Raw genomic sequence first — 72,089 nt, forward strand, 5'->3', positions numbered from 1 at the left:
AAAAAATCTCCCGAATAAAAACTTCAATGCATGTATGTTTAAATATTAGAGTATTGCCTATAAACTCGTGCAAAACATGTCATTATTAAAACACTACAGTGCGTCTTATAATTTGATCTAATTATTATAATAGACTAATATGATGCTTGATAAAATAAATGTTCAATATTTATATAATATATCGTCTGTTGTTGTTGTTGACGTATGTCTGTTAAGACAGAAGGGTGCGATTGTTCTTGTTTTCCAGTGGCGCCATCTTTGGCCAAGAACTCGACTTCTGCCACACCCATACGTCACACTCGTTTATAGGGAGAACCCTTTCATTCATCCACAGATCGTAATTTTGACCTGAATCAGAGAACGATTCATGTCCAATCCAGTACCCCCAGAAGTAGTGATTTGTTATGGGAACTTGGAGGACTTTGCGACTCGAAATATATCATCTAATGTATCCAATTGTCGAATTTATATTATATATCATCTCATTTCATCAATTGATACACTAACGTAAACAAAGTGCAAACCGGTTTCAGTCTTGCTAAGGCAATAATGCTCTATAGAGTATCAGGTGATAATTATAATTTTACATTTTATAATTTTGCATGTGTCGAATAATATGGCCAGCGACTGTAGAATGTGCAGAAAAAAAAACGGAAAAACTTCGATAACTTTTGATCTAGTGATCGCATCTACTCAATCCTATTAAGAATTAATCGGATTGTTTAAAAGAAGTGACCTTTAACATTTCATTAATTAGATCAGACGATATTTTAAGTTACAAAATTAGACACAAAAAAAAAGAACTTTATCCGAATAAGCATACCTTTTCTTGGTCAAGTTTGGATTTCTAACATTTAAAGTTACTTCTTTAACCGCTTCCTTGATTATGCCTAATTAACTAGGGTATGCACATAATGCAGTTACTTATTTTCCCGAGAAAACTCGTGCGTAGCAGAATGTGTCAGTTTGTTTTGTTTTATCACGTTTTCACTCGGCTGAAAGCATACAAAGCATAACGTGCTGTGTTTGGAAATTTGACCATTGGGTGCTTTGCTGTTGACTTGCGAGACTGTACACTTCGTGCAATTGTATATACCAGGGATGGCGAACCAATGGCACGCGTGTCATTTATGGCACCCGACAGAATATTTCAGGCACGCCACCGATCACATTTGTTATTACACAAATGGTATTACACTATGAAGCATATGTAACAACTAAATTAAAATTCACAAAAAGCACACAAAATAATAAACAATTATTAATAAAAAATTATCAATTAATGCTTAAAATGAGCAGTTAATAACCATAAAAAACAAGCTAACAGTAAATAAATAGCAAAAAAATGAACAGTCCTGCTTAAACTGACATCTTACAACTTAATATAAGTTATTTGTCATCTAATCTGCAACAACAGAAGTCACACTGATGTTACTTTAAGTTGAATTACGCGTATAACTGAGACATTGCAATTTTTTTTTCTTTTTTCAATGTAAATAAAGAGTTTTGAGTTGATAGTATTTAGTATTATTATTTTCCCAATAATCACGAAGTCAAAATTATTTGACGGCACGTCTCATCAAACAATTTTTCAGAAAAAATGGCACGTTGGTGTATAAAGGTTCGCCACCCCTGGTATATAATTGACACTTCACTAGTGTTTGGAAATTATCACTTTGCGTTTTTCCTTGTTTTTAAAACTGTCATACAAAGACTCATATTTAACTTCTTTTATTAACCGAGGTAATTTGGAATAGTAAACTGATGGTAAATAAAACGATTTTTACACATAAAAATTTTTAAAAATTCAACTTAAAACTTGTGTATTATGTTTTGCTTTTAATTCCTTGTATTTATTAGTAAAATAAAAAATACGTTAATTTTTTGCATTATTTTTATCAAAAAAAAAAACATTTATAAGGAAAGCGGTTCATTCTTTACCATTGAGTCCATTAGTCCCTAGTGCGTGAAGATCTGTTTACTAGATCAAATTCAGGATGCCAGGAAATTATTCAGGATGTACGCTTTGTTTAACTTATTGCACATGCAATGTTTGGTAGGAAAATATACATATGCTTAGCAATCATTTGATTAAATATCATATATTGCGATTTTTATCGTTTCTATATGTTATTGATTATTATCGCTCCCACCCTTATAAATTAAATCTTAAAATAATAGAAAATAAAATAAAAAAATGCATTCATTTCTACGTGTATGTTTAATTTCAGTCAAAAATAAGATGGAATATTGTTTTCATTTTGTTCGAAGTTTAATTCCATGGTTTTCTACACTTCATTTTTCGATTTTTCATAAATTAATGAATGTTTTCTTTTCTGTTGGAAATACTTTGAACAAGAAACTCCGAAAACTGTTCTTGTCATAAACTCATTTTGAAACGACAATGTCTTAAAAAAAAGCAGGGTCTTATGTTCTAAATAAAGCGTTTCAATGTCAGTTGAGAACAGAAAAAGAATTTATTCACAACGTTGAAGGGGAATTAAGGTGAGATCATCAAAGCTTCGAAGTTAAACATTCGCGTTTAATTAGCAAATCTATGACAAAACAACGAGTAAACATCAGGTCTTGAGACATGTATAAACCAGAAAAAAATTATGACAAAAACGACAAAATGTTGCCACTTTCAAACTTATTTTCAACCGACATATTAAAGTATGCCTTTGTTGCTGTGAACAAATAAATCAATTGCGATAGTGTTTCTCAATTGCGAAACAATAAAATACAGCAATGGCTATAAGAACCTATTTCCTATTTTGAAACCGTACTAGTTGAAAATGGATACAGAACCTCACGTCTAAAAAAATATTCAAAAGCGTCAAGTTTGGCTCCAAACAATTATTTTTAAATCAAATTTTGACTGAAAATTTTAACAGCAGTGTGTTTTTCTGATCTGCGTGCTTATCTAAGACGAATTCAGGGTTGGAGAAAATGTTCAAGCATTCACAAAAAAAAATTAGTTAACAAACGCTTTGTTTTTCTACAAAACTGTGACTTTTCTTCATAGGGACTTTTTTAACAGTTATCATTAAATCCTCTGTTTAGAAATATGAAAAAAATAACCTAGTAGTCGTGAATAAATGGTACAAACTCGCAGCATCCATATCATATTGTTCATAAAAGCAATCGGACTTCTACTTAACGAACTTTCCTTTCGTGAATTTCTCTATTTTGCGATTTTTTTCGAGGAACGAAGAACGTTTTGGAAATTTCTTTGTAAAATTACTTCCGAATAGCGCAGTTAATTTTCTAGTAAACGAACTTTTCTTCGAGATCCACTTTCCTAATTTCCCAAAATATATCAGAACATTTCAAACTTGCTAACTCATTTTATGGGGAAATGATCTTGAATTGATTTTCGAAGCCACTTAACTTTTAGAGAAAGTGGTAAAATTTCTTTCCCTTTTTGTTTGCACTTGAAAAAGAAAAACCTGACAGAATGAACGGATTTTATCAGTGGCAATTAAACATAAGAACGCATGTGGTAATGTATGTTTAAAATTATTTTTTATATTAAATGCAGCTATAATTTATGCATAGTTTTAGCTTTTTTTAAGTTGAAAATACATGTAGCATGATAGTATAACAGTGGATAATGTTTTGCTCTATTCTTGCATTCCATGCAGATTTCTTTTATAGTTAATATTTATGAAATAAATAGTAGATACTAGTTTACAAGATAAAAGTGCATCCATTGCTATTTTAATTATGTCTAGTGTTTATATTTTAATAAATTTTTAAGGGTTCTAAAGACGCCTATAAAAAATTAGTCATTCAATTGGAGTAATTAGTAATATTACATATAATCATATGATAACTAGGGTTAAACAATAAGAGTTAAAAAAATGGTGCATCACTTTTGTGTTGTCTCTTGTTTTAAAAAACTATCATACACAGATTAATATTTAGCTTTTTTTCATTTGACCGAAATAACTCGAGATAGTAAACTGTTGGTAAATTAAATGATTTTTACACATAAAAATAAAAGTTCAACTTAAAACTTGTATATTAAGATTGGTTTTAATTTTTTGCATTGATTGATAAAATAAAATATATATCTTGATTTTTTAGCATTTTTTTCTTCAGAAAAATTGGTAAGGATAGGTAAAAGCGTGATCTTTGTTAAACGCATTAAAATTAAAAACAAGAATAATATTATTAAATAATACGGCAAAAAAAGAGATTTTATTCTTATGCATTAATAAAATAGTGTGAAACTTATAAAAGTATTAATAAAAAGTATAATTTTTACTTTTTTTCTGAAAAAAACGGCAATATGGTAGCTTTAAACACTATTGGGTGTCAATTGTATTTATTTTAGAAGTAAATATAACAATATCGAAAGTAAATGGATGCAGCTAAAAAAGAAAACTTTAATCTAAATTGAAAAGTTACTTTTAAATCGGAATTAATGTTTCGCGGCTTGCAACTTAAGCTGCAGTCTATTTGTAGGGCAGGGCAATTGTTTTTTTCCTTTCTGCAGATAAAGAAATATGTGTCTGGATTTTCTTTTTACATTTATTCTCTATAGAAGTTTTGAGACATTTTCTTTTTTTTTTCTTCTTTAAATAGAGAATGATATAAAAACAAGACAAATCCGAACATTTATTTAAACTAAACATGCCAAAACTTAATAAATACCTATTTCTGCCATAGCCAGTCAAGTAACCGGACTTTATGTTTATTGATTGAATGTATAAAATAGGGACGTTAGGAAGGAAATAAACTAAAGAAACTTAATTATCATGAAACAAAATTGTATATTGCCAATTTTTATGTATTACAATTACAAAGAATAAGAATGTTTAATTCATTGGTCAACGCATCTTTTACAAATACAGGGTGTTTCCATAGTACATTTTCCGCACACATATTTCTCTTAAATATTATTATTTTCATAATTCTTATAATTATAAGAATGTATAAGAGTTATAATTGCTATAAGTATCCTTAGAATTAATGTTATTATTTCTAAGATCGTGTGCTGTCTTGCACGCCTTATAGGAACATGAAGTTTTAAAAAATTAAAGCGAAATAAAATACTAAATTAATATGAATCTATTTCTGAACTTGTTAAATTTAGAATTTGGAATGAAAATTCGGAAATGAATATCCTCTAAAAGTAAAATGAAGCATTCTTAAGCGCCGTGAATAGTCAGGAAAAACGAAGATTCGTAAGAAAAAAAGGTCAGTGAATTGTCAGGGAAAAACGTAATTTTACCCCAAAACCGGGAATTGTCAATTGTCAGAGAATTCGACACTCGATCCAATTGTATTTTACTCTTCCGTTTTTCGTAATATTGTTATTTGCGCTCGCGCAATACGGGATTTTTAAAAAAATCAATTTTTTCCCCCGAATTAACCACTATTTGGTGCATCTTTAAGATTCTTCTATTATTCATAACAGTTTCTAAGTGTTGTCAATTGGGTGTCCGAGTTAAGGAACTTGATACTTCTGATGTTATCCTTAATTTATTATGACAAAATGTCTTATAATTTCGGATAATACATTATTTATTACGAGACAAAACGTTTTTTTACTCACCTGTTATATTTATTCATTTGACATCGATTGACGAAACAATATATTTCTTTTAAATAAATTCAGATTCTATAGAAGTGCGGTATCATTTGTGAGTATTTCTTGATGTGGAATCACAAATCACATCTGCTTTCGTTAGAAATCATCTGTTTTTATAAAAAAGATAAAAGATTGCTTATTAATCTAAGCATACAATTATTTATTACTAATAGCAGACGATTATTTTATGAAGCAGATTGCACTTTTCTTAAATGTGATACATTTCAGCTTCCACTATGTTTGAGTTTGTTTTTGTTCTTTCATTTCACAATAAATTTCGTACACAATAAATAAATTCTTTTTATTCATAAATTTTATGATTTAAGTTTTTTATTTTTATTTTTTATTCCGTTGATCTCATAATATCCTGCCTTGCTCGGGGCCTAAATATTTATGTTAGTGCCTTTTTAAACTCTCGTTTACGTTCCATAATTTCCAAGTGTTGTTTTATTTAGTTTTGTTTTTATTTCATCGTTTTTCCCCGTATAATTAGATATGAAATATATTGCGTTTTTCAATCATTGGTTTTGTTTTATATCAGTTAAATTAGCGATTTTAATTATTTTCAGAAAATAAATACGTTAATTTTGTATTTGTATATTTGTAATACGTTAATTTTGTATTTTAAACTTTTCTTTTTTAAACTTGCAAATCTTTTCATTCTTTAAAACTTTCCACAATTTTGTTTTAAATTTAGGAGAACTTTTTTTCTTGCTTATTTTAAAATGTGTTACACTTTTCACACTCAATTTGGGTTCGATAAAACATTGATTAACAACACTTTTTGGTCGATCCAGAAAACCGGGAAATTCAGACATCTGGGACAGCGATGCATCTCGGATAATTGGTTGTACTTTAATTCTCAGGTCTTTTAATTTTTTATATTTTTTGATAATATTTTGTTTCTCACGGTCCCTATCTTCTGGCTGAAGTACAATATAGTACATTACATTGATTTCTACTTTAATATTGTGCCATAAAATCACTTTTGATGACCCGAAAATTGTATAAGAAAGGAAGTTATCTACGTGTTTTTAATATAATTTAAAAAAAAAAACAATTTCCAAGTAATTAACCTCCAAAAGCAGATTTTTTCATTATTAATATAATATTATAGGTAGATTGATAATTTATCATTTAGAAAATGCCATAATGCCACATTAAAATAGAATTGTGTCGCTACTAAAATGGCTTAGAGATAGATCAGCTCCGAAGAGCAGGGCACATCGAACAGAGGTCTATTGTATCCAAATTAGGATTTGAACGGTTCATAACGTACGATTGTAATTCCGTATATTTTGTTTTTGGGATCGTAAAATCTATAGTCTCCTGAAATAAAAATTTCCTCGGTTAATTATTAATTTTACGTTTAATTGATTCACTTAATCTGCGTTCATGTTGGCCTTGAGTAGGATTAATAGGCCTCTTTTTTTTATTCTAATGTGGCTATTTATTTATTTAAACAACCTTTAATAACAATATCTAGCTCTTAATAAATGCGAGAAGTGTATTTATACATTCTTTCTTGTTTTTATTTAAAAGATAAAAAAGAATGCTAAACGAGAATTAGCAACAAAGATAGCTAGCATTCATCACCACGAAGCAGTTATTCGAACATTGGATCCGAAAAACAGAAGACTTACTAGTAAAAATTGGGAAGTGCTGAATTTAATTCCACATCTGTACAAGAAAATCTTCAAAGTATGAAGAAAAAGTAAACTATATTCGTTATTTTCTATAAATATTGTAAAATTCTAAATTTGTTTAATTATGATTCAATGCAATATTGAATTTGCATAAATTGTAATAGTCTAATTTTTTTTAATATAATCCCTATTATAGCAACCATTCCATCATAAAAAAACATGTCAGTTCCTTTGCGTGGTTTATTTTTGAGTTAAAACGTTGCGACAGCGCCAAGTAGCTAATGTCATAACTGGAAGAATATTTGAGGAAAAATATTTTAAAATGAAATAAAATAGGTTATAACCTCTTAAGATTACTAAAAGTATCAGCACAGCAAAGCATTAACAAGAAATAACAAACCACACATCACCTTGTGAAAGCACTACTGGAAGTAGCAACCTAACTATTAAAAAGGAAAAAATTAAAATGGATAAGCACTTTAAAAACGCTACGCATCCAGTTTAAGTTAAAATAATGCTCAATTACAGCCTAAAACTTACTTGAAATCAGTAACAGATTGGATAGAAATAGTATACATTTAGATATAGAGGGGATGATTTTATTATTCTAGGGTAATCTAACCAGTGAAGGAACACTTAAGCTTCGCTTGCCTTTTAAAATATCATTAATTTCAAAATTCGTAATTTTAGTTAAATGACAGTGTCATGCAAATTATGTAAAAAAATTGTAGAGAACTTATATAATATTGTTTTAAAGTTTTGGAGGTTCAAATAACAAGTAGTAAGAAGACCCAGTGAAGGAACAGCTTTTACCAGTGAATGAACATCCAGTAAAGTAACACTTAATTTTGATTATTTTTTAATGCTCTTTATGAATTTATATGCCATACAAATATCTAAAAACAAACCTATTCTTGAAATTATAACATACAAATACTTGGAAAATGTAAACTTTTTTTTTTGTAATCATGAATTGAAAATTAAAGTGTCAACATATTAACACATACTGTTCCTGTTCATTCACTGGGAAATCTATGCCCAATAAGGGAACATGCCTGTTCCCTCACTGGTTAGAGGTTGTTTTTCGTATTTTTTACATACTTTTGATGCGGAACATCACTAAAGGTACAAGAAAGTTAAAGTTTTTTATTTTCATTAACTTAGAAAAAAAATCAGTAAAGGAACACTTGTTCCTTCACTGGTTTTTCATCGTTTGGTGATCCAGTGAATAAACACCCCCTTATCTCAGTACTTTATTGTGCTATGATGCCTAAAAAAATAAAACGCAACTTCAATAACTATATTTTGAATTCTCTCTTTCACAGTGAGAAAAATAAAACTATTACATGCAATTAATTCCACTTCAAACATATAAATACAAACACTCACCTTATAATTTTTTTCAAAGAAACAAGGTGTTGCAGAGATAACAAACTTAAAATTTTTTAGAGAGATGTCTATGTGACCAGGTAATCCAAAACATTGCTAGATGACTTCCTATTGTTTGGCAGTAAGCTATTGTTACCAATGAATCTAAAGAAAAACCTTCAAATTCTTATTTCTTATCAACATATATGAAATGTTCCTTCACTGGTTGGTTTACCCTATATTGCATCATAAAAATCTATGTTTTCTCAAATACAGTCTATTTAAAAATATCTTTTCAATATCGTTACGATGTGCTAATGCTCAAAAATTCAGGGTAACCTTCAGTTAAAAAAAATTAGAGTTGAATGACTTTCTTTAAGTAAATATTTACATTAAGTAATATTTACTAGTTCAAGTTTATTTCATCGTTTTTTTTCTATGTATTAAATATTCCAATTCCCATATCTATTCTCATTATTCTTTTCTAGTACTTTATTATTTTGAGTAAATAGTTTTCTGTTTTTAAATGTGTAAATTTTAATTCCTTTTTCTGCAATATAGTATTTACAAAGTATGGTTATTGTTAATTGTCTCCTTATTTCGGCACTTAATTTTGTCTGTGTATGAAAAGATAAATTCTAAAACAGCAAAGTTAATGGATTATACATTTTTAATGAAAAAAAAAATTGAAATAGTGGAAAAAAAATCTCAAGTTAAGCATCACCAAAAAACGAATAAACATTTTCAAGAATCTAATTTTATCAGTCCTACATTATCGCCGCAGTCTATGTGCTTAAACTATCACTTATTGTAATTTAATTTAGAGACTCAATTTCAGCGATTATCATTAAGCTAGACGTTTTTGTTTCACTAAAACATTATGCAAAAGAAATTCTAATTCCTTTCCTCTAGAAAAATAGCGCCGCTAAATAGAACTTATCGCCGATCGTATTTCTAACAACTAAGTGAGTAGCAATTAATTTTCAATTAATATTAAATTTGCCCTTTTCGTGTATGCTGCAAAAAAACCTTATTACCAATCAAAATTAGACTAATTTCAGACTAGCTATATTGCTTAAATTTGTACTAGATGTCTGTATTTGATGCCAATGAAAATTACAATTTTATCTTAAATGATACTTTTAATTTAACTAAGAATAAAAAGTGTAAGCAGTACTCAAAATAAAACCCTGAATATATCTTTTTCTAGTGATCAGATTTTTACCAAATGTAGCGGTTCAAACGGGAAGCAGCAGATACGAGAATTGAAGCTAACTATTCAGCTACAGAATCTGTCACAAATACTTAGTTATTAATTATTGCTAGCTAATGAAATCATTCTTTTGAAAATTTAAGAGTGTCACTCATTTTGTGAAAATACGATCACTGGAACAAAAAGTTACTCGGTGTGATATAGTTTATTTAGCGCACTTGCATTGAAACAGATACCACAGAAACACTTTTCGCGCCGTTCACGAAATATGAAAAGCTAGTCTTTGAGTAAGAGTCTTAACATGGAAGACCTCCAAAATCTGGTTAATCTGAAAGCAATAATATTATCGAAGTTTAATTACATACCCTTACTGGGTAATTTTAATTCATCCTAGAAATTGACAACCAACGAAAAAGACAAAACCCAAATATCAAGAATAAGCTATTTATTCATGGCTGATAAGAGTAGAACAAGACACAGAATTGCATGTATCTATGCATTATGCTAAAAGTCTCGTACAAAAATAGCAAAATTTAACATCCACATTGCAAGCTTGAAAAAATTAACACATTATCAAAAGTGTCTTTTAACAATATCAATATTTGCTACCACTTTAAAAGTAGCAAAGTTAAAACAGCAAACTATGAGGGAAACAAAAAATCACACTTTTAGAGCTTTCACATAGCTATAAACCTTTGGTTTTATATACAATTCGTTTACTAATAAAGTATTTTTAAAAAACTGTAAAGTTTAAATGACAAAGGAGGAAAAAAGTTTAGTTCTGAATGGAAGTATATTACAGTAAATGAAATTCAAATCTTGAAACTTTTTTAGGAAGAACAGACAAAAAACTGGAACAGTAAAAGCTTTGGTAAATCACAACGGCATCAATTGTTGTCATTTCGTATCAAAAAAAATTCAATCTCTTTCATTTTTTAGTTTAATAAGTATACTTGCTATAAATTTACCATAACCTTCATGCTCTCACAATTCAAAGTGAGAATGATATATTCAAATTTTTTAAACAGTAAAAAACAGCCATTACATTGAATAACACAAAATAAAATCCCTGGAAATTAATGAACTTGGAAGCATTTGACAAGATTATGTTTACGTTTCTAAAAAAAATAATTTTACTTTCCTTCAATAAAAATAGTTTACGGTCAGTATGACAACTATGTAAACACTTAATTCGAAAGACATTAATTGTCATTGCAGGGTTTAGAGTAGGAACCACGGAAGTCTGTTCTCGAAAACTTTCAACAAGTTTGCTTAGTGCAAAAAGAGATATCCAACTGAATTTAATTTATTGCTCAACCAGGGTTGGATGGCAGACCCATTTCTGGGTTTACGATTATGACTGTTCAGCTGCACAAGATCGCACACTTGAAACCAGAAGACGAGAGAACTCCTGGATCGAAATAGCCTTCATGGAGGACTTACGCTGCAACTGACCCGCATTTGCGTTACATGGAGAGGGAACCATGAAAACCTTCCACGGTTAGCTCGACGGTATGAGATTCTATCTTGAGCCACATCTTTGGGAATGAAATCATCTTCGAGGAACAGATCAGTCTCATCTCATTTGACAAACACAAAATGGCCCTTTCAATTTCCTTTGAAATCTCGGCAACACTTGAATCTGGAGAATGGCGCAAAATTCATTCTCTGCTAAATTAAATTTATTATAAGTAAAAAGGTCTTGGAGGAACAATAGAAAAAATAAAACTTCATCTCACCTACTAGGCCAGCAAGTTAATTGAAAGTAGGCAGCAACATATTTGAAAAGACCTTCAACTTTTCAGAGATTAATCAGATGCTTTATTCGAGACTATTCATCTTTTGCAATTTCAGCTTCCCAAAACGTGTTCATATCAAGAAGAAGATTCTGAAAAATACCAAAGACAGAAGCAGTAACGATGCACAAAAAAAAGATTGAATTATACATAATCTAATCCAATAATAAGGCAGATAAAACCTATATTCAAAACTAATATTGTTTGAGATAAATTAAATCATTGAACAATATTAGAATATCTGCAGTAATAAACGTATCACAGTAGATTAGTTAAATACAAGTGATAGTATAGTTAGTATATATTATATATTAGTATATATATACAATATTAAATATAGTAAGAAGTACTTTTTATGTTATCAGAATGAGAAAATGCTTCATTGGCTTACATATTATTAATTTTTATTTTGCGCTTTAATTTTTATCCATATTTAAACTCTTTTATTAATTCCAAAAGATGTTGATTTTAAAAAAAATCAAAAGAAAGCAAACAAAGGTAGAAGACCAGTTCAGTTTTAATTTAGAAATGAAACGATCAGAAGTATAAATCAATATATAAAAATAATGGTAAACACTTTGAATACTCTTTAAATCGAACAAGTTTTAAATTTAACTCTATATTTTTGCAGCATTTTCCTATCTTGATATCGGAGTTTTCATCCGTTAAAAAATTACAAAATCTGGCTCATACCCACTCTACTAAATTTTAATTTCTTCCTCATGGAATTACACTATTTTGGTGACTTAAAATAGGTTAGCACTAAAAAGCAAAATTTTATTAATTTTTACACATTAGAAAAAAATATCATACTATTCAAATACCATTCATAGTAATTCTAGGTCAACAAACACATCATCAGAACGAATTAGTGATTGACTCTACAGCTGTTTGTGGGCCAAGGACTTCCTCGCAAAGTTATTAGATTCTTTTAAATACTTTGAAATCCTCATTAATGTAATCAATCCTCTTTATTCACTCGGCCTGCTTCTTCTTCAGTTTACAATTTATTTTAATATTCTGAACATTAAGGAGGATTTGTTCACTTGGCAGATGCATACCGCAAATTCTATACAGTTCAATGCAGTTGTTAATAACAGATTTATACAGCTTACAAAGCTCATTGTACACATGTGCTTTCATGAATGGTTGCTTTACACTGCTTCCAGAATCTTCAAAACTATATTTTAAATTAATAATTTCCGTGTCAAAAAATTCTTAATCGTACAGATATATCGTACAGATTTAGAAGTTAATATTAAGAAACCGATTAAAGGTTAATTCAAATTTAAAATAACATCGTTAACATTCTCGCAAAGCAACTATCACTTAACTAATCTAACACAAGAGCAACGCTTTTCCCCTTATCTAGAAAATATTATGGAAGCCGAAATTGATAAATTACAAGCACTATAAACGTTCTTGTTCTAAGATTAAACGTTAGTGAAGAGCTGGGTGGTTTTTCAGGGCACGGACTTGCAAGCTTTAGCTGCAGTCCAGGACCTTACTCTATCCTACCTCAGCCCTTTAGATTTTAATTTGAGCGGGATAATAATTTAAATAATTTTAAAGCCAAATATATTTAGCTGTAAGCACCAGAGTTCTTCAGTGACTTAGGGTCACGGACATGTGGGCTAGCATCACATGTCCAGGACCACCCAGTTCTTCAGACACCCTGGTTCTTACTGCACCGTAGTCGAAAGAACGGAAAAGTTCCGAAACGGCTGAGCAAGTGTGAAGCTCGAAGAGGGAGAAGAACGGCCGTTTACCACTCCCAATTCGGATTTCACACTTGTTCAGACCACTCCATTGAATATTTCCGTTTCATAACACGTTCATCTGTGTTTTACAACGACATCGCAACGTAATTGCGAAAAGTCAGGAGGTTTTAGTAAATATCAGACAAAAACGCAAGACACGAAAGTTTTAATTGTGAACGTTTATAGTGATAACAATCCTTGATGCTTAAAAAGTTTAACATGCTCACGTTAATTTTAAAGCTATGCACTATTTAATAAACCGATTTAAGAAGGTTCTTCGACTATTTACTGTTATCAGTGTGACCCCACAAAAATTGTGCGTGCATTAAACATTACTGGAAATAAAACGACGCATTGTTGCTGAAAATAGTTTCTTAATGGATTAACAATCTTTCTTTAATCGAAATAAGTAAAAAAAAAAAACGGAATTGTTTCATAAAACCATCATTAGATTTTTGTTATTGTGCGGCTCAGATGCCTGAACTATGTCAAAACCAAATAGATTAGTTATATTCGAGAGAAAGGTCTAGGATTTAGGAAAGTTTAATAAAGGTTATAGTCTCACCTACTAGACCAGCATGGAAACAAAACACTTTTGGTGGGACGAAGTCATTCATATCTTTAATTAGTGCAGCCTTTCCTAGACTCGTCTGATTCTTTATTCCTATACAGTTTTAGCTCCCAAAACGTGTCCATCATCAGGATATCAGGAAGACTGTCAAATCAATTCTGAAAAATACAAGACACAAAAGCAGTACCTATGCACAAAACAAAAGGACAAATTAAACATTATAAACCAATAGGGTAGAATAAACGAGTATATTTAAAACCGATGATATGGATCGTGTTTTCTACACTATGGAGCGCTGCAAGCTCCCGACTGTCTATACTTCCGGGTTACTGCTTTTGGAGTGCTTTAAAGCCAGTTAGATCACAATGTGATGATCAATGTGATGTTTTGAGACTCTGAAAAATGAAAAGTGCATTAATTTAAAAGTTATTAGAAGAACAAGGACGAGTAAAAGCTTATCGTCTCACTTACTAGGCCAGCAAGAAAGCGATTGATCATTGGTTTGTCTGTAAAACAGTCATTTAATATCTTCAAATTGTTTCGTTCTTCATAGACTCATCTGAGGCTTCATCTAAAAATGATCCTGTGCAGTTTTAGCTCCTCGAAACGTGTTCATCAGCAGCATAGCAAGACAATCAATTCTGAAAAATACAAGACACAAAAGCAGTACCTATGCACAAAACAAAAGGACAAATTAAACAATATGAACCAATAGGGTAGAATAAACGAGTATATTTAATGCCGATAATATGGATCGTGTTTTCTACACTAGGGAGCGCTGCAAGCTCCCGACTGTTTATACTTCCGGGTTACTGCTTTTGGAGTGCTTTGAAGCCAGTTAGATCACAATGTGATGTTTTGAGACTCTGAAAAATGAAAAGTGCATTAATTTAAAAGTTATTAGAAGAACAAGGACGAGTAAAAGCTTATCGTCTCACTTACTAGGCCAGCAAGAAAGCGATTGATCATTGGTTTGTCTGTAAAACAGTCATTTAATATCTTCAAATTGTTTCGTTCTTCATAGACTCATCTGAGGCTTTATCTAAAAATGATCCTGTGCAGTTTTAGCTCCTCGAAACGTGTTCATCAGCAGCATAGCAAGACAATCAGTTCTGAAAAATACAAAACACAAAAGCAGTACCTATGCACAAAACAAAAGGACAAATTAAACAATATGAACCAATAGGGTAGAATAAACGAGTATATTTAATGCCGATAATATGGATCGTGTTTTCTACACTAGGGAGCGCTGCAAGCTCCCGACTGTTTATACTTCCGGGTTACTGCTTTTGGAGTGCTTTGAAGCCAGTTAGATCACAATGTGATGTTTTGAGACTCTGAAAAATGAAAAGTGCATTAATTTAAAAGTTATTAGAAGAACAAGGACGAGTAAAAGCTTATCGTCTCACTTACTAGGCCAGCAAGAAAGCGATTGATCATTGGTTTGTCTGTAAAACAGTCATTTAATATCTTCAAATTGTTTCGTTCTTCATAGACTCATCTGAGGCTTTATCTAAAAATGATCCTGTGCAGTTTTAGCTCCTCGAAACGTGTTCATCAGCAGCATAGCAAGACAATCAGTTCTGAAAAATACAAAACACAAAAGCAGTACCTATGCACAAAACAAAAGGACAAATTAAACAATATGAACCAATAGGGTAGAATAAACGAGTATATTTAATGCCGATAATATGGATCGTGTTTTCTACACTAGGGAGCGCTGCAAGCTCCCGACTGTTTATACTTCCGGGTTACTGCTTTTGGAGTGCTTTGAAGCCAGTTAGATCACAATGTGATGATCAATGTGATGTTTTGAGACTCTGAAAAATGAAAAGTGCATTAATTTAAAAGTTATTAGAAGAACAAGGACGAGTAAAAGCTTATCGTCTCACTTACTAGGCCAGCAAGAAAGCGATTGATCATTGGTTTGTCTGTAAAACAGTCATTTAATATCTTCAAATTGCTTCGTTCTTCATAGACTCATCTGAGGCTTTATCTAAAAATGATCCTGTGCAGTTTTAGCTCCTCGAAACCTGTTCATCAGCAGCATAGCAAGACAATCAGTTCTGAAAAATACAAGACACAAAAGCAGTACCTATGCACAAAACAAAAGGACAAATTAAACAATATGAACCAATAGGGTAGAATAAACGAGTATATTTAATGCCGATAATATGGATCGTGTTTTCTACACTAGGGAGCGCTGCAAGTTCCCGACTGTTTATACTTCCGGGTTACTGCTTTTGGAATGCTTTGAAGCCAGTTAGATCACAATGTGATGATCAATGTGATGTTTTGAGACTCTGAAAAATGAAAAGTGCATTAATTTAAAAGTTATTAGAAGAACAAGGACGAGAAAATTTTATCGTCTCACTTACTAGGCCAGCAAGAAAGCGATTGATCATTGGTTTGTCTGTAAAACAGTCATTTAATATCTTCAAATTGTTTCGTTCTTCATAGACTCGTCTGAGGCTTTATCTAAAAATGATCCTCTGCAGTTTTAGCTCCTCGAAACGTGTTCATCAGCAACATAGCAAGACAATCAATTCTGAAAAATACAAGACACAAAAGCAGTACCTGTGTATAAAACAAAAAGGACAAATTAAACAATATGAACCAATAGGGTAGAATAAACGAGTATATTTAAAACGGATAATATGGATCGTGTTCTCTACACTAGGGAGCGCTGCAAGCTCTTGGCATTATCAAAAAATTGATCCCGTGCAGTTCTAGCTATCTGAAATTTCATCAGAAGCATATCACGTAGTAAGAAAATTCTGAAAAATACAAGAGAAAAAAACAGCACCTAAGCACATAACAAAAATCATAAATTAATCGAGATCATCTAATCCGATCACGCAGAATTTGCAGATATTTAAACCAATAGTTTGAAATAAAGTGCACAATTTTAATAAAAAAAAATGGGAGAATTTAACTTAAAACCAAACAAATTTTTAAGATACGCATGTTAGCAAAAACAGTACTTCCTCAGGGGAGACTGCCATGCTAACATGCTGAAGCCTTTTTTTTAGTCAGTGGTTAAATTAAAAATAAAATAGTTCCCTGATGAAATATTGCTTGTGCTAACATGCGTATCTTTGTACTAGCATGCGAAAAGTAAAAAATTAACCTTAAAATAATATTCTAAGGTGATACTAAAAGGAAATTTGGCTAACTTCAGCTATATGTGAATAAGTTTTGTAAATAAAATATTAAATTAGATTTAAAAGTTTGAATTTTATACCAGATCTAAATGCTTTCTATGTAAACAGTATTCATATATTTTATTGCAATGCGAGAAAAAGGGAGTTTAAATTATTTATTTTTACTCTCGTAAAAAGTCGAAATTGAATTTTACATAAAATCTAATTAGATACATATTTAGTTTAAATCTAGAAATTTAGGATTAATTTAATTTCATCAAAGGCAAAAGTCTTCCAATATTATGCTAAAAATGTAAATATGACAGGCTTTAAAATAAACTACACATTATTACACTATGTTTTTATGCTTTATAAAATAACAAAAATGAGAAACGAAGAAATTAAGATCAGTAAAACACTAACAGAACTGAAAAATTTTGATGGCATGTAATGGTTTAACATTAAAAATTCAACTTTTACAAAATTACTAACAAAAATTGGATGCATTATTTTGATCAACTGAAAAAAGAAATTTTTTTTTTGAAGACCTCTGTGAAATAGTGAGTTCTAGCAAATGTAATTTACGGTAATTCTTGGCAAACTAAAATGTCTCCCAAAACAAATCAGAAATGAACTGTTCCGTAAAAATTAATGAAAGTTTGTTTTGTTTCAACGTGAATCTATTGTAAAATTCTTTGACAGCTTTTTGTGAATCGAGTACTAACGAATCTTATTTTAGTTCTACTCTTCCTTCTTCTAATTGCTTTGAAATCCTCATTAATGTAGTCAACACTTTATTCTCTAGGCCTGCCTCTTGTTCGGGCTCCAATTTCTTTAAAGGTAGGTACTTTATTTACGTAGCACTAGAGCTGCACAATGGCGACAAACTGGGGAAAATCCCTGATGATAATCAAAAGACATGCCATCGCAATTTTGATCCTCTGCAGTGGGGATGGCTCCCCTGCTTTTGGTAGACCAACTACCTGTACGTGAAGTCGAGCACTTTGCGGTAGAACAGCATAACGAGGACTGTGCACCCTCGATCCTTTTGCAGGTTGATCAAAGTGAACACGTCTTCACGATCAGTCGAGTGCGGGACCCAATTTGTTTAAAGATTCCGGATATTAAGAATTTGTCCATTCGGCAGATGTGTCCAGCAAATCGTATGCAATTTATCGTGGTTGTGAATACTCAGCTCTATACAGCATGTACAGCTCATTGTATGCGTGATTTCATTTAATATTAATATATTACGTCCAGAATCCTCGCAACTATTTTTTTTTTAAAAAAGAAGCTAGTACATTTTCAGACAATTTTGATATAGCCCAAGATTTTGAACCCTATACAAGAACAGGTTATAGAAGTTTTTGGTAATTTTAATCTTCAATATTTAAATTTTCTGACATTAAACTAAAAACATTTCGGTGTTAAGAAAGTGTGGTCCGCACATAAGATTAGCTTTTAAAGGCTTCAGATTTTTAAGAGTCCGATTCAAGTTGAGCTCAAAATTGGAATATAATCATAATTAATATTTTCAAAATGTTACAACCTATCCGTTATCTGATCTCATCTAAGAACAATAAATATCCCTTTCGACCGGAAAATAGTGTGAACGTCGAAATTAATGAATTCTAATCACCTATAAACGTTCTTTTTCTCTAAGATTAAACGTTAGTAAAGGGCCGGGTGGTTTTTCAGGGCACGGATTGGCAACCTTTAGTTACAATCCAGGACCTTACTCTATCCTACCTCAGCTCTTAAGATTTTAATTTGAGCGGGATGATAATTTAGATAATTTTAAAGCCAAATATATTTAGCTGTAAGCACCAGAGTTCTTCAGTGACTTAGGGTCACGGACATGTGGGCTAGCATCACATGTCCAGGACCACCCAGTTCTTTTGACACCCTGGTTCTTACTGTACCGTAGTCGAAAGAACGGAAAAGTTCTGAAACGGCTGAACAAGTGTGAAGCTCGAAAAGAGAGCAGAACGGCCGTCTACCACTCCCAATTCGGATTTCGCACTTGTTCAGACCACTCCATTGAATATTTCCGTTTCATAACACGTTCATCTGTGTTTTACAACGACATTGCCAAGTCAGGAGTTTTTAGTAAATATCAGACAAGAACGAAAGACACGAAAGTTTTAATTGTGAACGTTTATAGTGTTAAAAAACCTTAATGCTTAAAATGGGAGTTGTGCACTTGCTATTCAAATGGTTATTAATTATCATTATGATGAGATACAGACATAAGTAGGCAGTCATTTCAACTATTTACTGACCAATCAAAATTTGTTAAAGTAAAATACTGAGATAAGACAACACATTGTTGTTGCTAATTGTTCTCTAAATGGATTTTATAACTTTTTACATCTTAACCGTCGATGAATAGTAAACCTAATTTTGGGTTTACGACTACTAAGGTTCAACTCCGTATCCTTGCAGTTTTGTACCCAATCCGAAAGACAAGGGAACTCCTGGATCAATCATCGGGTGAAATTTGCTTTCGTGGAGGACTTTTCTAATGGAACTAACCCGCATTTGAATTAAGTCAAGAGGAAAATCACGAAATCCTTCTACGGTTAGCTTGACGGCAAAGGCGCTCTAAACCACGATCCGTCTACCACTGAGAATATTTAACGTCAGCACAGGGGTTGGTGCATGCCGGATACGGATAATTCGTATCGATCACCTCATTTGAATTGCATCCCCTGAGCCACCAAAAGAATTTTTTTTATCAAATGATTGAAAAACAGAAATCGTGTTAGATTAAAATATCATTAGACATGTGCTCGCATGTGGCTCAAAAACCTGGGCTATGTGAAAATCAAAGTAAGCTAGTCATATTCGAGAGATAAGTTGGATTCTGTGCACATTAAGTAACAATCGTAAATCTGATTTATCTCACTCAACATTTAGAGCAGTAAAATTCTCAACCATTTTTTTCGTCGCGGTACTCTTTTAACTATTTCGAAATTTGACGGCACACAAAGAAAAAAAATAAGTTTAAAATTTGCTTACTTAAAAACTTGTAAAATAGTCTATGATTATAATTTAGAATGTGAAATTAAATATGTACTACTCAAACAGTACGTTTATGAAAGGATTAATTACAGGTTAACTTTTTTTGTTGTTGCTATTTATAGATTAGCTTGTTTTTTATAGTTATTAATTGTTAGTTTTTTATATTATTTTCTGTGATTCCTTGTTAACTTGTTTTCTTTTAATTATTGTTAGCTTTTTTGTTAGTTATCCTGTTCATAACTATTAATTGCATAGTTTATTTCAATGGTTAGCATTTATTTCCTTTTTTGAGTTAATATTTACCTTGCTTTTGTTCCTTTGTAATTTTAATAGTCATTAACTTTCCTAAGTATTTGGATATTGGCAGAGACAGAACTATCGCCGACAAAGATGTTTACGCCATTAAAGCGTGGGAAAGTATATTTACTTTAATTTGAACTGTACTAGCAATAAAAAAAGAATAAATTTTTTACTATAACATTTCTAAAATTTGGGGGCACACAAAAGTGCTGCTACAAAAAAAAATTAAATATAGTTTAAAATGAGACTCTGGATATTCTCAAACAGATTGAAACATGAACCAGACTCACGGGCTGCAATAATGGAAACTTTAAAACACTAGACGTGAACAGCTGGAAAATCCTGGCGAGAAAGAGGACACCTATAAGGCATCTAAAACACTTTAACGCCTCACACTGAGTTGAAGTAGATTGTTTAGAGGTCTGAATAGTTATATCATAACCCATTTAACGCCTCATAAAATCTCAACACTAAAAGTTACTAAAAGAAGCACTTTGATTCTACCTTTGATGTAAAATAGTTTACACCAGCTTTACTGTTCAATAACACTAAAATTTATGACAGTATGATAAGATACACATTAATAAGATACACATTAGCGTCAATAAATTTATCAATTTTAAATAATAGCTTAGAAGGCAAACACACAATTAAATTTAAAATTTTAGAAATAAATACTACATACTAGATATGAATTCGAATAAAGCTTAATAGAAAGTTATATAATATTGAATACAATTTGCAGCTGTTTGATAATTATAATTATCCTTATTATGCAATTAAAAACACATTTTGAAACGGGGAATTTTGTTTTTAAATTTTCAGCAGCATGATAGAAAACAAATACACACTCTGTCCTACTTGTAAACCAACAACTAGGAGTATCCAAACTATGCGAAAATAAGGGTTGTTAACGAAAATTCTCAAATAGTGTGTAAAGGGGTGTTAGAGCTACTCCATTGAAGTTTTCCTTTGCAGAAATAAGATCCCAAAAAAAGATTTAATGCAGACATTTAAAAAGATTCTTATTTAAGACTTTGGGTAAGTTTATTTGAAAATTTCTTCCATGCTCTCTGTACCACAGAACACATATTAACCAACATTTATTGCAGAAAAGTAAAAATAATTTAAGCTATATAACTTTAATTTACGATAGCATTCAACTCATGTAATTGCATAAAATGAAAGAACGGGTGCTGAATGATATGTACTTTGTAAGGGTTAATCATTACAAATAGAAATAAATTTAAAGAAACATTTGATAGGAAAATTTGTAATTTAGAAATTTTTCTACCAGTTTTTTCTAGTATAGGAAAGGTTATGCTAGGGACAGTTGAAATTTGAACACTCCAGGTGTTCGCAATGTCTTCGAAATTTCGATTCACGATAATTTTAATTTGGTGAGAAAAATGGTCAAAAATATGATAGTCCAGAAACCCTAGAAATTCTGTATTGTCATCAAGCACTGTGATGCAGTTAAGCACTCTAGCTCATGTAGAAATAGAGCCAAATATATACTGAAGTTTATAGCCCTATAATCAGGAAAGCGAATTAAATTCTCTATGCATAGGTCAAGAAACTATTTAAAATTGCATTGTCATTGAACACTGATCAATGCTCTAACAAGTCTAAGTTTTTAATTGCAGGATTCAGTTGTCATAAATTTAAGCGTATTAATGTAATAAACTGATTGCTAGATTCACACTGCGTAAAATAGAAAAAAATTGACAATAACACTATTGAACAAGTACCAGTATGAAATATTTGTTTCCTGGTATTTTCTGCTTAATAGAAACTCAAATTGCTTAATAGAAACTATCATTAATGTAGTAAACTGATTTCTAGATTCACAATGAGTAAAATAGAAAACATTTGACAATAACACTATTGAACAAGTACCAGTATGAAATATTTGTTTCATTTTATTTTATGCTTAATCGAAACTATCATTAATTTGCGTAATAGAAACTATCATTAATGTAGTAAACTGATTGCCAGATTCACAATGAGTAAAATAGAAAACATTTGACAATAACACTATTGAACAATTACCAGTATGAAATATTTGTTTCATGGCATTTTCTACTTAATAAAAACTCAAATTGCTTAATAGAAACTATCATTAATGAAGTAAACTGATTGCTAGATTCACACAGCGCAAAATAGAAAAAATTTGACAATAACACTATTGAACAAGTACCAGTATGAAAAATTTGTTTCATGGTATTTTTTGCTTAATCGAAACTATCATTAATTTGCTTAATAGAAACTATCATTAATGAAGTAAACTGATTTTCTATTTTACGTTGTGTGAATCTAGCAAAGTTTGACAATAACACTATTGAACAAGTACCAGTATGAGAAATTTGTTTCATAGCATTTTCTGCTTTATCGAAACAATCATTAATTTGCTTAATAGAAACTATCATTAATGAAGTAAACTGATTGCTAGATTCACACAGCGTAAAATAGAAAAAATTTGACAATAACACTACTGAACAAGTACCAGTATGAAAAATTTGTTTCATTTTATTTTCTGCTTTATCGAAACAATCATTAATTTGCTTAATAGAAACTATCATTAATGAAGTAAACTGATTGCTAGATTCACACAGCGTAAAATAGAAAAAAATTGACAATAACACTATTGAATAAGTACCAGTATGAAATATTTGTTTCATGGCATTTTCTGCTTAATAGAAACTCAAATTGCTTAATAGAAACTATCATTAATGTAGTTGACTAATTGCTAGATTCACAATGCGTAAGATAGAAAACGTTTGACAGTAACACAATTGAACAACTACCAGTATGAAATATTTGTTTCATTTTATTTTCTGCTTTATCGAAACAATCATTAATTTGCTTAATAGAAACTATCATTAATGAAGTAAACTGATTGCTAGATTCACACAGCGTAAAATAGAAAAAATTTGACAATAACACTATTGAATAAGTACCAGTATGAAATATTTGTTTCATGGAATTTTCTGCTTAATAGAAACTCAAATTGCTTTATAGAAACTATCATTAACCCCTTGGGGACGGGTGATTCAGAAAAGCATTCGTACAAAATCAGAATCAGGATGTAATTAAATAAAAAACGGTAACTTAAATGTAGTCGTTTCTAATTTGACAGACTTACTTTGCTTTTATCTTAATTATTGTTAGTTTAATCATACATATAATCAATGTTAATTCAAAGTATAACTAAATAGTTTTATTTTGAACAAAGTAACGGTGAATAAAATAAATCAAACAATTATAACTCCGCCCACAAATAAACTGTGCTAAAGAATTACTTTGATTACCAGCTTTATCTTTTTACCCTGGTTGATACGGTTTCATGCTGTCACGTATTTGTGACAGTCGGCGCGAAAGGGTTAATGTAGTTGACTGATTGCTAGATTCACAATGCGTAAGATAGAAAGAGTTTGACAGTAACACAATTGAACAAGTACCAGTATGAAATATTTGTTTCATTTTATTTTCTGCTTAATCGAAACAATCATTAATTTGCTTAATAGAAACTATCATTAATGAAGTAAACTGATTGCTAGATTCACACAGCGTAAAATAGAAAAAATTTGACAATAACACTACTGAACAAGTACCAGCATGAAAAATTTGTTTCATTTTATTTTCTGCTTTATCGAAACAATCATTAATTTGCTTAATAGAAACTATCATTAATGAAGTAAACTGATTGCTAGATTCACACAGCGTAAAATAGAAAAAAATTGACAATAACACTATTGAATAAGTACCAGTATGAAATATTTGTTTCATGGCATTTTCTGCTTAATAGAAACTCAAATTGCTTAATAGAAACTATCATTAATGTAGTTGACTAATTGCTAGATTCACAATGCGTAAGATAGAAAACGTTTGACAGTAACACAATTGAACAACTACCAGTATGAAATATTTGTTTCATTTTATTTTCTGCTTTATCGAAACAATCATTAATTTGCTTAATAGAAACTATCATTAATGAAGTAAACTGATTGCTAGATTCACACAGCGTAAAATAGAAAAAAATTGACAATAACACTATTGAATAAGTACCAGTATGAAATATTTGTTTCATGGCATTTTCTGCTTAATAGAAACTCAAATTGCTTAATAGAAACTATCATTAATGCAGTTGACTAATTGCTAGATTCACAATGCGTAAGATAGAAAACGTTTGACAGTAACACAATTGAACAACTACCAGTATGAAATATTTGTTTCATTTTATTTTCTGCTTTATCGAAACAATCATTAATTTGCTTAATAGAAACTATCATTAATGAAGTAAACTGATTGCTAGATTCACACAGCGTAAAATAGAAAAAAATTGACAATAACACTATTGAATAAGTACCAGTATGAAATATTTGTTTCATGGCATTTTCTGCTTAATAGAAACTCAAATTGCTTAATAGAAACTATCATTAATGTAGTTGACTAATTGCTAGATTCACAATGCGTAAGATAGAAAACGTTTGACAGTAACACAATTGAACAACTACCAGTATGAAATATTTGTTTCATTTTATTTTCTGCTTTATCGAAACAATCATTAATTTGCTTAATAGAAACTATCATTAATGAAGTAAACTGATTGCTAGATTCACACAGCGTAAAATAGAAAAAAATTGACAATAACACTATTGAATAAGTACCAGTATGAAATATTTGTTTCATGGCATTTTCTGCTTAATAGAAACTCAAATTGCTTAATAGAAACTATCATTAATGTAGTTGACTAATTGCTAGATTCACAATGCGTAAGATAGAAAACGTTTGACAGTAACACAATTGAACAACTACCAGTATGAAATATTTGTTTCATTTTATTTTCTGCTTTATCGAAACAATCATTAATTTGCTTAATAGAAACTATCATTAATGAAGTAAACTGATTGCTAGATTCACACAGCGTAAAATAGAAAAAATTTGACAATAACACTATTGAATAAGTACCAGTATGAAATATTTGTTTCATGGAATTTTCTGCTTAATAGAAACTCAAATTGCTTTATAGAAACTATCATTAACCCCTTGGGGACGGGTGATTCAGAAAAGCATTCGTACAAAATCAGAATCAGGATGTAATTAAATAAAAAACGGTAACTTAAATGTAGTCGTTTCTAATTTGACAGACTTACTTTGCTTTTATCTTAATTATTGTTAGTTTAATCATACATATAATCAATGTTAATTCAAAGTATAACTAAATAGTTTTATTTTGAACAAAGTAACGGTGAATAAAATAAATCAAACAATTATAACTCCGCCCACAAATAAACTGTGCTAAAGAATTACTTTGATTACCAGCTTTATCTTTTTACCCTGGTTGATACGGTTTCATGCTGTCACGTATTTGTGACAGTCGGCGCGAAAGGGTTAATGTAGTTGACTGATTGCTAGATTCACAATGCGTAAGATAGAAAGAGTTTGACAGTAACACAATTGAACAAGTACCAGTATGAAATATTTGTTTCATTTTATTTTCTGCTTAATCGAAACAATCATTAATTTGCTTAATAGAAACTATCATTAATGAAGTAAACTGATTGCTAGATTCACACAGCGTAAAATAGAAAAAATTTGACAATAACACTATTGAACAAGTACCAGTATGAAAAATTTGTTTCATTTTATTTTCTGCTTTATCGAAACAATCATTAATTTGCTTAATAGAAACTATCATTAATGAAGTAAACTGATTGCTAGATTCACACAGCGTAAAATAGAAAAAAATTGACAATAACACTATTGAATAAGTACCAGTATGAAATATTTGTTTCATGGCATTTTCTGCTTAATAGAAACTCAAATTGCTTAATAGAAACTATCATTAATGTAGTTGACTGATTGCTAGATTCACAATGCGTAAGATAGAAAAAGTTTGACAGTAACACAATTGAACAAGTACCAGTATGAAATATTTGTTTCATTTTATTTTCTGATTAATCGAAACAATCATTAATTTGCTTAATAGAAACTATCATTAATGAAGTAAACTGATTGCTAGATTCACACAGCGTAAAATAGAAAAAATTTGACAATAACACTATTGAACAAGTACCAGTATGAAAAATTTGTTTCATTTTACTTTCTGCTTTATCGAAACAATCATTAATTTGCTTAATAGAAACTATCATTAATGAAGTAAACTGATTGCTAGATTCACACAGCGTAAAATAGAAAAAAATTGACAATAACACTATTGAATAAGTACCAGTATGAAATATTTGTTTCATGGCATTTTCTGCTTAATCGAAACTATCATTAATTTGCTTAATAGAAACTATCGTTAATGTAGTAAACTGATTACTAGATTCACACAGCGTAAAATATAAAACATTTGACAATAACACTATTGAAGAAGAATCAGTATGAAAAATGTGTTTCATGGTATTTTCTGCTTAATCGAAACTATCATTAATTTGCGTAATAGAAACTATCATTAATGTAGTAAACTGATTGCTAGATTCACAATGAGTAAAATAGAAAACATTTGACAATAACACTATTGAACAATTACTAGTATGAAATATTTGTTTCATGGCATTTTCTACTTAATAAAAACTCAAATTGCTTAATAGAAACTATCATTAATGAAGTAAACTGATTGCTAGATTCACACAGCGTAAAATAGAAAAAATTTGACAATAACACTATTGAACAAGTACCAGTATGAAAAATTTGTTTCATGGTATTTTTTGCTTAATCGAAACTATCATTAATTTGCTTAATAGAAACTATCATTAATGAAGTAAACTGATTTTCTATTTTACGTTGTGTGAATCTAGCAAAGTTTGACAATAACACTATTGAACAAGTACCAGTATGAGAAATTTGTTTCATAGCATTTTCTGCTTTATCGAAACAATCATTAATTTGCTTAATAGAAACTATCATTAATGAAGTAAACTGATTGCTAGATTCACACAGCGTAAAATAGAAAAAATTTGACAATAGCACTATTGAACAAGTACCAGTATGAAAAATTTGTTTCATTTTATTTTCTGCTTTATCGAAACAATCATTAATTTGCTTAATAGAAACTATCATTAATGAAGTAAACTGATTGCTAGATTCACACAGCGTAAAATAGAAAAAAATTGACAATAACACTATTGAATAAGTACCAGTATGAAATATTTGTTTCATTTTATTTTCTGCTTTATCGAACCAATCATTAATTTGCTTAATAGAAACTATCATTAATGAAGTAAACTGATTGCTAGATTCACACAGCGTAAAATAGAAAAAATTTGACAGTAACACAATTGAACAAGTACCAGTATGAAATATTTGTTTCATTTTATTTTCTGCTTTATCGAAACAATCATTAATTTGCTTAATAGAAACTATCATTAATGAAGTAAACTGATTGCTAGATTCACACAGCGTAAAATAGAAAAAATTTGACAATAACACTATTGAATAAGTACCAGTATGAAATATTTGTTTCATGGCATTTTCTGCTTAATAGAAACTCAAATTGCTTTATAGAAACTATCATTAACCCCTTGGGGACGGGTGATTCAGAAAAGCATTCGAACAAAATCAGAATCAGGATGTAATTAAATAAAAAACGGTAACTTAAATGTAGTCGTTTCTAATTTGACAGACTTACTTTGCTTTTATCTTAATTATTGTTAGTTTAATCATACATATAATCAATGTTAATTCAAAGTATAACTAAATAGTTTTATTTTGAACAAAGTAACTGTGAATAAAATAAATCAAACAATTATAACTCCGCCCACAAATAAACTGTGCTAAAGAATTACTTTGATTACCAGCTTTATCTTTTTACCCTGGTTGATACGGTTTCATGCTGTCACGTATTTGTGACAGTCGGCGCGAAAGGGTTAATGTAGTTGACTGATTGCTAGATTCACAATGCGTAAGATAGAAAGAGTTTGACAGTAACACAATTGAACAAGTACCAGTATGAAATATTTGTTTCATTTTATTTTCTGCTTAATCGAAACAATCATTAATTTGCTTAATAGAAACTATCATTAATGAAGTAAACTGATTGCTAGATTCACACAGCGTAAAATAGAAAAAATTTGACAATAACACTATTGAACAAGTACCAGTATGAAAAATTTGTTTCATTTTATTTTCTGCTTTATCGAAACAATCATTAATTTGCTTAATAGAATCTATCATTAATGAAGTAAACTGATTGCTAGATTCACACAGCGTAAAATGGAAAAAAATTGACAATAACACTATTGAATAAGTACCAGTATGAAATATTTGTTTCATGGCATTTTCTGCTTAATAGAAACTCAAATTGCTTAATATAAACTATCATTAATGTAGTAAACTGATTGCTAGATTCACAATGAGTAAAATAGAAAACATTTGACAATAACACTAATGAACAAGTACCAGTATAAAATATTTGTATCATGGCATTTTCTGCTTAATAGAAACTCAAATTGCTTAATAGAAACTATCATTAATGTAGTAGACTGATTGCTAGATTCACAATGCGTAAGATAGAAAAACTTTGACAATAACACTATTGAACAAGTACCAGTATGAGTAATTTGTTTCATGGTAGCTTCTGCTTAAAAGAAACTCAAATTGCTTATATAGAAACTATCATTAATGTAGTAGACTGATTGCTAGACTCACAATGAGTAAAATAGAAAACATTTGACAATAACACTATTGAACAAGTACCAGTATGAAAAATTTGTTTCATGGTATTTTCTGCTTAATCGAAACTGGCATTAATTTTCTGAATAGAAACTATCATTAATGAAGTAAACTGATGGCTAGATTCACATTGCGTAAAATAGAAAAAATTTGACAGTAACACAATTGAAGAAGTACCAGTATGAAATATTTGTTTCGTGGCATTTTCTGCTTAATAGAAACTCAAATTGCTTAATAGAAACTATCATTAATGTAGTAGACTGATTGCTAGATTCACAATACGTAAGATAGAAAACATTTGACAATAACACAAATGAACAAGTACCAGTATGAAATATTTGTTTCATGGCATTTTCTGCTTAATCGAAACTATAATTAATTTGCTTAATAGAAACTATCATTAATGAAGTAAACTGATGGCTAGATTCACACTGCGTAAAATAGAAAAAGTTTGACAATAACACTTTTGAACAAGTACCAGTATGAAAAATTTGTTTCATTTTATTTTCTGCTTAATAGAAACTATCATTAATGTAGTCTGATTGCTAGATTCACAATGAGTAAAATAGAAAACATTTGACAATAACACAATTGAAAAAGTACCAGTATGAAATATTTGTTTCATGGCATTTTCTGCTTAATCGAAACTATCATTAATTTGCTTAATAGAAACTATCATTAATGAAGTAAACTGATAGCATAGCATAGCATAGAACTGCATTTTCTGCTTAATAGAAACTCTACTACATTAATGATAGTTTCTATTAAGCTATTTAACTGATTGCTAGATTCACAATGCGTAAGATAGAAAAAGTTTGACAATAACACTATTGAACAAGTACCAGTATGAAAAATTTGTTTCATGGTATTTTCTGCTTAATAGAAACTATCATTTTCCGTAAATTTAAAAATTTGCTAACTTCAGGTTCAACAAATCTAGATTTTTTAGTTATGTTACTTTAATTATTCTACGTTACATATTCTTATTTACATTAAGCAATCAGTTATATTCAACTTTTATAAAATGAAAAGTAAATTAATTTTAAAATTAAAATATGCAAATAAAAGTTTCGTACATAAAACTAATTAAAGAGTGATTCTCAGACTTGTAATCGTGTAAACATGCTTAATTTAAACTAGGATGTGGCCGTAAGTGGCGTGCTGACCAACGAAGCTGTTTTATGGCTTTTACCGTCGTTAAAGTAAGAAATCACTAGTATTCTGGAGAGTTCACAAGTCTAGGCCAATCGGGCAGCCAAATCTGCCACCCAGAAGCAATACTTTCTGTCCTGTACACCTAGAACCCTATCCTCCACAGTCAGTGAAGCCCATCTCTAGCTTTGCAGTTAGAGAAGGGGTTAGAGCAACATTAAAAATTAGAATGAGAAAATAAAACCAATTAAGTTGGGATATTAGTTGCTAGAATTGAAATATATTAAATGGGTTATTTAAAAAGGTACCTAATACTTAAGATGTTGCTATAACTAAATTAACCAACTTTAAAACAATTTAGTTACATTATTTAATTTAAATACTGAGTTATTTGATTATTTTATTTTCTTGCCACAGCCTCCTGATCATCCAGTGAGATAAATATCTCTCTACGAAACGTTGAGATCAGAGAAATACTCGCTTTCTCGCATTACTAGAGCCGAATTATATAGAAATGGTTCTGACTCCTCCTGCGAGTTAAATTTAAGTTTTGAACTGCAATTAAAGTTTTGAAATTTTTGTTTGATCACTTTTGATTTTGAATATTACTATCATACATAATGATTAATCCTTTTTGTCATTCAAATCTGTTGCATAAAAATTTTATTCGTACAGATACTTTGAAATTTTAAAACCGAATCATGAAGACCTAAATATTAATTTAAATTAACAAATTTTGAATTATTTCTTAAAACTTTAAACAAGTTACAGCACTCCTTGAAATATAATATTGTTGAAATTATTGTAGTCATCGAAATGAACGACACTAAGCACTATGAACGTCCAAGTTGTGCAAACATTTAAAGCTAATTGGGTTTTTCAGGGCACGCACTTGCAACCTAATGTCACAGTCCAGGCCCTTACTATTGACCAACCAGCTCTTAATGTTTCACTAATGCAACGATGCTATCTTTAGAATTCTAAGCATTACGAAAGCATATATTAATCATTTGTAAGCGCTAGGGTTCTTCAGAGACTTGGGGTCACGAACTTGCGGTCTAGAATAGCAGTCCAGGTCCACCCAGTCATTAGAAGTAACTCTGGCCCTTACTCCACCGTACTACACCAGCTTGAAAATTCAAGTCCCACAAAGGATCGACGAGTTCGAAGAGGGAACAGAACGGCCGTCTACTGCTACCAGTTCGGGCTCGCCCAACCATTTCAGAACCTTATTTCAAGCCTGTTTACCCATGTTTTCAATAAACTTTCATTTCCTCAAATTTTTGGAAAATCTTTCAAACTGTTGAAATCTTATCTCAGAACGTTCACAGTGTATAGTTTTTGTTACTCTCGAAAACTGTTGGAACATTTTCGGGGCATTCTGTTGAAGGATCGGTTTAGACCAGATCCTCCATTCTGTTTTCAAAAAGTCTTTTAAAAATCTCTTCAATTCCTTTGTTTAGTTTCTTTTAATGGTATCAAAGTTGAAATTTCTCGGGAAAAATTTAATTCTTAAATCATCATAAACAGGACAGACAGTAAGTATGTGTTCGATATCTTCATAAGTTTTACAAACTTTGCAGTTCGGGACTTTCCCGAACAATTTTGACTGATAACTACCTAGGGCTCCATGGTTAGTTAGAAATTGATTGATATAGAAGTTAGAGTAGATCTTTCGATCACTGACATTTGGGATAAATTGGTAAGTAGAATGTATGTATCAGTAAAGGTTAGCATGTGGTCAAAAAGCACAAAAGTTCGTATTGAAGGCGCATTCTTTACAGTAGGTGCATCAAATTTTAGGTAATATGCTAAATGAATTCTTTTCAATTAATCTCAATAGTAAATACAAGAAAAATCCCAAATCTGTTTAAGCAACATTAGAAAAAAAGGCCTTATGAAATGTTAAAGTAAAAATATAACCTCAATTGTGGACGGGAAATTAAAATAAAAATGCTCAAGCATTGCACGCAAGTTAAGGATTCATTCGATAAAGGAAAGCTCAAATCTGCTGCCCCAACAGTGAATATTATTTTAATGCCATATTGGCCAAAGAATGGCAAAGGCGCACTATGCATTTAGATATATTGTATAGAATTTTGTAACTTTAGAACCAATTATGGCACCATTTTGTTGACAAATATAATTAGGGTGAATCTACATTCTTACCACATTACAAGTACCTAAAAATGCTCACATTTAAACTGGAGTTCTGAGCCTTATTGACAAAAGGTTAATAAGTTCGTAAGTGAAATTTATTAGCAACCTCAAATTTTTACATCGACAAAAAGGAATAGTTTCAGTCACCAATCCTAAATAGTTTAAAATTTTTTAATTACATTGTTTGGAAGTGAAATTTGAAGTTTAAATTTATTTCTCACTGGCTTAGCCACTGTTATAAATTTAGCTGCTGATCAAAATGGGTCCACGACTTTAATTAACTTCAGTTATACAGGGTGTTTATAAACTGATAACAACCAACGCACTGTATGGAGCTGCCGTATGTTTATAATATTTTTAGAATAGTAAAACCAATTTAACATTTGACACAGGGTCGTGGGACTACTTCGTTCATTTTTAAATGGTAAACTATTATCTTACCTAATTATTCGTATGGCTACCTTCAGGTGCCTTCTAAAAATACCAATTGAAGTGCTTTATTTACATAAATGTGGTTAATAGTAAAGCTTACGTTTGTCAAAGAGGGAGGGGGACTATTTTCACTTACCAGTTCTTCATTTTGTAATTATTCATCCAGCTTATTTCTAGTTTTCATCACATAAATTATAAACTTTTATTTATCGGTTCATGTTTAATACCAATTCTTTACAATAAGAAATTTTTTTTTCAAATTTCAATTTTAAAAAATGGTTTTAACAATTAATTTTATATCAAATGTTAAATTAATTTTTTAAAATTAATCTCAATCTCAGAATTACATTAACAACATAAGAAAAAAAAGGCCATATAAAAAGGTTCTAGTATAAAAACCCGACCTCAGTACTGAACAGGAAATTAAAATTAAGAACGGAACAATCAAAATCGCTAAACGCTCGCTTTAATTGTTTTCCATGCATTAACCTTTTTCCCTTACAGCAAGCCTAGACAGACGGGCTTAGTGGGTCTGTTTGGTTGTAGGATTGGGCACTAGGTGCGCTGCACAGCACACGCGTCTTCTGGGTGTCTGCTGTGCTGTTTCCGTGACAGAGGGGCTTATGTCTTTCGGACCTCCAGTAGGGGATGCAATTTTACGCAGTGGCTACGAAAAGCCGCTTCAGGGGCCGGCTGCACTCCAGGAAAGACTCACGCTTTAGGCACCGCTTGAAGCGGTCAAGAATAGTAATTCTACCTATTAATAGTAGTAATATAGTAGAATATAGTAATTCTACCTATTAATGCGTCATACCTTATCTTACAACCCTGTTTTATTGGTCTAGGACAGGGATGGGCAAACTTTTTTGGTCTATGGCAAAAATCTAGTTTGGTGGGCCAAGTAAAAACATCTGAAAAAAACTATATACAAGTTTTATTTTAAATATTTAATGAGATGAATGAAATTGAGATTTCATTTTTAAAAGATCCTTATATTGAGGTTCCAATTGAGATGTATTTATTTTAAGGCACAAGGCCAAATGTTTGTTAGTCTACTTGCGAAATGATTTTTACTAAGGTTCATAGTTGAAAACACTTGTTCACATCTATAAAGTGAAAAAAAAACACAGCACTCACTTTCTGGTTATGAAATATTAAATTTGGGAAACTAGCTTTTGGTAATGATTTGTAAAACTCATACTTTGGCATACTTAGAAACAACTGCTTCAGAGGGCGCCAATCCACGGCTACTCTATAAAGGACTTCTGCTTTCGAAGTTTTACCAATTGAAGCTTTCTGAGCTAACTAATTTAATCAATTTATGTTTTGTGGAACAAAAAGAGAGAAAATAAAAGGTCATCAGTACTTTGTTAAAATAGAAATAACAAAAATAACTTTAAACAAAGTTAACAAGAAAATGAATTGGCAAGTTAAAATTCTACCCCCTGGCCCGATAAAACGTTCTGGCTGGCCATAGTAGGTGCATGGTTGATGGTGATTGCGAAGCTATTTTATTTGAGTTAACATTTTTTCCTGTCCGAGAGACAGAAATTTAATCGAACTTAAAATTTATTACGACGCCCGGTGGCTGAGCGGTAGCGCTTCGCGCTGTCGTGCCACGGATCCCCGGTTCGATCCTCGGTCCGGGCAAGGTTGACTCAGCCTTTCATCCCTTCAGTGGGTCGATAAATGAGTACCAAGCATGCTTGGGAACTAAACACTTGGGGTTCCGCGTTCGGCTGACCACCTGACCGAAACTTCTGCTCCTGCACCCCAGAGCCCAAGGTCAAGAAAACTGAGATGGGCACAGTAGGCCTTGGCCCTCAAGGGCTGTCGCGCCGCTGAGTTTAGTTTAGTTTAAAATGTATTACAATGTCGCTGAATTTTCTAGAAACTATAAATTTTTTAGGATCGTAATGAATTTTTTATTTTCAAAGATGCAGAGCTGTTTATTGTGAAAGATGTATTAAACACTTAGATATTTTTCTTTAATATCTGTATATGACTTCATCATAATACTAAAACAGTTTTAAAGATTTCCTAAAAGCTATCTAGTTCAATGAAGTGATTAAATTTCCAAGGTATTTAATACCTCATTTTGAAATAAGAGTACATGAGAGAGCAGCGATGTGGAACAAAAAATTTACGAGTTTCTTAAAAGAAATATTAAAAATATATAGTTTACTTCAATGTTTTATGTAAAAAAGCACAGTAGAACTCATTTTTTTTTATATATATTTATACAAGGAAATGTCAGAATATTTCTGATCCTATCTTATTGATGCAATTAAATGGACAAATTACATATTAATCAGTAACAATTACGAAGGTCATATTGTATTCACAATGTTAATTTTCAATTCATTACTAAATACTTTCAAGTATGAATGTTCTAAATAACTTTCAAAATAAATAGGTTTAATACAAATTTTATTATTGCATATGATTAGTCAATTAACTTTATGAAGTAGACCCAAGAATTCAATAATAACTGCTGCATTTTTGCACTAATGACTCAATTTTTATTTACAAATTACTGAATAATTATGAATAATTTAATAAAGTGGTAAACGTGGTTGGTTTATTACTGAACAATTGCCCGACTTATTTCAGTTTCTTCCATTTCTGTATGAAATACCAAGTAATTTTCAACTATTTTATAAGTTGGTTTAAATTTGGTATTCATTTTAGTGGGTTTTATTATGAAAATATCATTAAAACAAAAAATTAAACCAAAAAAGTATTCCATTTTTATTTAAATTGAGCTGTAAGAAAACAGGTTTTGAAATCTGAAAATTTCAAATTCTCAAATAAAGCATCAAATATAACATTTTAGATATTTTTTTTTAATATTTTAGAATATGCATGGTGCATCTCTAGATATGTATAAAACACAGGCGGAATGTTAAACTGCAATGATTAAATCAAAACGAATATTGAAGAATTCACAATTTTTTTCTTATAACTATTTTCTTCAGAATATTTAAATATTATTTTAATAAGCTTTTACATAATATTGAAATTAATATTGAACTAAATTATCGATATCTATATACTTTGTAAATTTGATAATTGATGCAAATTGTATATGAATATTTGCACTTCGAATGTTCATTATCAATCGGGTCTAAGCTGGCTACTCAAAATATTTGGAAAGAATTAATAACATTTTTCAGAACCTACAAGATTAGTTTATGTATTGTTATTGACACTTCACACAGAAGAAAGCTAAAACCTGCAGACAAATTGTACTATATTAAAGCATTTGGCTAATGGATGGCTTAAATCATATGAATTATACAAAAAGAATAATATCACCTCAATATATTAAAATCGAGCACTATTTATAAAAACATTGTGGGAAGTAATTCCGTATTTTTTCATTCTGCATTTTACAACACCAACATAATGCTTATTCAATTCAAATTTTGAGTTATCAATGCTATTTTAATAAGTAATTATAAATACAAATGAGAGATTAAGACTTAATGAGTTTTGAGAAATTTATTTTCCTGAGAAAAATCTGGAATGAGAGTAAGCAAAGGGAAAGCAAAAATCGAAACTCAGGAAATGCACTAAAATATTACATTTAGTTTGCATTTCATATACATGTTTATCTTGACAACCAATATAAAAATAAACAAATAAAACTGAGAGGCTTTATTTTAAAATAAAGACAAGTATATAAAAAGTGCTATTATTCCATTCCTTCCGTCAAGAACCAAGAATATAATGAAAATAGTAATGTTAAAAACAAACTTCCATATGCAAAAGTTCTATACAAAGTTTTTGTCAACACAAATTTATCAACTCCTCTGTCATCTACTTTAATATTTTAGTAACATCAAAACAATCTGGAGGTTATAAACAGGTTATTTTTATCTAGAATTTTTAATTGCTTTGCTTTTTAATAACAAAAGCAATACAAATTACTTTTAATTGGACCCTAATTTTGCGTTTGTATTTGTTCAAAAAAATTATTTTTATATTCTCCTAAAAAAAAGAAAGACAATTTTAAAATTTTTCAACTTCATCTTCGCTTGCGGTATTCGATTTTCTAAAAACAATTTCTAATGATTTTTTCATCTATTAATGTCGATGGAAATCTCTAACAATATTAGGAGTACATACGATTTTTTTAAAAAAAATTACTTTTGCAGCCATTGCTGAAGATGTAAAAGCAGGACAAAAAACATCTTTACAAGCGCTGTGGTGAGCAACTTGGCGACAGAGCTGATTCGCCAAGGATGCCAAGCTGATTCGCCATAATTAAGCGTACAGCCAAACTTTCTGATTCAAATAATGTGTTTTTGCAATTTGCATACTTCTATACATAATAATAAAAGCGGCTGTGTGTGTGTGTGTGTCTGTAATCACAATATATCGCCCCAGAAGCCTCGCCCAGGCACGAAACTCGGCACATAATTGTGTTTTGACATAATGAAGAAGTATTTTTTTTCTTTTTCAAAAATTTGGCTTAGTTTCTTAGTTATCAGTCATTTTGTAAGAAAATCTATGCTTTTTCGTCTTCAAAGAGCCATATTCAAGAAACTATTAAAAAATGCATATACTTTTCGCCACTCTTATAAATGTATGCTAATGCGAACCTTACAATTGAAATATTAATTTTCGACAACTTAAACCAATAATATACGAAGGAATTAATAATTTAATTGTAAGGTTCGCATTAGTTTACATTTATCAAAGTGGATAAAACTTTAACTTTTGTACTAAAAATGTGGCAACATATTAGATACGTAAATAGAACGATACGCTTTGATATATTTATCGCTGTTCATAATTGCTATAATAAGTTTTTCTTCTTCTTTCCACGCTCTTTTTTTTTTCCTTAAGCGAAGACGATAAGGGAAAATTTTACTTGAGGATGCCCCTTGGCGAAATTGGTGACTTATGTTTGGCGCTATTCCTGTTTGCGCGGAACACCGTGGTAACAGAAATAACGGCCAAAACATAATGATATTTCAAAAAACATTGGAAAATTTCAACAAAACATCGGATAAAGCTTGCAATGAACCCAATATAAGCAAAATTAATAAATCCAATAAAAAGGATTTTGAATCGAAGCAAAAATTAATGGAGTTGGTGCAGAAAGAAAAGGAAAAAAAAAAAAAAACTCACTTCTTCATTAAGCTTGAATATACTCAGATTTAGGTGCACAGAATTATCTAATAACAGTTAGATACTGTCTAAATTTATCGTGAATAGAATCTGTGTACCTCCATCGTCACATAAATTCGGCGAAATATGAATCGAAAATGGCGTTTGTGGTACCGAACTGGTGATGACATTTTTTTATAAAGTCTCTTTTTATGACTGCCCACATACCATCGATCTTATTGACCAGAAGTAAAAGTAACCTTACCAGCCGGTATCTAACGAAGAATTAATGGACCTCTGAAATTACGTATACCGTTGAACATTAATAACGCTAAAATCTAAACCGTTGAGAATCACGATTGGGTTTCAACATCGCCCAGCTTGGCGATCAACCGCGATCACAACTTGGCGAGAATCAAGGGGCACCCTCAAATATAGTCTACCCGACGTTAATTTTTGTAGCGATATAGAAATAGAAATTGATACCATAAAAAAATTATAGAGAAATAGATACCATAAAAAATTAATTCGTTTTCGTGTTCTTTTCATGTATTTAAAGCAACTTTTGTATGCTTTTACAATTTCTGAGGCCTTTTTTTAAGAAAAAAAAACAAGTCTCCACCTGATAGTTATATTATAGTTTAGGTTACCATAGCAAAGTTACATCTTCAAACATCCTCAAGAGCTATAACACATCTGCAGCAGAACTGGATATGAAGACAAAATTTCAGGACAGAAACACTTTAATTGTCCACTAATCTTCAGATTTCCTGCTATGTTTTAAAAAACTTTATTTGTGGAAACCTTTAGCGTGGCGGACAGCTGGCCGCCTTAGGCGGCTAGTTTAAAATAAAAAATTTCTTATCGTTATTGCTTAAATAATTCAGATAAATTTCTTGTTCGCATATACACACTAACTTTCATTTTATTACTAGAGAAAGAGTCAAAACAAGTTTCCTTGCAACCCTATTTCTTCTAGAACCTTTGTTTTACAAGTACTGTCTAGACTAGCAACATTCTTACTAGACAGTATTAAAAATAATTTTAAAAATAAAAGTAGATATGTTTTTGCAATTTGCATACTTTTAAAATGAAACAAAATTTCTTATCGTCATTGCTTAAATTATTCAGATAAATTTCTTGTTCGCATATACACACTAACTTTCATTTTATTACTAGAGAAAGAGTCAAAACAAGTTTCCTTGCAACCTTATTTCTTCTTGAACCTTTGTTTTAACAAGTACTGTCTAGACTAGTAACATTCTTACTAGACAGTATTAAAAATAAAAGTAGATATGTTTTTGCAATTTGCATACTTTTAAAATGAAACAAAATTTCGTATCGTCATTGCTTAAATAATTCAGATAAATTTCCTGTTGGCATAATACACACTAATTTTCATTTTATTACTCGAGAGAGAGTCAAAACAAGTTTCCTTGCAACCCTCTTTCTTCTTGAAAATTTATTTTTACAAGTACTGTCTAGACTAGTAACATTCTTACTAGACAGTATTAAAAATAATTTTAAAAATAAAAGTAGATATGTTTTTGCAATTTGCATACTTTTAAAATGAAACAAAATTTCTTATCGTCATTGCTTAAATAATTCAGATAAATTTCTTGTTGGCATAATACACACTAACTTTCATTTTATTACTCGAGAGAGAGTCAAAACAAGTTTCCTTGCAACCCTCTTTCTTCTTGAAAATTTGTTTTTACAAGTACTGTCTAGACTAGTAACATTCTTACTCGACAGTATTAAAAATAATTTTAAAAATAAAAGTAGATATGTTTTTGCAATTTGCATACTTTTAAAATGAAACAAAATTTCTTATTGTCATTGCTTAAATTATTCAGATAAATTTCTTGTTCGCATATACACACTAACTTTCATTTTATTACTAGAGAAAGAGTCAAAACAAGTTTCCTTGCAACCCTATTTCTTCTAGAACCTTTGTTTTACAAGTACTGTCTAGACTAGTAACATTCTTACTAGACAGTATTAAAAATAACTTTAAAAATAAAAGTAGATATGTTTTTGCAATTTGCATACTTTTAAAATGAAAACAAAATTTCTTATCGTCATTGCTTAAATAATTCAAATAAATTTCTTGTTGGCATAATACACACTAACTTTCATTTTATTACTCGAGAAAGAGTCAAAACAAGTTTCCTTGCAACCCTATTTCTTCTTGAAAATTTGTTTTTACAAGTACTGTCTAGACTAGTAACATTCTTACTAGACAGTATTAAAAATAATTTTAAAAATAAAAGTAGATTAGCGGTAAAGTTACAAAATTGTCTGTAAGTATTTTATGAAATTAGTAAGGGAAGAAGGGAGAAACTTTTACAATTTCTAATAAGCTTAAATTTATTGCATAACAGTGTCCATTATTCTAATGCCACATTGGTCAAAGGGCATCTAAATAAAAAAAATATTGCTCAATTTTGCATTTAGTTGCATTGAAGAAAGGTTCTTAACTTCAGAGCCAATTGTGAAAATATGCCACCATTTTGTCTCCAAATAAAATGGTGAATCTAAATTTTGATCACATTGCGAGTACTTAGAAAGCTCAAGTTTTAACTGGTTCCTGAACTGAATTAAGAGAAGTTAATTCTTAAAATGAAATCGAAGTATCAACAACTTAAAATTCTTACACCGGCAAAGTAATTTTAGTCTGCAATCCTAAAATTATTGTAGAAACATAAATTCGATCGATTGGAAAAGTGACATTATTGGTTTAGCATTTCTTAGTTATTATGAAAATACAGTTTAACTAATATAAAAATGAACATTACGACCTGCTTTGAGAACCTCTAAACTGAACTCGTACCATCTTTGTTTTATCCGGAAGGCACTTTGAATCAACTATTCCAATGGTTCTTTTATTCCTGCCGAAGGATTTCTGTAACAAATAACACACTTTAATTGCTAGAAAAATGCTTAAAAAAATTAAATTAGCTTAGATATGACTACAAAATTTATAAAACTCATTTAAAATTAACGCAGAACGATCTATAAATTAAAAATAAACTAAGATAAAAATGTGTAAATTGAGGATATTGCATGTGTTTGACTTATTAAACTTTAAATTATTTTAAGTTTGTTACAATATCAAATCGTGATCATATAATCAATAATGAAATAAGTGGTTTTACACTTAACATTAGAACGAAAACCAATAAACGGTTCCCAATTGAATAGATATAGACGATCGAGATTTTCAAACTTTTTATTAAGACCAAAACTTTCGAAATGGATATTTAAAGTTTTTAATTAATTGATAAATTCTTTATCCATTAATTAAAAGACTTTTTATCTATTAATATAAAATCTCTTGAAATTTGATGCTTCTGCAATTAAAACTTTTCAAAATCTTGTTTTGAACCTATATAAATTTATTCAGACTAGAACTAAGTAAAAGCCCTCAAGATTTCCCTAGACGATAAGGAAATTCTGCAATTAAAAACCACCATTATCATTATACAATAATTTGAATTAAACAAATCATGAATATAACAGAAACCTAAGCAAAATATCCAGATAATTTAAGCCATTAATTTATTTAACAGATAATCTAAAAATAAATATGCAAAAACTGAAACCTTTTCTATCTTTAAGAAAAATATTTATCAATAAATAAAATTCAAACTTTATTCAATAAAAACTTTAGAAAACTTTCGTATATTTAAACAAAATTGCTTATTAAATTTAAAAGTAAAATCTTATGATCCAATTTTAATTACATTGAGTGAAGAAGTTTTCCGAGAAATTTCTGGTAGTATTAAAATAATTTAGGACTAAGCATTTAAGCATTTTAATAAGACGTAAAATTCGCGTTCAAAAGCTAATTAACCAGCGGAGAAAATAAATTTATCAAAAGAAGGTAATAACACAGAAACTTAACAAAATCGACATAATCAAGAATTTAGAATAATAAGTTTAAGTCTTAAGGTAACAAGACTAAAGTGAAATGACATTTTAAAAGAAGTATTCAACTATATTGATTTGGATATTCGAAAGCTTTAATTAAACAATCATACTAACTACTAAATAACAAAGAGTATAAAAGAAAGCAAACTTACAAGTGAAATAAACTACGACGAAGCGAAAACGCCCATCCAAAAATTTAATATATACCTAGAAACACAACACACTTTCCCGTATACTTAGAAGATACAATGTTTTCTACCCAAAATGAATCGCTTTTATAGAACGACTACTTCACGTGAGAACGCTTCCGTCCACTGTTTTTTTTCTGCCTTACTTTCAAATGTACTGAGATGCTAAGAGGCCTCCCTGGCCTAGCGGTATCGCCTGTCAAACGCAGTGTGAAGCGTGGGGGGTAGCGAGTTCGAATCCCGTCGTAACCCATGATGTATTCTTCGTGATGTCCTTCTCTAAATTGTTCTAACTGTCCTTCTACTTGACAAAGATTTAAAAGCCTAAATTGAGCAAATAAGCCTGCAAATTTATGTAGGTTCAATAAACCAATAATAAAGGGATGCTAAATTAGCCTGCGAAGAGTATCAACCTCCAACGATATGATCAGAAGCGTTGTGGTACAGAGTTCAAATCCCAACACACCCATGGGCTTATTGGTTTCACCTAAATTTGCAGGCCTGTGTGCTCAATTTAGGCTTATAAACTTTTGTCAACTGGAAGAGCAGAAAGCACAATACTCAGAGGGACAGCGCGAAGATACATCCAGTGTAACAGCGGGATTCGAACCCGCTACCTCAACGCTTTGCACAGCGTTTGGTGGATGAAACTGCTCGGCCAGGTTGGCCTCCACCATTGGGTATATCGTTGTGCTGTCCCTTTATCGTTTGTGGTATCTGTTCTCCTATGTGAGGTGAGTCTTTGCATATAGCACTCAAAGTTGCATATACTGGTGAATAAGTAAACAAAATAAATTTACTTTGTGAGAGGAAGCAAGGCCTTTATGACCTTTTGCTATAATTTTGAATTGTGGAGTGAGGTATAGTGTAAATTATAATTTTAAGGAGGAAGGAAGTTTTATAGGGGAAAGTTTTCGTAACCATGGTAACAGGAGAGGAAAATCATGTGATTTTGAGACTCATATTAACAAAGAATATAGCATGTTCCTATTAACAGATTAAATTACATAAAACTGAAAAAAAGTACATAAATACGTTGACATGTTGCAAAATTTTAAGATGCGTTGAAGTCTTACATTAACCCCCGAAAGCAGGTACTTGTTTCGCATAATATGCTTTATTCAGAAATTTAGAGTATTTAGAATATTGAAAAAAATAAATCTAAATTTTAGCTTCAATTAACATTTTTCTGTGTAAAAACTAACAGTTAATTGGAAATGAAGTAAAGCTTTAAAAATATAATATAAGATACTTACCGAAACATTTAGTTTTTGTCACTTTTTCTTTCACAAAAATTTCAATCTAAAATTCGTCGCACTAGAGCTGCACAATGGGCTATTAGCGACGGTCTAGGAAACATCCCTGAGGATGATCCAAGGACATCCCCTCGTAATTTTGATCCTCCGCTGAGGGGATGGCACCCCCGCTTTGGTGGCCCGACGACCTGCACACGAGCGAGCACTTTACGATCGGACAGTTTAAGGAGGACCCATACCGCACACCCTCGGTCACACACTTGGATCAGTCTCGCAGACAGATCCAAGTGTTCACCCACCTGCACACTGATCGCAGACAGTGATGCTTCACTTCGGTGATCTGCTGTAAATGCACACGGGGGCAAAATATATTTTCTATTAGTGCAGATTTATACCTTGCTTTATCTTGCAAATACAAATGGGCGATTCTCAAATGATTCGCAGCAAATTTGATATACGTTTGTTCGAGAACGCGTTGCGTCGTTCGACACTTTCTGACTTATACCTCCCTCAAAAAACCAGTTTGTGGAATATTATCCACTGTAAAGAAGAAACAAAATAGTTTTCCGTAGGTTTAAGTAAAAATATTTTTCTGGCTTTAAGCTTTATTTCACCGAAAAAGAGTTTCATAGGTAATTTATAGCACGTTGTTTTTTTAATTATTTAACTATCTCATTCTCTAAGTCCGATTAGAAAAAATATAATTAATATGGATTATTTCATTTTGCGATGTGTTGCATTATCGAATAATAAACATTCTTAAAAGTGCATGTACAAAACGCTTTCGCTTGTTGATATTAACGCTTTTAAAACTCATTTTTATTACCTTAAACTATATCAAGTTACTATTGATTTTAAAAAAAACGTGAATAAAAGGTAAATTAAATGTATGTGCTAAATGCCGATTCATCAGAACATTTTGATTGTGATAAATCTTGACTAGCATTGTTTTAATAATACTAAATAAATTTCATTATTCTTCAGAGGGGTCTTTAGAGGATTTCTTTAGGATTTTTCCTTCAGAGGATTTCTTATGAATCAAATTACTTTACATCTGATAATGTAAAGACACCGAAAAAGAAAGCAAGCTGTTTACAAAGCATACCAGTCTGTAAAATACTATTTTAATCTTTGTAATTTAAATATAAGCGCCTCTAGTTCATACGATTTTTCTACTACCCACACTTTCCCCTTTGCGTTATCATGCTAACCGCAAATCTTACTTTTTTTACGGCAGTAGTTTTCAATAGAGTCGGGACAGCCTGGTTGGTAGGACACATGCCCCATGTCCAAGAGGTCGTGGGTTCGGCCGAAGACTCACCGTGTAGTAAATGGTGACTGAAGCACGTTAAATCTGTCGAGTCTCAAAGTCCTCCATGTTCACATAGCAAATCAATACCTCTGGAAGTACTGATCTAGGAGTTTCCTTGTCTTCTGGATTAGGTTCAAAATGACAAAGCAACGGAGTTGAACATTAGCAGTCGTAAATACAAAATTGGGTCGGCTGTTCAACGACGGTTATAAAATGAAATAAAAAGTAGTTTTCAATAAGAATTTAGAATGCACTGGCATAAAATTTAGAATGCATGCACTTTCAAAAAACTAAAAAAAAGTACATAAATAAGTTGACATGCTGCAAAATTTTAAGTTTTTTTTAAATTCTTTCATTAACCCCCGAAAGCAGGAACTTGTTTCTCCTAATACGCCTTATTCCGAAATGTAAAGCATTTAGAATAATACGAAAATAAATATAAATTTCAGCTGAATTCTAGATGCTTCCATTAAAATTTTTATGTATGCTTATAAATGTTATATTTTTATATGTGTGTTTTTGTTCTTTACTCGCTTGATTTTATTTTAATTTTACAACCCGAGTGATTCACTAAGGAAAGCGCGAAATCTTTGAGAAAATCACTGCGTTTACCTTCTATAAAAGAAAAAAATATTTAGTATATTGCGAATAATACGTTGAATTGTTTTACGCTGATTTATTGCAAAGTTCGATAAAAATAAATAGTTCGATGTGTTAAAACGGATAGCAATTTACTGGAAACGCCGAAAACACCAATTAATCTCTGTTTCTCATTTAAGAGAGAAAATGTAAAAGTGTTGTTATATATATACGAGAGACCGCTTGTGAAAAATAAATAAAAAGCAAATGAAGCGAAACTGTTCACCTTTAAATCGCTTTTTAAACAAATTGTGATAATTAATTTTTTGCGAAACATGAAATTAATTCCAGGCAAAATTACTTTTTCTGATTGAGCAGAATTCTCTAATGAAATTAAAAATGGAGTACGTAGTACGTAGTATATATATATATATATATATATATTGAGAGTATTTAACAAATCCATCGAAGAGTACGTAACTGCATGAAACCCATTAATTATTCCTTAACTTAGCGTTCCGTGGACTGCATTGCGTAATAATTCTTCATAATAAAAGATAGTAAATAACTTAATAATATATATATATATATATATATATATATATATATATATATATATATATATATATATATATATATATATATATATATATATATATATATATATATATATATATATATATATATATATATATATATATATATATATATATATATATATATATATATATATATATATATATATATATATGTTGGCAATTTTATCCCCAACTTATGGTGTAGGCGATTTTGAAGGCTTAGGTCTCTACAAAAAAGTCATGTGTGGTAAGTCATTTATATTTTTTTTATATATTTAATAATGCTTAAATAATTTTCTGAGGGGGAGGCTAACGATACTCGTAACGCTCGCTCGTGCCGCTTTTCACGCTCATTAATAAGCGCAGGCGAATTTTTACATTACGAAATTAGACTCGAAAACGTACTTTCTCTGAATACCTTTTTACAACGGATTCGGATTTCTGAGCCCCAAAATATAGGGGTTAGCCGTAATCTGAGAAATTCAGTCCCAATAGTTCGGTCAGGAGGGAGATTGTAAGTTTTGACCCTTTAATGTTTATCTAATTGTTTGGCTATTTCGCCATATCTTGACTATTTTTAAAGCGAGTTGAAACATTTTTATAATTCGTATACCCAAATTATAAGAATTATTATATAATTTGTACAGCCAAAGTTACTTCCATTCATAAAATAACTAATTAAATATTTATTATTTTTTAATTATTTTATTTAATATTAGTCAAAAAAAATTTGAGTAGTAAAATATACAATTTTTTTTCATCATTTTAAGGAATATAAGTGAAGATTCGATTACTAGATCAAAAGTTAACCAGAGTCACCATTTTTTTTTTATTAAATAAAATCTAAATTGCTTCGGGAGCGATACACATTTTTGGCACAAGAGCCATGATTTGGCTTCACATCGCCAAAATTTAAGTTTAAAAACATGAACAAAGCTCGTTTTAAATGCAACCATAGGAGTTTAGTAAAAGAAACTTAAAATTAATTATTAATAGTGCAGCACCTGATTGTCAATTATTACCATAATCAACAATTGACTCCGGTTCTTGTCCTATTCGGTCGGCTGTAAAAGCCTATTGTCACAGTATAGTCACAGTACTTACAGTAGGAATCGAGGTACCTATATTAGTGCCCAATTCGAAATTTTAGATAGTCCCATCAAAACGTTTTGATGGTTTGTGTTGGTTTTAGTACGATTCGTGATGGTTCAACATCCACTTTGGATTCATGGTTTTTGCATGCTAACAAACTTCCATCATTCTCTGATGGAAAATGCTACTTTAATAATATGGCGGATCAAGAAGAGTTTGATTCTAACAATCCATGATGATCCGTTCTCAGCAATATACCATCAAAACAATTTGGATTTATTTATGTTGGATCATCATAAATCAGTCCGAATTCTTACTTATGATCATGATTACTTATGATTATGTTCATGATCGTTCCAACATTTGATTTCTTAGATGGAAATTTCTAATGGTTCAACATGAACAAACCATCAAAACAAGTTCTTATGTTGGACCATCTTAAATCAGTTCGAATTCCACATTGGGGAGATGGTTATTTATGTCAGTTGCGATCAAAAATAGAATGGTTCACGGTGGAATTATTGATGGACCGTCAATGGAAAACCATCAAAAATTTTGAATTTTGCATACATAGTACAGTTCTTTCACCAGGAGTTCGCACTTGACCGCACCTCCTCAGACGAAGAGTTCATTCCGGCGCGGGAGTAAGAGGAGAAAAGTCTCCGCACTTGAAATCGAGACAACCCTTAATGCGCATCAAACGTAAACAGTGAATTCTTCTTCAATCACTTACTCCGCTTTATCATCTGCTATTATACCTTTCTTTACTCTAGCTAATTAAATATATAGCAGCAAAATGTCTCAAAAAGGACTAACTATTCACTCAAAAGAGAGAACTAATATATCATCAAATTTATGAACTATTTAATGTTAAAAAATGCACATAAAGATTGCGAAATAAATATTTTTCTCATACGATCAACAACTAGCAACCTTTTTCAGGATTGTTCACATCTTTCTCCCCAAAATAGCGAAATAGTATCATCTGATACCACGTGATGAAGGCGGAGCCAAGTGCCAATTCCTGGTGAAGGAACTATACATATTAAAACAGCACCAATTTACGTAATTCAAAAAAAATTTTGAATTATTATTATTTTTTTCAAATTGAAAATCTAAGGAGCTCATCAGCAATCATTAAGATATGCACGCTTAAAATAGGGAGCGTTAAATGATAAGTGTAGCTGACAAAAGCAATGGCAACTTTTTCATAAAAATCAGTATGGCTTACTTAAAATCGAGGATACTGGATTGACCTCTGTGGGTACTGGATAGGAGATCGATCGTTCTCTGATTCAGATCAAAATTTACAATCTGTGGATGAATAAATGGATGTATGAATGGGGCCGCCCTAAAAACGGGTGCGACGTATGGTGTGGCAAAAGTCGAATTCTTGGCCATAGATGGCGCCACTGAAAAACAAGAAACGCACACTCTGCCTTAAATTGGCTCGTTTCAAAGAGCAGGCTTGCCCGTATGGCAAGTTGCATTAGAAACAACAACAGCAACATAAGTTTTACAATTTATGACTTTAACTGCCGTTCATAGTCAACTATTTGTGCGGAAAATAGAAACTACAAGGATTAGATCGACATCAGTAGAGATCAACGCATGCGAAAACTTTTGTACAGCGAGCATTGTTCTGTTCTTTCGTTGAATAAATGCAACTAAAAAGCTAATTTGATTGAGCCAAGTTAAATCAACAAAAAAGTTTTCTTAGAGGTTTTGTTTTGCTAACATTAGTTATAGACGTTATTAAATGCACTTTCATCAGTGGTGAAAGTTATTAAGGATCTTAAAAATGTATTCATTTATTCAAAATTTAAAAATTCGAAATACTAATTGCTTTTTCGGGTTAACAAGGGAGAGTTTAAGCTACAGTGGTGGCCAAAAGTGTGGACACTTTTTGAAAGTTTCATGTTTTTCAACTTTGTGTGCTTGTAGAATATATTAATTTTCACTTAACTTCAAACGTATATATTTTAAATTGAAGGTAATTTAATGTAGAATTTAATAATAAATACAGTATTACAATATCTGTATTACAAAAAAAGTTATGCAATTAATAGTAAGATCTATCTTAGATTTGCATTTTTTAAAGTGATACTTACACAATCAATACTTAGTAGGATAACCCTTAATTTTTAAGACAGCTTCACAGCGTCTTTTCATCGAGTGAACGAGTGTTTGGAGTTCATATCTTTCGTAATCACATGGTGCCAAGAATCAATTATAGCTTCAATAAGTTGTCTTTTATTGGATGGACGTTTTTTTCGTACAAGAATTTTCAAATGTCGCCACAAATTTTCAATTGGATTGAGATCAGGGCTGTTTCCTGGCCATGGTAATATATCTATGCCTTTATTTTGAAACCATGCTTTGCATACTTTTGCTGTGTGGCATGGAGCTGAATCCTGCTGAAAAATAAATGGTGCGTTGTTGGAGAAGAGATCCCTGATGGAAGGTATCAATTTTGGTTTCAGGGCAGTTTCGATGTATTTTTTGGCATTCAGGATGCCAAAAAGAGTATTATATAATTGATATCTAGTAATATAATTGACGTTCTATGATGACTTCCGTCTCTACTCGCATCTCTATCAAAAGAAGTACAAACTGATAGAATCGGACATACAAGAAGTGAGCATGACAAAACATGCCCGCAGACGATGTAAAGTGTGCAAAAATCACATGATTTATTTACACATAAAATTCAAAGTTCGTTGACCTTCAAAATGTTTCGAATGTTTCCATTGAAAGTATAACTGTTGAAGTAAAGAAACTGTTCATTGATCTGGCCAATGGTGCGTATACGTACCATTTTACTTCTTAAATAAAATATTATTTTTCATGCACGAAACTTATTTCTTTGTCTTAATGAATGTAATTTAAACATATTTCAATGAAAATAATACCATATTTCATAAAACTATTTCTATCCTTGGCCTAAAATGGGCTAATGACTGTTCCAGACAAGGTGGAAGCATAATAATTTTTTAAACTTTAAGGTTTCACAATGATCAAGAACACAACAAAATCGTGAGATACCTAACCGACACAAAATAACGAAAGTATATATTTTTTTTTATCTCTTACGCTACGGTAGAACGGAAATTTGTCTCGTTGGGTAATACGGCAGGCGAGAGCAACTTTGTTTAAGAATACTAAAGCATAAAATGAAAAACAATTCTGTAGTTATAGTTTAAACATAGATTTTTTTTCACCCATCATTAGTAATTCTCAGACAATTTTCATTTCTTTAATAAAATAAACTTAACGATGGATGTATTTATTCTGAACAGAGTTTTTTCTTAATTAAGTCATTTTATTACCGTCGTTGATCGTCGGCCGACGCAATTTCGAGTTTACGATTACTAACGTTCAACTTCATTGTCTTGTCGTTTGGAACTCAATCCAGAAGACAAAAGAACACCTGGATCAAGTATCGGGAGAAATTTGCCTTTGTGAAGGTCTCTTGGATGAAACTAACCCGCATTTACGTTATATGGAGAGGAAAACTACAAAATCTTTCCATGGTTAGCTTGACCGGAAGGGGACTCTAACCCATGATCCGTCTACCACTGAGGATATTGTAGTAAAAGGTCTAATGTAATGTGAACTAATGTCAGCACTGTGGTCGGTGCGAGCTGGGTGCGGAATTCGTTTCGACCAGCCATTGCTGGGATTCGACCCCGTTTCATCTCATTGGAAGGCGAACCTTCTTTTCTCTGATTGCAGAAGTTTCCTAGCAAGAATTTTTTTAATCAGGAGTGCCAATTTTGAATATTCATGATATTAATTGCGAATCATGACATAAAATGTAACACTATTAAATAGTTTTTAACAATTCTTAACAAAAAAAGCAGCAATAGTTATGTGTTATTATTGTTTGAAATATTTTTAGAAAAATGCAATTCAGGCTTGAATGCATGTCAAAAAAATAATGAATGAAACCCGGAGTTATTATTTCAACAAAAATAGATTAAAATAAGTATTTCAAACTTATTTATGGAACCTAACATAATATTTCAGATAATAGTTTATGTTCTCATGAAATATTTCTATAACAAAGTGCCATTTTCCTACAATGGAAATATACGATTACCCAAAAAATTTTATAAATGCAAAATTTTATGATAGTTTTTAAAACAACATAGTTTTAGATAAGTTGTCTTAAAATTCAATGAAAAAAAAGTTATTATAGTTTTAAATTTACTTAAATAGAAAAATATATTGCAAAAGTAGAGTGCATTACTTGACCAATCATAAATATCAATATAATTCAAAATTAGCTTCTGCTAACGTTATTGTTTCGCCATTTTTAGAAGTTCTCATTAACCCTTGCCGCAAATGGAACATCGGTGTCCCTTTAATATAAATTGTTTCTGTCGCTCTGTTATATATCATAAATATTTATATAATATATTATAATATATTTATATAATATTAATATATATTAAATTATACTAATATTAATATATTATTTTATAATATATTTATACAATATTTATATAATATGTAATTTAATAATATATTAGTAGTAAAAATATATTTTAATATTTTTTTAACCATAAAAAGCAATCTAATATTTACTAAAATCATTTATATTTTCGGAATTATATTCTTACTAAATTATAAAATCCAAAAAAAAAGTAGTTAGAAAGCTTTTCTCTTCAATTTCATACAAAAATTGATCAATAATAATAAATAAATTGATCAATACAGTAAATTATTAGAATCTCAATGATGAATAGCTGTCTCCATTAGATCCAAATAACTACAAATAAATGCAAATTTGAAAAATTACTCTTTAGAAGTGAGCTGTGTGTGGAATATTTACGCATAACGTAGAAAAACGCACCGGTGTTTCAAACTGTATTGATAACCATAAATTATAATAATTTTTAAAAAATTCATTTTTGTAGGGAGTTATCGACTTTGTCAACCTTTATCTATGAAAAGGTACCCCAACATCGAATCGAGTCAGCATGTCTTATATACTAGTAAATTAGAATTGTGTTTTTGTAGTGGTAGATACACTACAGTACACCCCCACCAGAATTTTATCTGCGATGGAATTCGATGAACGGATGCCACTAGTTGATTCATTGCTGTTTTGTGAGGAGCCGAGAGAGCTGTATTAAGAACACCGTACTTTTGAGTGCTGATCGTAAGAGCTGTATTGAGCTCAACGTTGTGCTCGCTCCTGCGTTGCCTTAAGCAGTCAAGTGTATACGTTGTGGATGATCGAGACTGAAAAGCAATAGCGTGAGGAGGACAATGTCGCAGTCACAAGTAGCAAGACAACTCTTCAATGTGGATTATCCATCGAAGTTGGCGTGTTCAGATCAAAGTGGGCGTTATTGTCAAGGTAGACATGTTCACCTCGCGTCCGGGTCACCAATGTGGAAAGTGAGTAGCTATCGACTATGTCAATCTTTATCTATGAAAAGGTACCCCAACATAGAATCGAGTTTACATGTCTTATATACTAGGGAATTGGAATTATATTTTTGTAGTGGTAGATACACTACAATTTTTAACTTATTTTGATTTAAATTAATGAAAAATAATGAAAAAAAAAGTATAAAAAATATCCTTCATAAAAATTCTGCGTCAAAGCGTTAATAGCACTATAATATTTAAATAAATGCCTATATGCAGTAAAAGAAAAATCTTCAGATGAACCTTAAAATTCTTTTATAGGTATTCATCTGCATTTAATGATAAAGTTCATCAGCAATAGCAATTTTAGAAAACTATTTTTTTCTACTAAAAGGAAAAAGATACATAATACAAAATCCAGAATAAAGACTGGAATTATTATTTCTTCCATAAGAGTCTATAGAGAAATACATTAAGTTTTACGAGTATTACAGTTATTAAAAGTTTTAATTACGTTTCCAGCTGCAAGAATTTCTCAACCTTCACACGAACGGCAGCGTCATTTACTTAAAGGAAAAGTTAATGTTCGGTCATAAATAATATCTTTATTGACTACCACTTTTGCTTTTTTTTTAATTTTAAGAGAAATTATCATTTTTTAGTACTTCAATCTTGCGAAAAAGGTAATAACTTCATTGTTCTAGAATAGTTTTTCAAAGTTGGCCTTTATGTAAACAAAAAAATTTTTTTAAATGAATGAGTTAACAGCTAAAAGATAATTACTTAAACTTCCGCTGTCTTAAATTATTTTTGAGGAAAAAAATAATTGGAAGAAATTTTCTAATGTAATGTTTTGAAAAGTCATTTCTTTATTTAAATTCTCACTTAAAAGTTAATTGTTTGTAGGAAAGAAACAATTCTCTTATAGATAAAACAATCATGCTTTAAACGCTTTGATTGTATTAACTCCTTATTAAGAAAATCTAATTTTTCTACAAAACTTCCTACGTTTATTTATTTGATATTCTATTCCAAAAAACTAATTAAAATAAAAAAACGAGTTTTTTTTGTGAAGAATTGGACTTTCAACTTTACAAAGCCATTAAAATATTTACTAAATGCGAGAACATTAAAAAAACAATGGTTAAATAATTTTTCAGTGTTTTGGGATATTGCAAAAGAATAATTATGTTTCTGTTTCTATAAATGGTTGTCATTTGCTAACATCTAAAAATATCATTTTTTAAGTTTTGAACACTTTACGAGATTTATCTTTATAAACTAATCATCATTAAACACTTTCCGTTACAAAATTATAAAAATTATTGTAGAAAAATAAAGATACTTTAAAGAAACAAGTTGAAAATAAATGAAAAATAGAGGTGCGTAAAATATTCCGTCTAAAATTGCGGTAATAACCCTGAGCAACCTGTCTATCTAATTAACCGTTAAATTTACGGTAAAAAATATTTCTTAGTTTTATGGTTTTGAAACTGTTTACAACTAGTATGGTTAAAAAACCATGAATACAAAACTAAACGGTTTTTTAACCATTTACAATGAGTATCCATTATTAGTAGTCATTAGTAAAAGTCATAGAACAGAAGTTTACGAGCTAGTCTTTTCGTCAGGTAATTGGCAATTTGACAGGTATGACAATATCCGTCGTATATGTCCAAAAAAGTATTAACTAAGAATAATTAAAATAAAGCAAGAAGTAAAATTAAATAAGTAAAAAATCTTTAAGAAAAAGTTGTGATAGCCCTTAGACGATCACTGGTTACCCACGGATCAAATTCTTTTTTCTTTCTGGATTGACTCCGTTAAACATTCGAAATCATTTGTTTGAAAAAACTGTCTCTGATTGATGTTTGTCCTTTTTCATATCCTTGCCTCTATGTACGTGTTTCACAAAATACTTTTCCTTCCTCGGCATTCACATTGAAATCACCGTCAAGACAGTCATTATCATATATGGCAGTACTTTTACTTTCGTTACTTGTACCGCCGGTACAAGTAAAAAGTACGTACTTTTACTTGTACTTCGTTACTTTTTAAATTTAGTACTTTTACTTGTACTTTCGTTACTTTTTTAGGGAAAAAGTACAAGTATTTGTAACGGAAATATCGAATGAAATCGTTACTTTTTTCTAAAACTCGGTAAGCTTTCTAAAAAAACAAAAAATTAAATTTAAAAAAAATGCTTATGTTTTTTTGATTTATAAAATTAATGTCCAATATATATGCATTCACAGCTAACTTCGTGTTTAAATACCTTCTGTTTCAACTTATACTGCACATTCAATTATTTTTTACTAGCTCAAAGATCACAAAGCTATCTGAAACCCCGTGTTTGCTTTGTTTATGTTTGTGCTTTTAAAACGCGTTTCTAAAGAGTAAAACAATTTTAAATCAATGGTAATTTGAATAAATAAAAATAATAAATTAAAAATTAAAATTAATTGATAAAATTTCTTTTTCGTGCAAATTCATGAAAAGTTTGATATTAAAATTATGTTTGATTTTAAAATTATATTATACGATTATATTATAAAATTATATTATAATATTCTTCCGAATTTAAAAATAAATTAATATCCATAACTTTCAAAATTGAAAATAATTAAATAAATAACAACAATTTTGCAAAAACATTAAAGAACTTAAGAATATTATTCAATAAAATTTTAGGTTACTTTGAATCGATTACCTAGAAATGTACTTTTTTTGTTTAGTACTTGTACTTTTTACTCGTTACTTTTTAAAATAAGAACTTTTTACTTTTTACTCGTTACTTTTTTAAAAATACTTGTACTTTTACTCGTTACTTTTCAAAAGTAACGTTGCCATATATGGTCATTATACGTTAGTAATAAGAAAGAATATAAAAATACTTCAAATTATTATGATGTAAAATACATTAAAAATGCCTGCTAGTAAAAAGAAAAATAAAAACAGCAGCGATCGCCATAGCAACGCATGCGTGCTGTTTACTATTACTCTTGAACACAGTTGAAAAGTATGTGGAGGCCGTCCAATCCAAATCAAGACCCATTTTGCCGATGGATCTTGGTTTGGTTATATAGAAGAGGTATATGTATTCGGTTATTTACAGAAAGTTCATGCCCCTTTATTTTCGTCATCTTTTTTCACACACTTTTTTTCTTCTGCCAAATTTCATATGACACCGAATTTTAAAGTTTGCCCCGAAGTCTAATACTGAGCCATAAAAAGTCCTGCGTTGCATTGTAGAAATTTTTTTATGTGAAATCAAATAAACATATATCTAGTACCTTAGATCATAAAAGTTTGAAATCGACGTGATTCCACCCAACTAACTGAGGCAAAATTAATACTAAGTTGACAAACTAAGTTGATTTTGACAAAATTCTATATAGGTTGTTATTTTGCATAGGTAATAGATCTGTTAGGTTGTTATAACTCTTGCAAAATTTTATGAAAAAAATTTAAGAAAATCATTTAAGCACCGTTAAAAATAATATGATCTTCCCCGAAATGAAAAAAAAAAATTAGATTGTTGGAAATGACCTGTTATAATTGACATAAATAATTTTGAGAAAAAAAACAATAATTTTTTGTAAAATTTGTCTCATTTTGACTGTTATTACATTCATTTTTCGTTTTGCCAAACTGCACAACATCGTCTTTATTCTCCTCCTAATTCTTTCAAAATGCGAAAACTATTTCTGTATCTTTGCAGTTAATTGAAATCCAGATTTTTGTAAAAACTTATTTTGCACTCGTGAACAGATACAGGTGTATTTAGAATTCGAGATTAGATTTCATGGAATTCCGTTATTCTTTTGGTAAAAGTGTAATTGATTTTACAACTAGGAATCCCGTTATCAGGATGTTTTGAAGAAAAAAAGCTACTTTGAAGAAAAAGTGAAAATTTCAGATTTGCATCGTTATTTTTTTTTCTTCGATTCCATGGAGATTTTCTCCATTCTAAAGAATATCTGATTAAAACTTCCCTCTTAAATTCAGAGTCACGCAAATTTGCACTCCAATATTTCTTTTCTACTAAAAAAAAATTTATTTAAATACTTTTGACTTGGAAATAAATTTTTCTAACACGCTGTCCCGGGTTAACTTTACTGTGTTATTCTTAAGTTTTAATTCTAAAGCTTAATGCTAATTGAGTAAACTTTTGATTCAAAGAAATGTGAGATTCTCCTAAAACTATAAGAATCAAAAATACAAATTTCCCTAGAAAGTATGTAATGCGACCTTGCGTCGAAATTTTATTTTTAATGTCATGAAAATGTTTGTACTAGAAAGCTTTTTTTGACTAACTTTTTATTAATTTTTATATTCAAATATAAAACTCGTTAATTCACAGTCGAAAAAAAAATATTAATTGAAATCGAAAATCAATTCACAACTCTTTATTCTGAAATTTCACACCTCAAAAATTTTTCAGTTACATGGTTACTAACTCTCACAGTCTCTTTAGTGATTCGCTTTCGCCAAACTATTTTCTAATTTAATATTGATTTTTGGCTATATTATCTTTCAATAAATCGCCAGCCATAGATCTCTTCCCATGCTCCTTATTGTCCATTGGGAGCAGTTTACTTTACTTTTAATTTCGAATTATTGGTAATCAGACTGCGGGGCCTCAGCCTCTCAGTCCCAACTGTTGATTTTTTTATATCTTTTATATAAAAAAATATTTGAATATTTTATTCTTAACAGAAATTCTTGATGTTAAGAGAATGATTCTCTTGATCTATTTGGGGGACTTTCTTTTCTTTATTTTATTTTTTCTAAGTATGGCCATATTCTCAGAACAATAAATTACTTCGTCTCAAATGTATTTGTTAGTTTTTCTGGAATAAATATCCCTCTCTCATAACAAAATTCGCATGTATCTTCGCATCTAATTCGCACACGGCCAAAAATTATATTTAAATTCTACACAAAAACTACATCGACCCTACAGTAAGGAATTTGGACTAAACTGCTATGAAAGTTAATATTTTTTTCGTGTCTAATACTTTCTTTTAAATATCAATTTATTCATTTAATATTCTTTACAAGGTTATCAATATTTAATATTTAGTCATCCAGCTTAAATATGTCTGTATTTTATCACAACAAGTAACTAACATAATAAATATTTACAGCAGACTTGAATAATTGGTTCTAAATTAGAAATTCATGAAAATCTAACTTTCGAATAAGCGGTTTAACTAGTATTTCACGCGGTTTCTGAAAGATAAGGACTGATAAGTATTAAAGCTACTGTCTATAAATCACACTACAGAAAGCTTCCACTATATTTTGGAATCTTTTGAAAGGCAAATTTACGAAAGCTCAAAAGGAGGGAAACTGAATAAATTGTTCTAGAACAGCTGTTACTTCTAAATAATATTTCAATTTCCTAGTAAGCTGACGCTTAAAATTATGGATGGTTGTACATTAATAGCGAGAAGATTCAATAGTGTTGTTACGAAGGCAACAGAAACCTCATAGACTTCCAAAAAGAGTTTTATAAATAGTTTGTTTAGATTAAAACAGTTTTAATCGAAATAACCGTAACTGTTTTACTTATACACAGTTAGAATTTTCATTCCAAAATTATGATAAAATCTCTGGCAACAGTCAGTTTATCCAATTAGGCCTAACGTTTATGGTAAAGAGCATTTTTTTTACCTTTATGGAACACAAAACTAAATTGTTTTTAAGCAATTTACAACTAACATGGTTTCAAAGCGGTAAAAAAAAAGAAATTCAACTGGAGATAGTTTAGCGTCAAAGAGAGATTCTTATTCTGATAGTCCAGTGTCACAAATTGAAAAGTTCAGGGAGCAGTATACTGTTCATGCGTTGATAAGAATGAGGCAAATATTTCAGTGTTAGCGCTGGAACTCTAACACGGTTCTGTCGTCATGAGATGAATAGATTAGCCCTCTCGCCTATAATATGTACCCAGCTGTAAAGGACTACTTGGCTCCATTAGGTGAGCCTAGATGGTGAGATAAAATTCTGGGCTCTTAACTGTATTAGGTTAAAGCAGTTATTTATCGGTTTCTCTCACAATAGTTTGATTACCATCTTATTTATGGTTATTTGACTGCTTTGATTGAATATGATAAAATAACAATTAAATAAATTGTGATTTAGCCATCTTTTCCAACAAATTTTTTTACAATGTTGAGTAAGGATTATTTGTTCCCGAATCGGAAGCACAGAAACATAGTAAAGTACATAGCACTAAATAAAACTATCACATAATTATTAAAGTGCTCCACTTTTGTTTTTCTTTTTGCTCTAATAGATTATTTTTTTATTAATATTTAGTGTATCAAATATTCAGAGTATGCTTCTTTAGTGTATCAAGCTTGCCGTTTTCCTCTCGGGCTACTTTTACTTTTATTTTATTTTATCTTATTTTATCTTAATCTTATTTTATTTTATCTTTTATTTTATCTTAACTTTATCTTCTTTATTTTATTTTATCATTGTCAAAATGGGTCTTGTTTTGGATTGGATGGCGTCCACACACTTTTCAACTGTGTTCAAGAGTAATAGTAAACAGTGCGCATGCGTCGTCATTGTATGCGTTGCTATGGTTATAACTGCTGTTTTTTTTTTCTGGCAGACTTTTTTTAATATATTTTACATGATAATAATTTAAAGTATTTTTATATTCTCTTCATTATTAACGTATAATGACTGTCTCGACGGTGATTTTCAATATCAGTGCTGAAGAAGGAAAAATATTTCGTGAAACGCGTCCATAGTCAAGGAAACATCCATGGAGACAGTCTTTTCAAACCCATGATTTGAAATGTTTAACGTGGTCCAATCCAGAAAGAAAAAAGCATTACACCCATGGCTAACCAATAATGGTAATAAAGCGATCACAACCTTTATATTATGTTAATTTTTTTTTCAAATTAATTTTGTTTTGTGATCACTCTGTGGTGAGGATCATTTTGTCTTTCTGTGTACCCAAACAGTTGAGTGATATAGAAATAGTCTCTTTATTTATTTTCTTTTAATCTCATTTGAAAAGAAAATTCGAATCGATTTATAAATTATTTTCTTTCATTTTAATTCACTTTTTTTTTCAAATTTTATTTTAATTCATGTTATTCATTTTATTTCATTTCATTTTTCTTATTTCATTTTTTTTTAATTTTTATTTTGCTCTCGGTCTGCTTTAGTAAGTTCGGACCCTTTGGGCAGTACCCTCGGGCGGTCGAGGCTGGACTAAACTGTTTATGGTTCCGCTCCACTTTCCCTTTAACAGTTTGTACTAGCACTTCAATTTCCTCAGTGACGTCGAATTTCCGATGGTCAGGCTTTCGGGATCAGATTCCATTTATGTGAATCAGATGGTCGAATTCCCGAACAGTCCCGGTCAGACTTTTCCTCCTTCATCAATAAGTGCTGATATTGAAAAAAGGAACAATGTGCTCATTTATGTCCAAAAAAATATTTCTAACTACTAATGCCAGTCTTTTAGCAGAAGTTTATTGCTTATTGTCATGAGATCGAATTTAGAAATTAACGATTTAATCAAAACTGAAACTCGCAGTTTCAGAATATTTTCTTGGAGAGCTGGTGAAGACAGAATTTAATGAAGTCCCATATCAAAAACAAAAGGATTTTACATTTCTAAAACCTTAGAAAGAAACAAACAACCGAAGTCTGTCTAGTAAGTATTATTCAAAATAATATTATTAAATTCATATTTATAGATTCAGTGTCAATAAACTTCCAACTTTCACATATAAATTTATCTGCATAATTTAATATATTATACCCCCACAATGGTTGCTGGAAAAAGTTTTGAAATATAGAACTTATAAAAAATATAAATGAAATTTTGACAGCAAGCATTATGTTCATGCATTTTAAATGTAATATATGCTAATATATACTTTTAATTGATGTAGATTTCGTGCTTTTATATTGGTTTTCTAATTATAATCTTCTTAATTAAACAGTAACTTTCATAACATGTCAATTTTGTTTTGTCTACTGAAACATTTTTTCATTTTTTGCTTGTCTGCTTTCAATTTAAGAAAATAATGTGTCTAGCCAATTTATTGGACGCACTATAAGATTCTATGTAAAATCCTTATTATTAGGTGATACTATGCAGCTGTATTTTTTCTTGAGACCGAAACCGGTTTGCACTTGTTTACGTTCGTGTATCAATGGGTTAAATATTGGACGATATATTATATAAATTTGACGATAGGATATATGAGACGATACATTATATAAACATAGAATATTTATTATATCAGGTATTATATTAGTCTATTATAATATTTAGATCAAATTATTCCACGCACTGTAGCTTTTCAATAATGACATGATTTGCACGAGTTTATAGGCATGTATATTATATTTAAACATACATGTAATGGGTCTTTATTCGGGAGATTTTCTGATATACTTCTCATTTGTATTTATTTTGAACGTATTGCATTACACCGTTAACCAACTGATAAAGAAGTGTAAAAAAACGCAAACCGGTTTCATCCGAGCAAAAATAATACAGCTGTATATAGTATCAACTGATAATTATAATTTTACATAGAATCTTATGGTGGGTCTAATAATACGGACAGAGACTGTACATGAAATCATTAATGAGCTATTTCATAGAGTACCAATTTATATTTTGGATAGGAGGACCTTCCCTCCCCCTCTTCCCTCCGATCAGGGAACACCTATATTGCTTCACATTTATTATTATTTTCTTTAAAATATAATGAACAACAAATAAGTTTTTATTTAAACATAATTATTAAACAAAATCTGACAATAAATCGCATTTATAAAGCAAAGATCATTTTTTTAATAAATATTTTATTTATTTAATTACTTCTTATTGAAATGTTTATTCTAAGTAGTTCATATTTCAAATCTGATTCCAAAGAAAAGCGGTAATACAACCTGTGTGACATCATTTGGGAAGTAAAGTAGCATGTATAAAAAAATACCCTTTGCAAATAGGGGAAAACCACGAAAATTTCAATTTTTTTTTTCTAACCTCAACAGGATTCTAACCTCTGATATAACTATCAATGAAAACAGTTTCTGTCAGCATTGTGATTTCATGCGAAAATGAATTTGTTTTATTTTCAGTAGTATTAGTTTCTGTTTGAAACAAAACGTGCGAAAATATTCACGAAAAAAAGCATTTAATAGGAGTTTTGAAAAGCAAACCTCGACTTGAGTTAATCACTAAAAATGGTCCTTTCAACTTCAACTCCATAAATTAAATTTTTGTGGATTGGAGTATGTCCCACACTGTTAGAATTTTCATTCTAAAATTATGGTAAAATAATCGCCAAGAAGTGTGTCCATCCTATTAAGCGTAAAGTTTACGGTAAAGAATGTTTATTGCTTTTACGGTTTCGAAAACGTTTACAACTAGTACGGTAATAAAACCATGACTACAAAGCAATACGGTTTTTTTAAGCCATTTACAGCTGCAAAGGTTTCAAAACCGTAAAAAACGAAATTTAATTGGACACAAGAGGTTCTCGTTAGGTAATGGACATTGGAGAGAGCAGGACACTAAAAACTCTTCATGAATGGAGGTGTCATCGCCGAGACTCGAACCCTCTCTCTGTAGGTCAACAGATATAATATGTACTCATTTGCAAGCAATTAAGTTGCTTCATTATGTGGGTTTAGTTGATGCAATAAAATTCTAGTTATTTAACCGTTTTTGCCATAAACAGTTAAAAAACATTTTTTCTCACTGTTAGCAGTTTGATTACCATCTTATTTATGGTAATTTGACTGTCTAGTTTAAATATGGTAAAATAACAATTAAATAGATTGTTATTTAGCCATTTTTTCGAGGAATTTCTAACAGTGCACCCACGGGATATTTTTACAAAATGTTTAACAGTTAATAATTCTCAGACGAATCATGAAATGTAAAACAGAAATTTTCATACATTTTCAACTTTCCAAGGGACTTGAAACTTTTGCACAGCGAAACAAATCGTTTTTCTGTCCTCTTACTTTTTCTTTCAAGATTAGTTTCACTATTGATAAGTTTAATTCTAAAAACGTTTAATTTTAAATTATATCCAGCAGCCAAATAAATTTATTTATGAGAAAAATTCATTAAATTTGAATACTAAATCATTTTGCCTTATTTTCGATCAAAATTTGCGTTTTGTTTTTTTTAAATTATACATTCAGTTTCTTTTCTATACCAACTCTTTAATCACTTTAAAGGGACATTTAATTTTTTAAAAAAACATAAAGCATTATTTTAGAAATATTTATTTCATACTGCAATCATATGCAATCGGCTTTTAATATAAATTTTCACTTCAATTTTGAGAAAGTCTTAAAAATTTATTAATTCTCCAAAAAGAAAAAAACAAATTTGCAACTTCTTCTTAATTTCGAAATGCTTTCTTCACGAATAAAAAAGATACACTTTTTTTGTACAAGAAAAAACATTACTGGTGATCTTTTTATTCTTTTATCAAAAACCTTTTTGTTTTCTATTGCCATCGTCGGAAAATTCTGCTTTGCATGATTTTTGCAACTAAGTTTCCATGATTTATTCTTTATTGTAAGTGTTTCAACAAAAACGCTCTTCTCGAATTTTAAAAGAAACTAATTTCAGAGAGAAATTTCAACATAGTTGTGGCTAAACAGGTAATTGAAATAAAAAAAATTCTTTGGAATAAGAATCGTGTTATTGCTTTCCGTTTTTCACAAATTGTTCTCTTTTTAACCTGTTTTTGTTTTCTTTCTGGGAAAGTCAATAAAGTCTTTCAATATCCTTCATTGTTGCTCTCTTCCTTTATTTGTTTGCAAACAGCAAAAGCGAAAAAAATGGGTGTATTGCCATTATTCTTTTGTTTCAAATACAAAAATAAAGCGTTGTAATGAAATTGAAAAAATTTCATGAAACAATAAGAGACATCTCTGTAAAGGATCTTTTTGATAAACTTTATTTCTGTTTTTATTTTTGTAGTTAGTTCCTTTTCACACAGTTTTTTTTCTTTCGAAATTAAGCATTTTTCAAATCACATGAAAGTGATTGAAAATTAAATTGGAAGCTTTGTTAGTAAGTTTTCCATTTTTGCAATTTAAAGATACAATGAAATTAATTGAAAGTTATATCAAAATAAATTGGTTCGGAATTTTTCACTAAATCAAATTATCGAAGAAAATGTTTTAATTTCGGACATGGTGAAGAAAATAAGAAAAATTTTCAAAAAAACATTTTGATACTTTCATATTTTAACGATATGTATAAAGCTATCCCTAAAGCCGTATAATTGCTTTATCAAATAGCGAACTATCCGGCGAAAACAAAACAGTTTTATGATTTATTTTTTATCTAGTGATCTGATTTTCACTGACTAATAATAGTTGAAATGACACATTTTATCTATATTAATTAAATGCATTTATTTAAAACAATTTGATGCTTTCATATTTTAATGATATGTATTAAGATATCCCTAAAACCGTATAATTGTTTTATCGAATAGTGAACTATCAGGTGAAAACAAAACAGTTTAATCATTTATTTTTTATCTAGTAATCTGATTTTCACTCACTAATAATAGTTGAAATGACACATTTTATACATATTAATTACATAAACCTATTTAGAACTGACTTAAAACCAAATTTTTAAGCTAAGCGTCAAACACATTACACTTAAAGGAAAAAAAACTCAAAGTATTAAAACGGTTAGTTACAGGCAATAAGTATTTCATAACTGATTCCATAGTTCATTTTTCCCGTAAAGTTAATAGGACTATAAAAAGGTCGGTCTGAGTAAAATATTTTTCGTAAAATATATAGCTACTAGTAAAATTAATTTAAATTTGGGATTTTGCATTGTTTGGGACTCTTGCAAATCAAAAATAAACCGTGGACGAGGCGAAATAATGTGTTTGGAAAGGTAAAATCACTGACCAAATTACGAGACTAACTATAATATTCTATGTAAAATCTTAATTATCAGTTAATACTATACAGCTGTATACAAATTTAAGCCCTCTTCCATTTCATCCTCTCTGAATTTCATCCTATTGAGCTCAATAATGATTCGTCTTACTATGATAACACTTTTTCAATCTATTTTTTATCCTCATACAAATATCAGTTTTCTGTTGATAGTGTTATCATTTCTAAAATCTTTTCTCGTGAAATTTTTTAAACAGAATATATGTTACAAACTTTGGTTTATTCGTAAAATAAAGATTAAATCGTAAAAAGAATATGATTCTTTTTTAATAATTTGTACTCGCTAAATTTTTTCAGTAAGCCAAAGCAAAGTTTTTATGTCGCTTAATTTAAAAAAAAAGGAGAATTCAGCTTCAGAATAGGATCGGGTTCTTTTTCGCTTCTAGGTTTCATATCGTGTAAACATTTATGATGCAATTTCATGTAATGACGTCATAACCTATTTTATGACTTCCCATACCCGTGGAATGAAATGACTTGATTTTCTACACCATATACGTAGTCTTAATTTGCATAAAGTATCTCATTTTTTTTTTCCTCGCTTCGTGATTAGAAAAAATACGTGCTGTACTGACACGATGAATAAAATAAAATTTTGATGACAAAGTCTAAGAAATATTACATATTTCGAAAAAAATCATATATTAAAAATGAATTTATTTCTTAGCTTTTACAGTCCGTGGCCAAATTACTAGACGCCCTCTGAGATTCTATGTAAAATCTTAATTATCAGGTGATACTCTATACAGCTTTATTGTTTTTACGCGACTATTTGCACTTGTTTACGTTCGTGTATCAATGGGTTAAATGAGAAGATGTATTATATAAATATAGAATATTTATTATTTTAAGCATTATATTAACATATTATAATATCAAGCATTATATAAGTATATTATAATAATTAGATCAAATGATTAGACTCACTGTAGAGTTTTAATAATGACATGATTTGCACGTATTTATAGGCAATACTTTTATATTTAAACATACATGTCATGGGTTTTTATTTAACAGACTTCTTATATACTTCCCATTTGTATTCATTTTTAACGTATCGCATTACAATGTTAACCCATTGATATACGAATGCAAACAAGTGCAAACCAGTTTCATCCGAGTAAAAACTATACACCTGTTTAGTATCACCTGATAATTATAATTTTGCATAGAATCTTATAATACGCCCATGGACTGTAAGTGTAGCCAAAATTGCTGAGTGTTCAAATACTAGATGAGCCATTTTGTTTTTTAAAAAAATTTCAATATACAATACATTTAAGAGTTCATACTTTCGATTTCGTTTTTTGGCGTTTCTTTCCTTTTCTTGCATAATATTATCTATAGCTGCATTTGTGGGAGTCATTTGGCGGAAAATTAAAAGATTTTTTTATAATTTTTTGGACTTAAAGAGAACTTTGATAACGTCCATTCTATCAAGTGAAAGAATGGACGTTAAAATTTCCAAAAGCACTTGCATATTCCAGGATAGTTTTACAAAACATTGTTAATTTTTTTTTCATTGTCCTTGCTGTTCTTTATCTGAAGCGTAGGTGTCTCTAAAATCGCATTAAATGCAAATATTATTTGACGCATATTAAACAAAATTTCTATATGTAATACATTATAAGTTTCCTACTTTTGATTTTGTTCTTAAGTATTTCTTTCTTTTTCTTACATAATATTAATTGCTGCATTTATGGGAGTCATTTGGCGACCCATTTAAATTTCTGATAGGAGAGAAATGTTTGATAGTAGTATCAAGTGAAAAGGTGGGTGTCAAATTTTCCGAAAACAATGCCTTGTCTTTTTATAATTATAGCGTAGGTGGTACTATAATCGATGATAATGCAAATGTGATATGAGACAGGTTGAAGGATGCAGCGTAACCCTACATTTAAAGTGTCAATTTTGTTATTAATTATTTTCTTGTTTTGTTCACTTGTCATTTATCCAACTTTTTATGAAGTTTTTTTTAATTTTCTAGTATGAGTGACATTTTTCATATACAGTCCCTGGCGAAATTATTACAAGCACTATAAGATTCTTTGTAAAATAAAAGATTCTTTGCTTACGTTCGTCTATCAAGAGGTTAAAACCGTGATGCAATACGTTAAAAATAAATACAAATTCAAAGTATATGAAAAATCTCTTGAATAAAAACCCATGACGTGTATGTTTAAATATAAAAGTATTGCCTATAAACTCGTGTAAAACATGTTATTATTAAAAAACTTCAGTGAGTCTAATGATTTGATCTAAATATTACAATATAATAATGCAATACCTGATATAATAAATATTTGATCAAGCTATCTATCTATCTATATATATATACAATGTATATATGTGACATGCGAGACAACAGCCTCTTTGTTATCACGCCAGATGTCGCTAGTCTGAACGAAATGCATGGAACTTTCTAGATGTAAAGAAAGAGTGAGTCAGTTGAAATTGTCTGTTGAAGTTGTTTCTAAATGAAACTAGTAACCTTAGTGGTTAAGAGTCTGTGCGAAAAATAAGCATAATCATTAATTGTGTTGATTGACTTTGTTTATGGTAACCAAGGCATTTACATATATATATATATATATATATATATATATATATATATATATATATATATATATATATATATATATATATATATATATATATATATATATATATATATATATATATATAATATCGTCGAATTTATATTATATATCACCTAATTTATTTCATTGATACACGAACATAAACAAGTGCAAACAGTCACGTAAAAAACACTAAAGCTGTATAGAGTATCACCTGATAATTAAGATTTCACACAGAATCTTAGAGTGCGTCTAAAAATTTAGCCAGTGACTGCAAATATCATCATATATTGCAAAAAATAATGATTAAACATATAAAAAAATAATTATTCTGTTCTAGTGTCTTCATATCTATAACAGAAATGGCCGTAAAATCGCTGATAAAGCGAATAGGATATGAGAACGCTTGCGTTACTTTACTTTTAAGAGATCTAATTCTCGATTTATTTCACGTGTTTTGAGTACTTCGAAAAAAATTGGTTTTATGTATTTCATTATGCTTGAGAGTACGACTTTAAGCATAAGCACTTGGGATAGATAAAAAAGGTTTCAAGTTATCTATTGTTTTAATAATTAACTTCAAAAAAAATTTCAAAATAATACTGTGCTATAATAAAGGTCTTTACGAACGACAAAATTTCACTAACAAGGCACATAAATAATTTTTATAAACAGTCAATTTCATTTGCGGAGACTACGGTGACATCTAATCTTAAAAAGAAATAGTTTAAAAAAAAATTGTAATGGCTAGAATCCAGACTTAAGAAAATGTATTAAAAAAAATTATGAATTATGATTATACACCTTTGTGTTGTTGTAGTTCATTCAAGTCGTTCTGGAGCTGCGCAACGGGGTATTGGCGACGGTCTGGGAAACATCTCTGAGGATGATCTGAAGACATGTCATCACAATTTTGATCCTCTGCAGAGGGGATGTCCCCCCGCTTAGGTAGACCGACGACCTGCACGCGAAGTCTGGCACTTTACGGTAGAACAGTTTAACGAGGATCGATACAGTGCACCCTCGGTCCCTACGCAGACTAATCCAAGTGGTCACTCAACCGCACACTGACCAGTGACGCTTGTCTTCTGTGATCTGCTGGGAACCGTGTCTCAACGATCAGTCCACTACGGGACTATACGCCATTAAAGATTGCAAGACCTTCAATTAAAAAATTCCAGTTTGCTCTCGAAAAAAAATAATAAAAAACACGATCTTTAGTTTCAACAAAGTGAAGAAAATTTAAAAACAAAAAATAAAAACCCCGAGGAAGGTTGATCTATAGAAAAAAAAAAGCTGCATAATAAATCAGAAAATGTTAAGAAAAGAAACAATTTCAGTTCTTTTTCTGCAGAAAATACTTCTCAGAGATTTACTAGAATAGGAATATTACGAACGCATTCACGAATGGTTGAACTTAGTATTCTTTTCTCACGGGGAGAGAAACAAAATGGTGAGATACCTAACCGACGCAAAATAAAGAGAGTATATTTCTTTTTTTATTTCTACTCTTTCAGTAAAACAGAAATTTGTCTCGTTGGGTAACATGGCAGACAAGAGCAACTTTGTTTAAGAGTAAGGAATATGAAAACATAAAGTGAAAAACAATTCAGTAGTAATAGTTCGACATAGATTTTTTTCATCCATCATTAGTAATTCTCAGACAATTTTCATTTTCTTTATAAGAAATGAAATCCTGAATATGTTTATTCCGAACAGAGTTTTTTCATAATTATTGATATATTTTCTCATTTCCTATAAAGATATATTTACAGTCATTGGCTGAATTATTAAGATTCTGTGTAAAATCTTAATTATCAGGTGATTATCAGGTCCATTGCTTCTACACGACTGAAACTGATTTGTACTTGTTTGTATTCGTGTATTAATTGGTGAAATCAGACGATATATAATATAAATTCGACGATTGGATAGATTAGACGATAGCATTATATAAATATAGAATATTTGTTACATCAGGTATTATAATAGTATACAATCAAACCCCGCTATAGTGAAACGAAATTTTGGTTCACTATAACCGGGAGTTCACTATATCCGTTCCGCAGGTAATTTACTAATAATTCCCAAACTCCTCCCTTTTATTACATTATATTCATATAAATGACTGAAAAATATTATGTAGTAGCAAAAAATGTGTTATTTTTCATCACTCTTCGTCTTGCGTTCAAATAAAAATTAATAATGTTTAGCTAATGAGCAATCCTCAACATCAGATATGGAAACACTTCCCGACTCTCAGATAATTTTTCCTGAATTTCTGTTATTCCGCTCTTTAAACCTGTCTAACCTGCCATTCGAGCACATAAAAGTAGTTTCAATAGATGGTTTTAAAAATCGGTATATGTATTTATTTTGAAGTAGAAATTTCAGAATTATTACAGAGAAAATAGGGGGGAAATCAGTCGAAGACAGAAAAAAGTTCATTATATCCAACTCCCTCACTTTTGTGGTTCACTATATCCACTAAAAATAACATTATACGTGTATAGCAAGGCACGGAACCGAGCATTTCGTTCACTATATCCGGGAGTTCACTATAAGCCTTGTTCACTATAGCAGGGTTTGACTGTATTATAATAACTAGACCAAATAAATTAGACACAGTGAAGTTTTTTAAGAATTATATGTGTTACGCGTAATGATATGCAATACTTTTATACTTAACCAACATTTAATTCAGGAGACTTTTCATATACTACTTCCTATTTGTATTTATTCTTAGCGTATTACAATGTAAATATTAGTGTAAACTAGTGTAAACCGGTTACATACGAGTGAAAACAATAAAGCTGTATAGAGTATCACCTGATAATTAAGATTTTACACAGAATATTAGAGTGCGTCTAATAATTTGGCAATGGGACTGTAATATGGAAGAAAAATAAGTTTTGTTTGAAAATTTAAAATAGTAGTTGAAGATTTAGTTTTTTCCTGACAAAAAAATTGTTTCTAAATATTAAAATAATAAATTTTGAAAGTAGTTTTGAGGGTGTCGTTCTTAGGCTGGGCCCAACTTATCACCTCCGACCGTCATGAAAACATTGGTTTATTATTCGCAAAATTAATTTAAGGCAAATTGAGAAGTCCCCAGTTCAAAACCCGGGTGCGCCCTAGACTTACAACAATATAATTTATAGTATACATGAATATATTTATATTCATAAATGCAATTTTGCCGCGATCACTCAGGGAATAGAGGGTTCGCCTTCCAATGAGGTGAACCGGGTCAAATCCCAGCAATAGCTGGTCGAATCGAATTCCGCATCCGACTTGCACCGACCACAGCGCTGACGTGAAATATCCCCCGTGGTAGAAGGATCATGAATGAGAGTCCTTTGGACGTCAGTCTAACCGTGGAAGGCTCTCGTGGTCTTCCTCTCCATGTAACGCAAATGTGGGTGAGTTCCATCGAAAAGTCCTCCACGAAGGCAAATAACGCTTGTGTGCGTTAGTTCAATCATAAAGTCCACCACGAAGGTACATTTGCCCGATTACTTGATCCAGGAGTTCCCTCGTCTTCTAGATTGGATTCAAAATGACAAGGCTAAGGAGTTGAACATTAGTAGTCGTAAACCCAAAAAATTGGATCGGTTGTTCAACGACGGTTATAAAGCAAAATAAGATATCTAGTGTAAAAACATGATTTTGAACAAGATTTTCAAAGCTCAGTTTACTATGAATTCAGAATTCCTGTACTCATAGCTTTCTAAAAATACTTCTATTTTTGTTTGCAACCTAATCATTTGCAAAGTTATAGCAGTTTTTCTGCAAGGTGATAACAGTGAAGAGACTCATGAGCTTAAGACTTTAAATGCGTTTTTCTCAAAAGCCGAAATTTTTCACATTTTACCCTGCCTAAACACAATATCTCATATTAGTTTTAAAATTTTCTTCAATTTTTCATGAGTGTTTCTGAAAGTAGTAGACATGATTTGAGCTACAGACTAAGAGAAAAAAAGTTAAATTTCGTTTTTTATACATGTTTTTTCACGAATACCAGTGCGGAATATTTTTAAAAACTGGCTTTTTTAAGTACCTTGATTCCTAAATCAGTAGTATATGTAGGTGCTTTTAAGATAATAGATCTAAACATAGTTGATAGCTTTCTAAATAAAATCCTCAAAGGATTTTTTTGTTTTGAACTATGCTAAGAAATTCTTTTACAATGTTTTGAGTGCATTGCATTTCTAAACCAGAATAAAACATTTGTTACTTTATGTTGCTTTAAATTGGTTTAACATTGCTTGTCAAAAAAAAACGTATTTAAACTCCATTTTACATAAGTTTGATAAGATTGATGTACGATTACGTAAGATTGACTTATTTAGATTAGAATAATGTGAATAGAATAAGAGAAATAATAGAATAATATGTATGATAATAGTAAAAATTAATCTGAATAGAATTAATAGAATAATATGTATGATAATCATAATAATAAATATGAATAGAATTAAGAGAATAGTATGATTAGCATTATGAAAATTGCAAACATTCTTTTTAAAAACCAACAGTTTGAACAGTTGAACAAAGGTAAGTGACCTTAGGAAGTGACTTTAATTATTAAGTTTTGGCGAGCAGCTGCAACAAGGAGGCAAGGGTTCTAGTCAACAGAAACCTATTAATACTCGTAACCCTTAATCATAAAATCGTGAACTATTCAATACACGATTTTGAATTTAACTAAAATGAAATATTTAATTTCGCATAAGACTTAAGACAACTTTATTATCGGTAGAGTTTCTTAAATAGTTCGTTTCACGGAAAGTAAAACTGAAATATTTTTCAATAAGTATTGATTTTTCTCAAAAGACGAAGGCCATTGATTTATCACTGAGTTTTAAAATGTTTGCTTATCAGGGCTATTTATGGAAACACTCGATTGATTCACTTTAGAGATAGTTTTGGAACATAATTGAAATGAACTCAATTGCTGATGGTTTTCAAATAAGTAAACCACACTAATCAATATTCCAATATACAAGAGGGGCAATTAATCACTTTTTGACTAGGAGAATTTCAAAAACTACATTATTAATAAGCTGATGACGAACGAACTTGTTTTTAATAATCATACTGATTTACATAGGCTCTTATGTTCGTTTGAATAATACGCCCACGCAGAAACGCCTCCCTCATTCCATTACACAATCGCGTTTTTTTTTTTACTCCCAAAAATTCTCTATTTTGTCACGCATA

The 72,089-nt window shown here is 30.3% G+C and overlaps 2 long non-coding RNA genes across 3 annotated transcripts; both read right to left on the reverse strand.

Annotated features, from left to right (window-relative positions):
* Nucleotides 1-10,262: 10,262 nt before the first annotated feature.
* On the reverse strand, nt 10,263-21,082 carry LOC107450039 (uncharacterized). Of its 2 annotated transcripts, XR_015429646.1 has the most exons (8): nt 16,332-21,082; nt 15,850-16,256; nt 15,367-15,773; nt 14,896-15,290; nt 14,425-14,819; nt 13,948-14,348; nt 11,566-11,714; nt 10,263-11,494 (listed from the first exon to the last, which is right to left on the reverse strand). It is a non-coding gene; the product is annotated as an uncharacterized LOC107450039 (long non-coding RNA). The 2 variants fall into 2 exon arrangements; XR_015429645.1 differs by having other exon boundaries at nt 11,566-14,348; nt 16,332-21,067.
* A 10,772-nt stretch (nt 21,083-31,854) lies between these two features.
* Nucleotides 31,855-42,138, reverse strand: LOC147802069 (uncharacterized). Its single transcript, XR_015429739.1, has 2 exons — nt 42,047-42,138; nt 31,855-40,866 (listed from the first exon to the last, which is right to left on the reverse strand). It is a non-coding gene; the product is annotated as an uncharacterized LOC147802069 (long non-coding RNA).
* Nucleotides 42,139-72,089: the final 29,951 nt, after the last annotated feature.

The sequence above is a fragment of the Parasteatoda tepidariorum genome, chromosome 10 (genome assembly GCF_982258835.1).
Source record: "Parasteatoda tepidariorum strain Cologne lab strain chromosome 10, Ptep-v5.0, whole genome shotgun sequence".
Taxonomy (NCBI): Eukaryota; Metazoa; Arthropoda; class Arachnida; order Araneae; family Theridiidae; genus Parasteatoda; species Parasteatoda tepidariorum.